This window comes from Oreochromis niloticus, linkage group LG3, assembly GCF_001858045.2.
Source record: "Oreochromis niloticus isolate F11D_XX linkage group LG3, O_niloticus_UMD_NMBU, whole genome shotgun sequence".
NCBI classification, from domain to species: Eukaryota; Metazoa; Chordata; class Actinopteri; order Cichliformes; family Cichlidae; genus Oreochromis; species Oreochromis niloticus.
Genome location: NC_031967.2, coordinates 48,154,912 through 48,215,859, shown reverse-complemented (window position 1 = coordinate 48,215,859; position 60,948 = coordinate 48,154,912). Strand labels below are relative to the sequence as shown.

At 39.4% G+C, this 60,948-nt stretch overlaps 1 protein-coding gene and 1 long non-coding RNA gene across 2 annotated transcripts; both read left to right on the top strand.

Moving 5' to 3' along the window:
* Positions 1-1,743: 1,743 nt before the first annotated feature.
* Positions 1,744-28,193, top strand: LOC102078193 (butyrophilin subfamily 3 member A2-like; the record flags this gene model as incomplete). Its single annotated transcript, XM_019353839.2, has 6 exons — positions 1,744-1,862; positions 24,870-24,960; positions 25,157-25,498; positions 26,271-26,549; positions 26,635-26,754; positions 27,946-28,193. Coding segments are annotated over exons 1-6 (1,095 nt in total), but the record flags the coding sequence as incomplete, so codon positions are not given.
* A 20,987-nt stretch (positions 28,194-49,180) lies between these two features.
* Positions 49,181-51,083, top strand: LOC109198434 (uncharacterized). The gene is made up of 3 exons (XR_002059231.2): positions 49,181-49,202; positions 49,946-50,103; positions 50,693-51,083. It is a non-coding gene; the product is annotated as an uncharacterized LOC109198434 (long non-coding RNA).
* Positions 51,084-60,948: the final 9,865 nt, after the last annotated feature.

Below are 60,948 nucleotides of genomic sequence, written 5' to 3'. Positions count from 1 at the left end.
GCGCTGACGTCTATGCCAACGTAGGAAGTGTTATGAACAGCTGATCAGATCGGCAAAGTGTGTTTCTGGAATATTATGTTTTTGTTGCTGCAAGCACTTTTTATGCAATTTTTGCAAAGCTATATGTGGAAGGAAACCGTGACCTACAACAAGCTGATGGCATAAGATGTAAGTACAACTCCTCCAGTTTCATATGCAAAAAAAAATATTGCACTACCTTACGTGGTTGCAGTTCTACAGGGATTTAAAAATAGTTACGCAAAACGGAACATGCCCACTCCGACCGGTTTTAAAGGGTTAACTTGTGTTCTTAAGAATTATCTTCTTGATAACACACATCGATACTTTGTAAGTTATCCCATTTCTTTTTGGCCTGCAAGGGGGTGACTTTCCCCTGTAGGCCCATCTTCTCCAGAATTGTTCTGATCACACACATTAAATAAGAGAAGAGAGGAAAACATTGCAACTATGTTAATCCCTAAATCCACAAGTTTTCACAGCAGAACACCAGAGGAATACCACCTGGACATCACAGGTTCTGTACAGCATGAGGGTTAATAAAACCGTACTCATGTTAATATGATGTGTAAATTGATTTATTCTTGTACCTCCATGCCAGAGTGGCCAAATTCTTCACCCCAGGGAAGAGGTGATCATTATCTCCTCATTTTAATAAATTGAGCCGTTTTTTGTTCTCCACAACAATATCACAAAAAGGTTAATTCGCAAAAATCAAAATTGGCTGTATGTAACCAGCAATACATCAAAGTTTGGTGCAAGGGGCACCAAAGAAACTTTTTGCAAAAGATGTATACAAGGAATATTAAAATGTTTAAAAACTAATTTGATATACGTGACATAATTTTCGAGTATAATTAGTACTATATCCACATAAATAGAAACATGTGTAGCATTCATTTGATTTTGACTCAAATACATTTTTAATGATAAATACCAAAAAGGTTTTTATAAGAAACAGTTTATTTAAAAACATTCAGGAACATTGTACATGTACTGTTTTGTATTTAAGTGGTTGCAACCTGTTACTGTAGTGCACAAAATAAAGTCATGAAAAATGTCACCAATATAAAGGCAGTAGAATTTGAATTATAGATAAAATACATTTTATGAAAGTTTGACCATATTTGACCCTAAAGAAAAGGTCAGACTAAAGTAACCTGATATTTACAATCCCCATGTATCATTCCCTACATGCTGTCAGTACCAACAGGGACATAGTTTTAAATAAACAGCTCTATATAGCATTATCATTACTTTGACTTTCAGGTTGATCTGTTGAACTCAGGGAGAGGTCAGAGGTCAAACGTGACATGATATTTTAAATCTTTATACTTTATAAATGTTGTTACACAGTGCACTTATAAAGGTGTACACATTTTAAGACTTTTTGTCAATGTTCCACCAACAAGTCATAAAGTTGACCTTGAAGACCTTGGTGGATGCAAACCAGATTTTAATGGATTGTTATAACATCATCCTGCTCTACACCCTATAGAGTTTTTAGAGCTGTTGTGTTTACAGACAGAACGTAATGCAAACACTACCAAAAACATGAGCTCCTTGTTGAAGGTAATAAGAAACTGCTGAGCTATCTACACATGATCTGTACTGATCTGATGCAATATGCAATCAAGGTCAACCGTCCCTGTGTTCGTCATGCTCAGTGTTTATCTGATAAACACAAAGGAATGTGCAGCAATGAACGTTAGAAACTGATCAGACTCGAGTGTCTGCTTTGCAGTGACTCGTTAATACTTGTCTCAGTTCCTGTTTCCTGCTCAGCTCCAACGATTCATTTCACTTTAACAGCGACAGTTTGGATCACTATGTCTTTATCCGTGGTAAGTCTTTTTTATTTATTTGTTTGGTTCTTTGTTGTTTTGTTTGTTGTTTTGTTTTTGATTCAGAGAACAAACAAACAAGAACCTTATAAAAAACACTGAAATATGTGGTAAAAAAAAGAAAAAAAAACTAAGTGATTTTTTTCTACATGTCACTGAATAAACTTTGGATAAAGTCAGACTGTTGTTTCTCTGTCAAACTGTGAGCACATACAAGATGACAAATGTATCTGTCAGTTGTTAAAAGCTTCCACAAAGCTCCAAATGTAGCAGCAAAGTGTGAGAAAAGCTGTATTTATGTTTATAAAGAACTGTTCTTGGAGTCGTGCAGAGACCTGCACTTAAAGCAGGACTTTGTCTCATCGAGGTGACTTAAAAGAAACTCTGAGCTTTCAGTTTTAGTTATGTACCTAAGTTACACTGCTATGGAGCAGGTTAAATTCAAAATAAAAGGTCATAGTCTAAGTTTAGTGAGTGTTTGATGGGTCATCTCTAACCTTGGCTGAGCCTTTGTGCTTTTCTTTAATGTATCTAGCAAACAGAGATAAAACACAGAGCTGACTGCAGCAGCAGGTTTCTCAGATTTTCTTTCTGTCAATGCCACAGGCTGGTGCTGATTGGTCTGCTGTGTACAGAGTGGGTGGAGTCAACTCACATGAATTGTTTCGGTTTCTCCTCTGAAAATGACTGCTTGATACAAACTCTTGAGAACAAGAGTCAGTTTAGTCATCAGAAAAAATCCTGAAAGTTTGGAGGTGTTTTGTTGATTTTAAGCTTTAGACTCATCAGGTTTGTTCTGCACTCTGTCAATCATAGCTAGAGACCTCACTTTTCTACTTTCAAAGGAAAATATTGTATTGGCTCGATGGGTGAGAGCACTAGCCCAAAGACTCACAGTTCATGCTGAAAAAAACAAACAAAAAAACCCCAAAACCGGTTACCCTGATGATGACATATCATCCGCAGTCAGTTGTGGGAGTGTGACAGTCAGGCATTAGTACAATGTCAGCAGTGTTAATCTAGTCAGTGAAACAAAGGAATGTGACTACATTTTAGCTGCGTTATAGCTTGCACCATGGATTTTTGCGCGACATCTTCTTTAAAAATCTAGAGTGTCTTACGGTGCGCACACACCGAACGCGAAAGAGGCGGCCAGAGCGTCAGGTTCACATGTAAAGTCAATGGAAAGAGCACGATGACACGCGATTGCGCGTCCGGCGAAAATGCGGAGGCAGATTTGCGTCGGGAAAACGCCAAAACCCGTGAAACGCACGTCAGTGTACCGCGTGGGGCGCGTGTGACTCGCGAAAGAAAACCACGCGCATCAGGTCGTGTGTTGCATTTTGTGCACACGCTGAGTTGGAAAATATGAACTCCGGTGTCAAATCACGCCCCGACAACCAATCAGGAGGCCGATGACGTGGCTGTAACTAGGTCAAAGGGGCAGATCCAGTCACTCCGTATGGAGGAAAAGCTCATCTGTGCCGTGGCTAATCATCCAGAGCTAAATGATGCAAGTTGCTACTTCTACCGAGACAGGAATAAAATGGACCTAGCTTGGAGGCACATTAGTCAGGAGATTGGGCAACCTGGTAAGTTCATTCATTCTGCTTTTTAATTTCCAGACTGACCCGATGAAACCGTGCAAAAGCTAGCAAGCCCGCCTACTGTCCCAATATTTTCCCACTGATGTACAAATACCTTTCCGCTAACAAGATAATGTGTTTATTCAGAGGACATCTGCAGCACAACACATCTGGCACAACTTCCTCCCACATTTCCGGTTCACGCGCGTGGAAAGATGCAATTTTGAGGCGCGGTGGATTTTCCCTGGACACGCTTGAGGTGCAAATGTGCACGCGTGACATTAGGGGCGTTTGGGCGTTTTCGCTCGCCTCTTTCGCGTCCGGTGTGAACGCACCGTTAGTCTTTTAGTCATCCATACTCTGCTTATGCATTTTGCACCATTTCAATATCTTTGTGTACAAAAATCTACACGCTCAAAATCTGCCAGAAAAACCTTAACCAACAATATTTCTTCTGCTTGTTTTCATATATCACTTGTATTAAAGTATTCACAAGTATTCAATTCAATTAAATTTATTTATTTAAATTTTATCTATATAGCGCCAAATCACAACAAAAGTCGCCTGAAGGTGCTTTATATTGTACAGTAGATCGCACAATAAAAAAACCCAACAATCATATGACCCCCTATGAGCAAGCACTTCGGCGACAGTGGGAAGGAAAAACTCCCTTTTAACAGGAAGAAACCTCCGGCAGAACCAGGCTCAGGGAGGGGCGGCCATCTGCTGAGACCGGTTGGGGTGAGAGAAGGAAAACAGGATAAAGACATGCTGTGGAAGAGAGACAGAGATTAATAACAGATATGATTCGATGCAGAGAGGTCTATTAACACATAGTGAGTGAGAAAGGTCACTGGAAAGAAAAAACTCAATGCATCATGGGAATCCCCGGCAGCCTACGTCTATTGCAGCATAACTAAGGGAGGATTCAAGGTCACCTGGCCCAGCCCTAACTATATGCTTTAGCAAAAAGGAAAGTTTTAAGCCTAATCTTGAAAGTAGAGATAGTGTCTGTCTCCTGAATCCAAACTGGAAGCTGGTTCCACAGAAGAGGGGCCTGAAAACTCAAGGCTCTCCCTCCCATTCTACTTTTAAATACTCTAGGAACAACAAGTAGGCCTGCAGAGCAAGAGTGAAGTGCTCTAATAGGGTGATATGGTACTACAAGGTCATTAAGATAAGACGGGGCCTTATTATTTAAGACCTTGTATGTGAGGAGCAGGATTTTGAATTCAATTCTGGATTTAACAGGAAGCCAATGAAGGGAAGCCAAAACAGGAGAAATATGCTCTCTCTTTCTAGTCCCTGTCAGTACTCTTGCTGCAGCATTTTGGATTAGCTGAAGACTTTTCAGCGAGTTTTTAGGACATCCTGATAATAGTGAATTACAGTAGTCCAGCCTGGAAGTAATGAATGCATGAACTAGTTTTTCAGCATCACTCTGAGACAGGATATTTCTAATTTTAGAGATGTTGCACAAATGGAAGAAAGCAGTCTTACATATTTGTTTAATATGTGCGTTGAAGGACATATCGTGGTCCAAAATGACTACAAGGTTCCTCACAGCATTAATGGAGGCCAAGGTAATGCCATCCAGAGTAAGAATCTGGTTAGATACCATATTTCTAAGATTTTCAGGGCCGAGTACAATAACCTCAGTTTTATCTGAATTAAGAAGCAGAAAGTTAGCGGCCATCCAGGTCTTTATGTCTTTAAGACATTTCTGCAGTTTAACTAATTGGTGTGTGTTATCTGGCTTCATGGATAGATAGAGCTGGGTGTCATCTGCATAGCAGTGAAAATGTATGCTATGTCTTCAAATGATACTGCCTAAGGGAAGCATGTATAATGTAAATTGAATTGGTCCTAGCACTGAACCCTGTGGAACTCCATAATTGACCTCAGTGTGTGAAGAGGACTCTCCATTTACATGTACAAATTGGAGTCTATTAGGTAGATATGATACAAACCACTGCAGTGCCTTTAATACCTACAACGTGCTCTAATCGCTCTAATAGGATATATTGGTCAACAGTATCGAACGCAGCACTAAGGTCTAGCAAGACAAGCACAGAGATGAGTCCACTGTCAGAGGCCATAAGAAGATCATTTGTAACCTTCACTAAAGCTGTTTCTGTGCTGTGATGAGCTCTGAAACCTGACTGAAACTCTTCAAATAAGCCATTCCTCTGCAGATGATGTTAGCTGTTTGACAACTACTCTTTCAAGGATTTTTGATATGAAAGGAAGGTTGGCCTATAACTAGTGTTACGGGTCCGAAATTGAGGACGAGAGTAAAACAATGATGGTCCAGAAGAGGTCAATCAAACAATTGATTTTAATGAATACACGCAGCGTGGAGAGGTGTAAACTGCAAAACAGTTGTACATCTCTACCCAAAATACACTCTAGATTGCTTTTATAACATCAGGGTATTGTAACGCCCCTTCTTGCGTTTACAAGCACATAATTTGCATGTACAGAACATTCATGTATTTTAAGAATTAACTGCAACATAGAGGTTCCTCCTTGTGGCATACTCTTCCGAATATGATGATGACCTAAGGCCTTTGAGGTCACCATGGACTGGACATCCTTACGTCACCTGTAACTAAGCAAACTCAAATACCACAAGAAGCTGAATACATTCAGGCCTTTGCTCAGCTACTATTTTACTGTAACCATGTACTCAGCCTATGAGTTATGATACGTATATATTTAACTCAATCATTTTAAAGTAGTTATAACTGCACCTGTAATAAACATGTTAATATTTGATTATGATAACCCCTATAATATAAATTATAACATAATGCCAGCAACTTCAATAAACACTTTGATGAAATGATAATTAATGCAATGACAAAGATGATGGTTATATAAAATAATCCCTGTAATTCCACAATTCCCCCTTTTGACGTCTCTTCCAGAGACGTCACTACACTATTCCCAGGTCCACTACCTTCGCTCTGACCCTCTCTAGCCGCCCCCTGACTCAGCAAATCCGACAACAACCTCATGTCCTCTCGGTGGTCCAGTAATAAAACGCCAGCTCCCACTTGAAAACACTTCATGCTTAAGTGGTCTCTGCTCCTTTCCTGGGTCCCTCTCTAGTGGAAATCTTCTCCTGTAAGGGATAGAAAACAAACAACCTTTCTCTGCTATACCTTACTAACTTACTGTGTTCATCTCAGGTTCCTGTCATTATTCAAAATTGGTTCCCAATATCATATCAGGCAAAATGATAAACCCTACTTCCACGTCTGCTTTGTTAAGCTCCTCAGCTAGACTCTGTACCGGTTTGCCAATCTGTGTGTACATGCCTCTACACTTTTAATGTCTAAATGCACATCTGGATGTATGTGCACTTGTATGTCTATCTGCATCTATGAGTCAATGATTTGTCAGATATAAGGTGTTAATGTGAGAAATGTTTCCTGACTATTAACTCCTGATACTCAAGGAACTTTCCGGGTTGCCCAGCCTCCTAGGTTTGGCCTTTTACACTTTTACTAAAGAAATTTTAACAGAGCCCAAAGAGATTTTTATTTTACTCCTGTGCTTGACAGGTTAAGCGAAGTTGTTTTTTGTTTTGTTTTGAAATTTTTCCCTTCTGTGTGTGTGTGTGTACATAAGTAAGAATATAATAATCAACCTAAGATCCCTGGTTTGCAAATGATTTTCTGCCCCCGCTGCAGGGCAACATCATGTGGTGGTGAGTCTATGTTGGCTAGTTTAATGCAAATATGTAACAGTTGCTTCATTACATTGCCCACTCAGAGTTGCGCAGTTTCAAAGTATGTGGAGAGTTCAATACACATTTCTTGGCTAATTATTTTCCCAATAAAAGTGAAATCACACATTGCATTTGATTTCACTTATATATTATCATGTTCTGGGCTCCATCCATTATATTAACTTTATTCAATCTCAATACTCTTTATGTGTGTGAGCAACGCTTTTAGTCTTATTAAACACAACCCAAGTAAAATGCACACCATCCCCATGTCAGCCTAAATCTCCGCTAAAAAGCACACTTCAAAATTTTCTATCTGGATTTACGCCTCTTTTGGCCTCAAGCATATACATAACATGCAAGGGTTACTGTTAATGCCCGTTAGACAAGTTTCCATTATCTACAACATTTTGTTTCACCCGGCTCACCCTTACACATTTCCTGTTCACTTATTGCATATTTATCTTTAACACCTTTTACCTCAGTAGTTGCTAAGCAGAAACAAAGCAACCTGTGGTCCACCTTTACCCTGTAAAATAAACTCATATCATGTTTGTGTCCGTAAGCATGTTTTGCATTCATTCATTACACTCCACGCCATTCCTACAAGTTAGGAGCTGTAAAGTTGAAAGCTACATCAAGTCCAGGCCTTTGGCCTGGCCTATATATAAATCATGTGTGTTTGTAAGCGTGCGTGCAATTCACCTGCTATGTTCTCATCATCCTTCAACATGTATCACCTGGACACTCTCACCAGTGAAGCTTAAAACCCTCTTGGATAGAACATCAACTCTAAACAAGCACAGTTATGCATTGTGTATAAAATTAACTCAACCTCATGCTAACCTACATAAGTACCTGTCTTAAGGGAGACCTCTGCACAGCTCAGACGCCAGTTGCAAGAGCTCTTTAACATTAGAATCATCAACTGTGACTTATATAGTGTTATTTCGGTACTTTATACTTCACACATTTTTGAACGTTGTTTATATGGGGAGTTCCTCTTTTTGTGTCTATATTTATTAATATGCCTTGTGCACTAAAGCTTCCTGTTTTTCAGTCTGGCTGAGCACTTGTTTGTGAGTATAAACTGGCCTCTACAAGCCTTCATTAGCAGATACACATTACAAATACTTCATATATACAGAGAAAAACCCAATAATCCACATTTCACTATTTTGTTCTTTGGTTCAGATTTGGATTCTGTATTGTTCTTCATTTGTTATTATTTTGTCATAAAATAAATCAACCAAATAACTTAAGCTGTGTGACAGCACCTTGCGTTTACGCCAGGCTGTGAGCTGCCCTAAATCTACTTGCTACACCCCCTTTTCACCTAGTTTAATTTTTTTCAATCCTAATTTAAACTATTCCTGACTTCCCTCAATGCACACTGTAAAGTGTAAAAGATACAGTTAGCTTTCTCCTGGTAAAAGGTCCTACATTATTTTCTCTACCTTTGGAAACATCCTCTATCGAGTTAACCCATTTCATTTTTCAAACTTAGGCCTGATTTCTTCGCCCCCTTTAACGGGTAGCGCATATCCGGTCTGAACACTGTGTTTGGGCAATTTACGAATTGTTGCAGGATTTCTATGTTATGTAAAGTTCCTCTCATCCCTTTTATGCTTCCATTATAACCTGTGTCTAACAAGCTTTTGATCTTCTTTGTAATATAAACAACTCGGTGTATTTGTGCTCTGTTCTTCTCCTTTCTCTCGTCTGATCATCTCAAGTACGTCCTGTACCAAATTTGCTTCCTCTTTTCAAGCCCCACATTTAATTACAAGCTCAAACATATTTGCCCTATATTGCTGTCTCGACGTGTTTCCTGTCAACTTAACAGAGTTATTCTCAGAACTCAGAAAGGTCACGTAGACATTTGCTTAGTAACCCTAAAAGAGCACATTTCATGTAGCTAATCGCATATATTAACACCCCCCTTTTTGTGACACATCTCATGTGTTACAAACTCAAAATCCTTCACTCAACCTTAGGAAATTAAAAGAAAAAAGTTAGTCCTATCATATTAGGCATACATGCTCCGGCCCTTCAAACCTGTATTTAAGGAATGAAATCAAATTAATCATCATGTCAAATCCTTTCTTGGCTCCATCCACAGCCTACATCCTTGACCTGGAAACAAAACCTGTGTGTTAACCAGAACGTCACCTTTTATACTCAGTTTTCCACTTATGATCCAACCTGTGTTATAACAGAAAAGTTAAAACAGAACAATTATCAGTCATGTGTCCAACCTTAGTCCAGTCTTTTGTCAGTGTCCAGTCGGTCCACCCTATGGTCTGCCTCGTCCGTCCAGTCACCATCCATTTACACACATTCACTCACATGCATTAACATCAGGTCTTGCTGACAGTGGAGACTATCTCGCAAATATTCAGTCTTCACTCTCAGCAACATCAACTCATTTATTTGTTTTACTTTGTTTTTAAGAAAATAGTTCTTTCTGCTTTTAGACTGGATTGGCTCGCGGCAATCCTTTTACTTTGTCAGCGCTGTTATCCACTCTTTTGCAGGCCTGCTTACAACAAAAATGAGAAAAAAGAGAGCTGAGTATTAGCTCATCAAAGTACAAAACAAAATCACCTGACAGGTTTTTCTTTATAAGTGCACTGTTACAAAACCCCTTAAACATGTCCATGTTTATTAACACTCCCTCTTTAAAAATAAAACAACAACCTCAAAAATCTTCAACAATCTTGAATTTCACCCGTTCGACACACTGAAAACCTCGCCAAAAGCTGCACCGTTTCGTACACAACAATAACCCCGGTTAGGCACTTTACCATACTCAGATTCAGCCTAAGATCTTACAACAATGTGTCAACACTAATTTATAAACCTCCTAATCAAATTTGCACCTCTGAACAATCTACCCCTCCTTTAAGGCCTGAATCACACACACACAGCAAGCTCCTCTGTCCACATTCACACAAGCTCTCAAACTTTTTCCATACTCAGCCATATCTCAACAATTTAACTTGGCAAAAGAAATACATGTTTAAACTTTATCACATTATTGAATTATTTTCATTTTCTTTCTATACTAATCACTTGTTCTGATCACTCAGTGCAAGAGCACTCCTGAGTCACTCTTATAGACACTTTTCTTTTGTTTTTCCATCTATTTTATGAACCATTCACACCATTCTCTCACTCATACAAGCAGCAAGCAGATCTTCATTGCATATGCTTATGTTCTTAGCCAGGTTTTTAATCAATATCTGTTCATTAAGCTCCAGGAGCTTGTCTTTATAAGGTTAATGCATTTTCTGTTTGTGTGTGTATGGGTATATGTTATTTTGCATCTATGACTTCACAGTCTCCCAGACTTCTTCCCAACTCTCCAGTTAAGCAGTCAGTTTTCTTTTTCCCCGAGTTACTAACCCACATTTTGATTTCCCACCTTAAATTACCGCCCTCCTGGTCTTCAGCCAGGAGCTGGGGCTTGCTTTTCAGGTTCCTGGACACATCATGCTGTGAACAATTCAACCAGAAACTTGCCTTAACTTATCCATAGATGTTAACCTCTAACTTTCTTCCGACTGCTGCTGTGGAGAGCCGGTCCAAGTCTGCTTTACTCCTGAAAATAACAAAACTAAGACATTTTCATTATTCCCCAGTGGTTAAATAACCCATTTCTCTGTCTCTGGTCAGAAACACCAATTATGCCAGGCATGTAAGCGTGTTCTTCCCTGCATTTTATGTTAATTGGGTGTAAACTGCTTCTTCATTAAATTAATTCATTGAGTTTCTCATTGCATTTCTATGTATTCATGTTAATGTACACTACGTGTAAGCTGTTTCTTCATTGCATCCTATATATTCATATTTAATTTATGCATTTCACCACTGAGCTTTAGATTCAAACTATCTCACTTCTGATTCATTTCAAAAATAATCTCACATGTAACAATTTGTATGTGTGTTTTCTATTCATTAAGGTAATAACAATTATTTCTTTCATTATTCTTACCTTTTCTAATGTTTACCTCTTTGTTATGCTATGGTGGACATCCCTAAACAATTCATGAGTTCAGGTTTCAATTTTCAATCCAATTATATCCTATATTCTCGCAGTCAAACTCGTCCAGCTTCATCTCTCACTGGTCCTCTCTGCACAATGTCCTGTTCGGGCTTCAAAGCTCCCGCAAACACAGTCTCAACTCAGCTGCTGTCTTCTTCTCTGTTTCTTTACAGTCTTTCTTTCAGATTAAGTCCCAGCATGGCAAAATATCACTCAATGTGTAGTGCTCTTCCACAATTCTTTATCCCACTGTTCAACTGCCCAGCCTGTATTTTCACAGTACATGTTACAGTACACTTACATGCTGCTGCTGGTCGTCAGTCATCATCAGTGTTACTGGATCAGTGGCACTGCCGTTTGCCTGCTGTATTCAAGTCCACGATGTTCTATCGGTCTTCATCAGGCGATTAACTGTCCTTTGAACTTCTTCTCCGCTTCAGGGACAAAGTGAGAGATCCAGCCGCACAATTTCGAGCCAAAAACTGGCTTATTCTCCCAATTCTTTTAATCTACTTTTCTGCTGCTGAACTCAAGGTTGCAAAGTTGAAAGACGCCCACCTGTATTGACACACTAAACCATATAATTAGTATTATATTCATTTTTTCTTAAAGGCTTCATTTGCTTCATGTGCCTAGAGTTAAATCTCTCTCTCTGTGTTCTTTCTGTACACACTCAGTTCCCATATATGGGCATGCACAGTTCCTGTTCACTATTTCCTGTCGCTGCAGCCCCGGTACATAGAGCAATAGTTCCTGTTCCTCAAACTAATCTAACTCCTTTGTTTTTTTTTTTGTTTTCTTGAATTAAAAACACTTTCAAACTTTAGCACATCCTACTTTTCATCACACAAGAAATATATTTCACACTCCTTTATTCCATACACACCTTTTAAATGCTCTAACCTCTTTCAGACGCCATAAATCGTCTCACACGCACTGCCTTTCTCTCTCTCAGACTTCCCCTTTTCACTTACTTAGACAAATCACCCAGTCACTCAAATCAAATACTGACAGCATTCACACAGTTAAAATCACACAAAATACGCTTTCATACGAGTATTTTGGACATGCCTTCCATAATCAGAAAGAGCAAGTCAAAAGAAAAAAGAAAAAGAAAACTGAAACCTCTCATCGTCTCACACCCCGCTTCTCCACACACATCACCATTCTTTAGGTCAGTTTTGTAGCATCAGTCACACAATCATTACACAATACCCTGAATCCAACATGTGTATTTACACAAACTGTTATAAAATGTTGGTCAAAAAACACGGTGTGATTACAAAGAGTCAATAAAACATGAGTCCTATTACTCTCAACAAGTATTACGTCGTTCAAGGACGTGTAAAGCAAAACCCATACTCCAATTCTACATGTATCATAAAGTAGTCATCATAATTAACAACCGTAATACCAACAAAGTAGAAATAAAAACAATTCTTCCCTTAAAACACCAATATAAGTCGTCCTTAACCCAGGCTCTGCAGTCAGTCATTAGCCACTCATTAGTAAACAGGAAATGTCACTCTAAATAAGTCACAGGCATCTCATTTACATAGACACAGACACACTCTCAAAATAAACAGCCTGCTGCAGTGCCCGTGGCAGACAGAGCCTATATACAAACATAGAAATTATAACACAGAGACGTCTGATAAATTAAATAATATTTACAAGGCCTTAAATTGCACAACCTACATAATTTAGACAAAATTTGAATTAACCCTCCAAGGGACAAACTCCAAGTTTTTGATAATCAATGACAGTCTCAGTTCCAAACTGTATCTGCTCTAATCCCTAAATATCCTAAGTAAATTTAAAAGCGTCCAACGCCCAAGGTCCAACCTTTATTACCCAAACAAAGTGCAAACACCGTTCCAAACGGTCAACTGATCCAATCAGTAGCTATTTTGGACCGTCCTCAGTTGTCCACGATTGCCAATCGGACTATCCCGTCCAACGGAAAATCCTGAGCGTCCCCAGGAAATTGGGAGCGTCACCTCCGAACAATGCACTTTCTTAGAACTTCCCACAGTTCCGTTCTACAGAAATTTACTTGTATTTTAAAGACATCCTATGAAACCACAAAACCGACTGTATTGATGTCCAAGCCCAGCTTTATATTCAATTATGACTGTATTACCATATACAGATTTCAAATGACCTATATCCTAAATTCAGTAGTCCAACTACTTTAAATTCTCTTTCCTTAGCAGTCCAACTGCATTTCCTTTAATCAGTACTGTCACTTAACCTTACATTATCATTACTTCAACTTCAATTCTCATGAGATTTTCACCAAAATCAAAACAGACTTTCACCAGTAATTTTCAGTGAGTAGACTTTCAATTTTGTCAGAACCAATTCAGCACTGTTTGGAAATAATTCAACAGGTAGTGCCTTACCTTTGAATAAGCCGGCTTATGTCCACTCACTTCGACCACTGACTCGTGTCTGCCTGTTTGAGCACCTTGGACCCTCTCAGTCTCAACCTCCAACTTTTCTCCCTCAACCGGCCAATGCACCAAATGTTACGGGTCCGAAATTGAGGACGAGAGTAAAACAATGATGGTCCAGAAGAGGTCAATCAAACAATTGATTTTAATGAATACACGCAGCGTGGAGAGGTGTAAACTGCAAAACAGTTGTACATCTCTACCCAAAATACACTCTAGATTGCTTTTATAACATCAGGGTATTGTAACGCCCCTTCTTGCGTTTACAAGCACATAATTTGCATGTACAGAACATTCATGTATTTTAAGAATTAACTGCAACATAGAGGTTCCTCCTTGTGGCATACTCTTCCGAATATGATGATGACCTAAGGCCTTTGAGGTCACCATGGACTGGACATCCTTACGTCACCTGTAACTAAGCAAACTCAAATACCACAAGAAGCTGAATACATTCAGGCCTTTGCTCAGCTACTATTTTACTGTAACCATGTACTCAGCCTATGAGTTATGATACGTATATATTTAACTCAATCATTTTAAAGTAGTTATAACTGCACCTGTAATAAACATGTTAATATTTGATTATGATAACCCCTATAATATAAATTATAACATAATGCCAGCAACTTCAATAAACACTTTGATGAAATGATAATTAATGCAATGACAAAGATGATGGTTATATAAAATAATCCCTGTAATTCCACACTAGCTAAGACTGCAGGGTCTAGAGATGGCTTTTTGAGTAAGGGTTTAACTACAGCCAGCTTGAAGGCCTGTGGTACATAGCCGATTATTTGAGATAGGTTGATCATATTTAAGATTGAAGAATTAATTAATGGCAGGACTTCTTTGAGCAGTTTTGTAGGAATGGGGTCTAAAAGACACGTTGAAGTTAACTCAGAAAGATCAATTGGAGAAAAAGAGTCTAAAATAACATCAATGGTACTAAAAGTAGCTGTAGATAATATTACATCTGTGAGATGATTATTGGTAGTTTTTTCTCTAATAAAAATTTTATTTGTGAAGAAGTTCATGAAGTCATTACTAGTTAATGTTAAAGGGATAGTTGGCTCAGTAGAGCTCTGACTTTTTGTCAGCCTGGCTACAGTGCTGAAGAGAAACCTGGGGTTGTTCTTATTTTCTTCAATCAGTGACGAATAGTAAGATGTTCTGGCTTTGCGGAGGGCTTTCTTATAAAGCAGCAAACTATTTCTCCAGGCTAAATGATGATCCTCTAAATTTGTGACACGCCATTTCCTCTCCAGCTTACGAGTTATCTGCTTTAGGCTACGTGTTTGAGAATTATACCACAGAGTCAGGTACCTCGGATTTGAGGCCTTAGTTTTCACAGGAGCTACAGTATCCAGAGTCGTACGTAGTGAGGAGGTAAAATTATTAACAAGATAATCGACCTCTGTTGGCGTAGCATTCAGATAGCTGCTCTGCTCTGTGTTGGTACAGGGCATTGAAGATGATAACAGTGGGTGGATTATATTCTTAAACTTACTTACAGCGCTTTCAGAAAGACATCTACTTTGATAAAGTCCACTCTCCACTGCTGTGTAATCAATTATTGTAAATGTAAATGTTATCAGGAAATGATCAGACAGGAGAGGGTTTTCAGGAAACACTGTTCAATGTTCAGTTTCTATGCCATATGTTAAAACAAGATCTAGAGTGTGATTAAAGTGGTGGGTGGGTTCTTTTACATTTTGAGAGAAGCCAATTGAGTCTAATAACAGATTAAATGCAATGTTGAGGCTGTCATTCTTAGCATCTACATGGATGTTAAAATCACCCACAATAATTATTTTATCTGAGCTGAGCACTAAATCAGATAAAAAGTCTGAGAAATCAGAGAGAAACTCTGAGTAAGGCCCAGGTGGACGATAGATGATAACAAGTAAGACTGGTTTCTGAGTTTTACAGCTGGGGTGGACAAGGCTAAGCATCAAGCTTTCAAATGAATTAAAAGTCTGTCTTGGTCTTTCGTTAATTAATAGGCTGGTGTGAAAAATTGCTGCCACACCGCCCCCTCGGCCTGTGCTTCGAGGTTTCTGGTAGTTAGAATGACTCGGGGGTGTTGATTCATTTAAACTAACATAATCATCCTGCTGCAACCGGGTTTCTGTAAGGCAGAGTAAATCGATTTGTTGATCAATTATTAAGTCATGTACTAACAGAGACTTGGAGGAGAGAGACCTAATATTTAATAATCCACATTTCACTGTTTTACTCTTTGGTTCAGATGTGGATACTGTATTGTTCTTTCTTTTTGATTTTTTTATGTTTAAAATGTTTATTGCTGGTTTTTAGTTTGTTTTTTGTCTGTTTGGGAACTGACACAGTCTCAATGGAGATGGGTTTTTTTGGGGGGGGGTAGCAGGAGGAGAGAAGCTACAGAGAGGCGTGTAAGACTGCAACTCTGCTTCCTGGTCCCAACTCTGGACAGTCATATTTTGGGTGGTTTAATAAATTTGTCCATATTTCTAGAAATGAGAGCTGCTCCATCCAAAGTGGGATGGATGCCGTCTCTCCTAACAAGACCAGGTTTCCTCCAGAAGGTTTGCCAATTATCTATGAAGCCCACATCGTTTCTGGGACACCACTGAGATAGCCAGCAATTTAAGGAGAACATGCGGCTAAACATGTCACTCCTGGTCTGATTGGGGAGGGGACCAGAGAAAACTACAGAGTCCGAAATTGTTTTGGCAAAGTTACACACCGATTCAATATTGATTTTAGTGACCTCCAATTGGCGTAACCGGGTGTCATTACTGCCGACGTGAATTATTATTTTACTGTATTTACGTTTACCCTTAGCCAGCAGTTTTAAATTTCCTTCAATGTCGCCTGCTCTGGCCCCTGGAAGACAATTGACTATGGTTGCCAGTGTCTCTAGCTTCACGTGTCTGAGAACAGAATCACCAATTACCAGAGTTTGACCCCGGCGGGTGTGTCGCCGAGTGGGGAAAAATGGTTAGACACATGAACAGGGTGGTGGTGTACCTGGGGCTTCTGTTTAAGACTATGTTTCCTCCTCACCGTCACCCAGCCGCCCTCTTTCCCCAGCTGCTTGGGGTCTGCCGGGAAACAGCTAGCGGGGCCTACGCTATCTTCGGCTGCACCAGCTACAGGGGCCTGGCAAGCTACGGGAGAATGAAGGGTGCGAAGCCGAGTCTCCAATTCAGTAATCCTGGCCTCCAGAGCTGCAAATAAGCTACATTTCTTACAAGTATCATTACTGCTAAAGGAGGCCGAGGGGTAACTAAACATCTGACACAATGGTCGTGTCCAAATTCATGGGCTGCATCCTCCTGAGGACCCGGCCTTTGCGGTCTACGTGGGCTGGTTCCTCAGAAGGTCAGGTAGGCCAGAAGTAAACGGCTGGGGAAATTGGATGGTCTAGCCTTCTGATTAGCGTCACCGCTGTCTCGGTGGAGTTTAATAAACTCGGCTGTCTGCTCCTTGCTATGTAAAATATAACAGGACACTGGCGTAAATTGTTGACAGTCTCACACTTCTGTTTAATCAGTTTTCTGTTTGACGTTTAGTCAGCTCTGTAAAAACCAAGGAGGAACCCACCTGAAGGATTAATAAAGTTTTATTTTATCTAATCTAATCTAATAACTTTAATCTCAGTCAAACTGATTTACTCACGAACAAACAAAACACTGAAAAAAAGTCCAACAATAACATTTTTAGGTTGTCTAAGTGACTTATATATTACGTTTAACGTGAGTAGCGAAAGTCCGCGGTGATCTGATGAAATGATGTGCCGGGAGTTGTGCTGTTGTCGGCGGCTTCAGTGACCCTCGAGCTCCCGGCTACCTATCGAGCTGGTGGGTAGCAGACGTCTCCGAAAACGTCGAAGCACTTTTGCAAATATGCGATATCTTGATAAACCGAGCAGATATTTGAATTCTGGGATATGGTAGGCCACGAAGGACACACCTGACCCATCCTTCAAATTCGGGGAAAAAAGAGGACGCATTTGTCGGCTGCATTCGGAGGAGTCTACGAATTTGGACAGCCTTCGGCGCATCGCTATGAGGTAATCGGTCTACAAATGCGGCCTCAGGAGGATGCAGCCCATGACTTTGGACACGACCAATGAGCAAGAGTGAGTTTTACCAGCAGCAGCAGACCAGAATCCTGAGACGTGACTATGGCGAGAGTTGGAAAATATATCCAGGTGCCGACTAGCGAGCAGAAAAAAAAAGGGTTAAGTGAAACACGCTGAGGAACTCAAGACAAAATGTGAGGCAGAGAACTGACTATAGCAAGCAGACAATCTGGCGAAGGTTCATTGTGAGCACTGGTCATAAATACTGCTGGAGTAATTACTAGTGGTGGGCGGATCGATCCAAATATCGATAGTATCGATCCCAAGTCGGGATCGGTATCGGATCGATACTAGCCTGGTTAGATCGATTCTTTATTTTGAGTTCTGCTTGTTTGATACGCTGTGCTTTCGGCAAAAACGAAACAGCCAGGTCGCTGGACTCGCCGCTCCTGTGACAGCGGAGAGGAGGCACACTTTGCTCCCCCCCCCCCTCTTATGTTTTGGTGTTGCGCTGACACGTCACGTGACTTAGACACTTTGGGGGTTGTTAAGTTGTTTACATATTAATAATATATATTGTTTTTGTTGTTGAGAATTTTAATTGTCATTTTTGTATTACAGTTTATCAACAGTATTTGTTTTAATTTGTTTACTGGTTTGCCTGCACTTAAGATTTAAAAAAAAAAAAAAAAAAAAAAAAAAGATCGCCACCACCGCAGACCCGATGGCATTTTCATGCTTCACATCATTTATTCTTACAATAATCCCACGGTTGCTGTAATAGTACATTCAACGGCTGCAGCTCTACCGCTGGCAGCCGTACACATCACCACCACCAAACCTGCAGCGGCATCGCAGAACACGCCCTGCCACATACCCCCACCCGCGAGCAGGTGAGGGAATCGGCCCGGACCGTCGGCGCCCCATGCCCCGGCCCAGCGACGGGGAAGTGTCCACTCTGGCGGTCGCCCGCGCCTCCAGTGGGAGCCCGGGAGCTGGCCTGATGGCCACCCATATGGCAAACAGAGGCAGGAGTGAAAGTGAGCCGGGGCTCAGAGGCAGCTGGGCAGACGGCAGAAGTGGACAGCATGCCGCCCTCAGGCAGGACCCCCGCGCACCTCGACCTCCATCTCCAGCTTGGCAGGTCCACTGGCGCGCCAGCCTCCGGCTCACCCCGAGCCGTGCGCTGTCCACCCTTACAGTGATCACACGGTTGCTGTAACAGTAGCCTACATTAAACGGCTGCAGCCCTCCTGCTGCCAGCTGTACACATCAACACCAAAAACAACAACAGCACAAGCAGCGCACAGGTTTTAAGTCGGTGAGGCATGATTGTAGATGCAATGAAGGTGAGTCCATCTCACCTGCAGCAGCATCGCAGACCACGGCCGCCACAATAATAAAGTATTTTTTATTTAATTATAAATTAATTATTTCTCCTAATTATGTCCCGGATTTTAAGTAATTAATAATACAAAAGGAAAAATCACAAAAAACACTTAAGGTCATGAAAATTAATTGCGATTTAGCAATTCAATGAGGCACCTTATTTATTGAAAAGTATCGGTATCGGTATTGGTATCGGCGATACTGGCCCGTATTTACTTGGTATCAGATCGATACCAAAATATGCAGTATCTCACACCACTAGTAATTACCAACAGGTGAGGAGCAGGGAGGAGCGAGGAGAGCTCCACCCAGGGTAGGAGAGCCGATGCTATGGAAAATTACTCAGACTCACCCAAAACATGACAAGAAGTTTATTTTGTGACTTTTTAGTCTTTTTAGCCACATTCCTCCGCCATTGCCTCGTTTTAGTTTTGGACAAAATGCATTCTGGGATATTTGCCTGGGTTTTGCTACAGTAGCTAGCGAGCTGATTGGAGACCAAAACAGCCATTCAGAAATTTTTTGTCCTAGTGTTTCTCTTTAAGAAAACACTTATTTTTAAAATTGCCAGCTGTGCCGTGAGTGAGCTGAAGCTTTTTCTCTCAGATGAGGAATGGCCATGGTGTTGAATAATTTTAAAGTCCCAATGCAAATATAGCTAAGAACATCTTTTTTGACACCCTTAACAATTAATTGTATTTGATGGAATGGCTCATGCAATTACTGAAGTGCTGCTCTTGCATACATACACCAAGAAAACTGTATGCATTATATCTACACTTTACATAAAGACATCTAAACATAAAATGTGTTTCAGTTTCTTTTCTGTCTTTCTCTCTCTGTTTTCACCTAACACTCTACTAACTAACTGATAAAACTACACCTTGAGTTTCATATCACTCCTTGTACACAGTTAGTTATATATGACACCTTTCACAAACATAATGTCCTTGTTTATTCCTAAACTCCTCAACACGGAATTCACAGCATGTACGATGTTGAAACATATTCAACTGTTAAAACATAGCTCTGACTTAAACTTTCAATTTGATTCATTTGTTCATTTAAACAAAGTTCAACTTATTTTATGAAAAGAACTGACCTTTGATATCAGGAACTATAAAGTCAACACACGTTATTAACAGAGGGTTGGGCTGAGAGTGCAGATTGTTTTATTACAACCTACTTTCTTTGAGCAGTGGTGATGGTTTGAAGCAGGTCAACGGGTATGTAGATTTTTACCATATAAGCTACACTGTAATCATTTCCTTCTTTATTTATTTTGATTATTTACTTACTTTACTTACTAAATTATCTAGCAGGCGTTTATAATACATAAAATCTGATTAATCACATAAGCATTTAGTCTGTGAAGGTTCTCAGTCATCCAGGTCATGGTAGACTAAGGAGCTTAGAAAGAAAAGCGTCTGGACTTCTTGAGTTGCTTGAAGACGTTTCACGTCAGTTCTAAGGGTCAATGGTGGAGAGTCCCAGATTTAAACCTAGTGGGAGTTTCCCCCCCAAAGGGGGACAAAGGACCCCCTGATGATCCTCTACCTAATCACATGAGCCAAGGTGTGAAAGCGGGTGTGGGTCCTAATCAGCCAGAGTTTCGGGTGAGCTCGTTGTGAAACCTGGCCCCACCCTATCATGTGATTTCCTGAGGTCAGATGGCCCATGGCATTTATAAAGTCAGCAAAGATGCACAGAAAAGAAGATCAGACACCAGCTATGGAGCATAAGAAAGACAGACGCGACAACATCGTCATCCCCTATGTAGCCGGTGTATCAGAGAAACTCAGGAGAGTTTTCTCCAAGCACGACATCCCAGTGTACTTCAGACCCAGCAACACACTCAGACAGAAACTGGTTCACCCGAAAGACAAAACTCCTAAACACAAACTTAACAACGTGGTGTATGCGGTACAGTGCAGCGAGGAATTCCCAGACCTCTACATCGGAGAAACCAAACAGCCACTTCACAAGCGCATGGCACAACATAGAAGAGCCACCTCCACAGGACAAGACTCAGCAGTTCATCTGCATCTAAAGGATAAAGGTCACTCTTTCGAGGATGCCAACATTCACATTTTGGACAGAGAGGACAGATGGTTTGAAAGAGGAGTGAAAGAAGCCATTTACGTCCACTGTGAGCGACCATCTTTGAACAGAGGCGGTGGTTTACGACACCAACTGTCTGCCATTTATAATTCAGTTTTGAGATCCCTTCCCAGATGCCTTAATGCCCACTCACATCCTGGGCCATCTGACCTCAGGAAATCACATGATAGGGTGGGGCCAGGTTTCACAACGAGCTCACCCGAAACTCTGGCTGATTAGGACCCACACCTGCTTTCACACCTTGGCTCATGTGATTAGGTAGAGGATCATCAGGGGGTCCTTTGTCCCCCTTTGGCGGGGAAACTCCCACTGGGTTTAAATCTGGGACTCTCCACCATTGACCCTTAGAACTGAAGAAGCTTCTCGGATGAGAGGTGAAACGTCTTCAAGCAACTTAAAGAAGTCCAGACGCTTTTCTTTCTAAGCTCCTTAGTCCACATAAGCATTTACAGTTACCAGAGGCAAAAAGAGTGTGTACGCGGAAAAATTTTTTGTAGTTAAGGAGTGAAAGTAAGATATTTATTATTTCTGGATACTTGTGCATTCATAAATATTTAAAATGTGAACTTTTAATTACATGCTGTTATTGGTAGCTACTTGGAGAGTTTGCAATTTGAAACAAAATCCATATCTTCTATCAGCATTAAATAGAGTAAGTATTAATTGCAAACAGGACAATAGAAACCATGACCTATGCACAGACACAGCTTATTGGAGGAGGACCTCATGGATATACTGAACTCAATATTACATATGTCTCTTGTCTCTCTACTTTCATCGCTCTATTAATTCGATCTCTTTAGCGGTTACTGGTAATAGTAGATGTGGCAACCAGAAAATGTGAAAAAGGCGCAGTAAAACAGCCAATGTTTTATTAACAAAAACATATTTTTTGTGCAAATTTTTACAGACCTTTGATTTTGTAAAAAGGGCTTTTGTTATTTTGCTTGTAGTTTAATGACTTCTTAAAGATGAGTAACTGGCCTGTGTCCAGATGACATGGTAACTCTCATCAAGAGCTAAGAAAAAAAGTCAACAATTCCCAGTTTGTGTCACAATGGCCACGGGCCGATAGCTAAATTGGACTCGATTGTAGATAACTACAAACAGAGACGGCTCAAACGTTCTTGCAGTGTTTATTATTTAGTCAACAAGTGAATTTGTGGCAAGGTTTTGCTAACGATGTAGCCGTGGGCCAGTGGAGGTGAACAGGGATTTAGCAGGTTGTGACGGGAACGGAGCGGTTGTGTCTGGGAAGAAAAGAGAACAGGGCTAAGAAGGCGGCAGGTGCAGAGTATCCTAGCAGAGGTGGAACTGACTTATAATGCTTACTGGTGACCGGCGTGAACCTCGCTTTGAGGGACAGGTGGTGATAATCCAGGGGAGTAGTGGAAAGGCTGGCAGACCTGAGTTCCGCTGTGTCTAAGGTGGTGAGTGAGGCTGGAGGGCAGGCAGGTGAGGGTCCTTGTATTCTTCCTGTATATGAAGATAATCCAAGGACAGCTGGGTTTGAGGGTGATGACAATGAAGGTCCCGGAAATCTAAAGCACATGAAACCAAGGTTAACAATGAAAAAGTGACAAGAGCGTAAAAAGCCGTAGAGTCAATACCAACGTGAGGTCGTTGACAAACTGGCGGTGAAGGAGAGTCTGAGGGGGCCTTAAATCCTCAACCTGATTGCCCCGAATCAGTTTCAGGTGTGCAGGACTGCAGCATGGATGATGGCTGTTAGGTTTTTGTATTGTGATTGTCATTTATGCTTAGAAATATTTAACCATATATGCTTAGAGGTGTATAATCAGTGTTGGGGAGTAACGGAATACATGTACCGCCGTTACGTATTTAGAATACAAAATATGAGTAACTGTATTCCGTTACAGTTACCGTTTAAAAAGGTGGTATTCAGAATACAGTTACTTTATTGAAATAAATGGATTACACGTCGGTACTTTCCTGTTTCATATTGTCGTGGGTCAGGACTGTTTGGGTTTGTTTGACAGCTATGTTCTGTTGTTCCAGGCGGCAGCGTTACGGTTGCCATGGTTACAGGGTGACGCGCTCTCTCTCTGCGTGTTTCCTGGGTGAGAGAGCGCTTTTTTGTTGTTGTTGTTGTTGTGCTAAGCTAAAAGGCAGAATGCTACAGGCATGGCCCTAAAGAATGTAGCCTCATGGGCAGTGTAGTCCGTGCTGCAGGGAGAATGGACTGCCATACACGTTATGTGTCTGTGAGCGAGGGAGGGAGAGAAAGGAAAAGTCCGAGCTGTCACGGAGCAAAAACGGGAGCTGGAAGCATGTAAATATAATAATAACCACTGCAGCCAAGAAGAGTGCCTGACGTGCCCATTTGTAAGTAAGCTATTAAGACTCAACTGTACACTGTGTTTGTGTTTTCCTCCGGAAAAAATAAGTTCCGTTGGAGCAGCCTTTCAACGCCTCTCTCTGTCTCTGGCAAGCAAAGTTGACCCACACAACAAAGTAAAGATATTTTTCGGCTACCAGCCCGACACGGAACCCACCGTATTAGCCAGAGGTCCCTTTACTACGGTTCGGAGCCGCGGACCTTCAGTAACAGTAATAAATCACAGCAATAGTACATTCACGTAGTTGTAAACAGCATGATAATATATTAAGTAATCCAAAGTATTCAGAATACGTTACTCTCACTGAGTAACGTAACGGAATACGTTACAGAATACATTTTGGGGCATGTATTCAGTATTCTGTAGTGGAATACATTTTAAAAGTAACCTTCCCAACACTGTGTATAATCGATTGTGTAATGATAGGATGTGTGATCTTCAGTAGGCTGTAAAAGGCTTTGTGTGCATTCCAGAGCATTCTGGTATTCACCCCCCACATTTATGGAGCATGGGAGAGGTCGTACCTTGTCTTATTGTTTTATGGTAGGATAAACGTGTTTTAGTCTAAGTGCATTTTGTTTAGATGGATGGCTTTGGGGAGTCACACACACACACACACACACACACACACACACACACACACACGGTATTCTTTGTTCACATGCATACCTATGTAAGATGTCATATGTTAATGAACCTATGCATATTCATGTAACCACAATAAAAGAGCAGTGTTACGGGAGAGCGGACGAGAGCAACTGGGGTCAAGCGAAGGAACGGCGTTTGTCCGGTTCTCTCCTGTGCACGTGAAACATAAAGAACTTTGCCTACTTCGTGTCTTGCTTGCTGTGTAATTAAATTGTCTTCAACGTTCCAGCGAATAGGTTCAAGCTACAAACCTCTCAATGGCTCTGCCCAGGGGTGGAGACCAAGGAACTCAGGTGCCTGATAGAAATTTCTAGTCATGTCTCCAGATCCTGACAGTTTGTCTTTCAATTGAATGTCCAGATTTCCTACAATGTCCTTGATCTCTCTTGTTACTCTTACTCCTGGAAAGGAGCACATTTCTAAATGATTACAAATAAATTTAACATAATTAAATACTTTTTTCAAATGTGATATTACCGTGACAGTCTACAAATCAGTCTTTCACTGTTTCATTTTTTTCTATCAGAGAATGGCTTATTATAAAAACGGGTGTGTTGCTATGCCACCCCCCCCCCCTTTTTTTTTTGGCAGACATCTAGAATGAGTCCTATAAAGAATAAACATCTCTTGGTTTTGCATCATGTTGTTGTCGTCCTCCTTTTTCTAACACAATCTTGTGGTGGTAAGTTGTACACAAACATTTATAAAATCCACAATTTAAAGTGCTTACCTGTAGTCTTACACAGATGATGAAAACAAACATTGTAACAGCAACAGTTTATGTTGATGTAGTTAAATAAATCAGTTACATATCTTGCTCAGCCTGATCTTCACAATTACAAAACTGCTGAACTGTATGTGTCCCTAAATTTGTTTAGGTCAGCATCAGATGATTGGTCCAACTAAGCCAGTAGTGGCCATGATTGGTGATGACATCATTTTGCCATGCCACCTGGAACCTGCTGTGGATGTTGTTGACCTGACTGTGGATTGGTCCAGAAATGACCTCAAACCTAGATCTGTCTATGTGAGGCGAGAGGGTGTGGAGCTTCTGACTGAGCAGAATCCTTTGTACACAGGAAGAACATCACTCTCTGTCAACAAACTGCAGTGTGGAGACGTTTCATTGAAACTCTCCACCGTGCAACTCTCTGATGCAGGAACATACAAATGCCTTGTACCTAAATTTAATGCAGAAACTGTGGTGACGCTTGCTGTAGGTAAGTTTAATTTAATTTAGATTAATTTCTTCACTTTGCAATTTAGATGTAAAGAAAGAAATTAAGTAACATAGATATTAAGGGTCAAAGGGCACAGAATGACAAGAGGGATAAAGGAACACTTGGGTCAGCTACAATAGAAGTGGATCATTCACAGAGACATATGAGTTGAGAATAGAAGTGCATTTATTCTGGATAACCAAAATAGCTCTTACTTGGGCTAGAAAATACTTCCTGGACAGATATTTGGACTGAGCATATTGACATAACATGACAAGGGAATGACTAGAGAATCATTGGCATTCTGGTTTTCTGGCCATTAGGGCACACAACATGACCAGTGTAGCACATGGAGCAGCTAAGTTATCAAGCAGTGCAACTGGACAAATAAGAGAGATATATAACAAAAAACAAAAGTACTTAGAATCACAGGGGATTTTTGCACCCACTAAATGGGGGTTTTGCCAACTGAGGGGTATCTGGCCCTATGAGAAAACAATTCAGCCAAGGAGGCCCTTTTACCAAGATGAACCAGAGGAAAGCTGATTTGACAGAGAACTACTTGGATAGGAACTGAAAAGAAAAAATGGAATAAATAAGTACTATTATTAGAATCAGTTAGATTGAACAAATGATTTCACATAGCATTGTGTCTCTCTATAAGCTTAAAAGGACAATTCATACATATATATATATATATATATATATATATATATATATATATATAGACAACTACATTTCAATATTTTGTCTTTCATTCTTTTCTTTGCAGGTTCAGTTTCCTCACCAGTCATAGAACTCACCAATGTCAAAAATGAAATGGTGTTAGAGTGTAAATCTAATGGCTGGTATCCAGAGCCTCAGATGTTGTGGGTGTACAGTGAGGAAAAACTCATTTCTGTTGATCCTACAAAGAATGTCAGAGGTTCTGATGGGCTCTATTCTGTCAGCACTAAAGTGACTGTGGAGAAAGGACAGAGCTACAGCTTAACCTGCAAGGTTCAACAGAAGAATATCAGTCAAATCAAAGAGGCACACATCCATGTTTCAGGTAGAAACACTTTTTTTTATCACTCACATAAATTTTCAGTTACAGAAAGTAGAATCTAGCACATTTTGTCTCTTTACATTTACAGGTGATCTCTTTATGGTCCAGTCTAATACTGCTGTTCACATTACCGTCAACTTGGCTGTCTGTTTAATAACCGTCGGGACAGCAGTAATCCTAATATGGAAATGTGGACAAAAGAAAACCAGTAAGTTCGAACTTCATAGCACTTTTTCCCCAACCTTAAATCATCATCCAAACTTTTTAATGTCTTGTTTTAGTGTAACTGCCTTTAAAATTAAGGGTTAAGTAAAACAAACATGATTTAAATAAAAATGACACAAACACATAAACAGTTATGTTAAAGGGACCCTAGGGAAAACAGTGGATGGAGACTGCAGAAATTACAGCGATTTATTTGCAAAATTGGAGGCTCTCAGCAACTTTACTTTTGTAAAGGAATATAACCCTGTGTCCTGTGTTGTAAAGAGATGTGTTAAGACATGAAAAGTTGGTTTCATCAGTGCAGATTGACTGGGATTGATTGAAATATCTTGACTCTCTGTCTGCATTTATAAACTAAGTGTTAATTATTGGCAAGTGGTTGCCCGTCTGTAGGAGAGTAACTAGACTTAGCTCAAGTCACGCTGTGATTATTTGTTGGCAGTTTGCATCCCATTAGCAACCTGTGCAATTGCCTTGTGATCAAAAGTGGAGCATAGAGCACCCTCAACCTCTAGAAGACCAAGGTGGTTGCCACAACCACCTGCTGAATGTGTAGAAATTCCACATAAGGAAGTTGCCTTCCTATTGTTTTCCTCTAGTGTGACTGAGACATTTTGGGGGCAAAGGTAAAAATATTTGAGGAAATCACCCAATGTAGAATTATAGTTATAGCAACAATATAAATTAAAACTTTTTGTGCTTTATCCTTGTTATAGGAATTGTGACCAAAATGTCATGTTCTCACTCATTTACTCATATAAACAAAGCAGTGAAAGAAAATTAAATGTGAAAATTAGATATGCATGAACAGATAGATGTGATTTTGAATAAAATTTACCAAACCTCTCTGATTTGCACATAGCAGTTTAAGTACATCTAATGTTAATTTAAATATCCTTCATTAGTGATTTCTGAACATATATTTTCACTGAATTTTGAAATACATTGAAAGTCAGTCCTTCTCAAAAGAAGACTTTTTTTCTATACTCTACATTGTTGTAGGGTGGTAACCATAGTGTCTGTCTCTATAGTAAGGCTTCAGACTGTTTATTTCCATTTATATTTGATTACTGGTATAGTAAATTAATACTGTCAACACATGTAAACACATAAAAATGACTCATATTTTGTCCCTATTTTCCAAATATTTTTTTCCTGCAATTTGATCACACAGAAATCAGTATACATGATGAGGATGAAAATGAACTACATCAAACAGAGATGGAGGAAAAATTACAGAGAGAAAGTGAGGAAAAGAAAAGACTTGAAGATGAGTTGCAGAACAAGGACGAAGACTTAAAACACGTCAGACAAACCATTGAAAAACTGATGGAGCAGAAGACATTTCTGAAGAACCAGAGAGAAAAACTCATCACACTACTGCAGGAGGACAAGACAGAGATGAAAGAGGCCGTGAAAAAGAAAGAACCAAAAACTGAGAGAGAGAAAAAAATGCAGAAGCGTGAAGATAAAAAAGTTAACCTAGAAAAGAGAACAGAAGTACATGAAGAACTGTTAAAGATGACAGAAAAGCTAATGGAGGAAACGGAGAACATTATTATCCAAATGACAGAAAAAAAGGGAAAAATAGAAAAAGACAAGGAACAAATTATTAAACACTTGAGAGAGAAAGAGAAAGAAATAGGAGAGATTAAGAAGAAACTGTCAGAGAAACAAGTGAGAAACACTGAGCAGGTGTGTACGTTTTTCTTTAATATATTTCTTGCTAAAATCACATGGACAAACTGTCGTGTTGTGTTCAGTTTACATTCCCAGTGTATTCAGTTATGAACCTAACCCGTTTTTTTGCTTTTCTTCCTCAGCAAAGGACAGAGTAACACAACAAACAAAACATGGATTTTGCTGGGGGGTTTTTTTCCTCTTGCTGTCATTTTGCAATGTGATGCCTAATGTTTCTTTATTTGTTTGCTTTAAATTTATACTATATACATTTAAACAATCAATCAATCAATCACACGTGACAAGCCACAGGGTTGGGTAGGGGGCGAGGAGTAGTCTTTAGCAAACACAGCAGCCATCCCGCCCAGCGCTACCATTCCAGTGCGGGCTCAGACCCGCCATGTTCCCTAGGAGGGAACAAGCATCGAAGGCGTTTGGAAAGGGAGGGGGGATGAGTGTGTGCATATCAGTGAATGTGTATGTATGTGTGTGTGTGTCCATAGTTCAGCTGAGACAGTGTCCTTCGCCCTGCCAGGCTAAGTAAACAGTCTTCCAGCCAACCCAGGTGGCCTTGAGTGGGAAGGAACAGTCTAAACACAGTCGTTATCAGGGAGTTTTTGTTCGGCTCCAGCCTTGAGCCCACAGCTGGCACCGAAGGGATAGCTGCAATAAATGGTGATCTTTCTTTTATGCGAGCAACTCATGAGAATTTCAAAGCTGCTCTTTAACACGCCGACACTGACACTGGTTTCTCAATCTCCCGTTGGAGAGCCGCGAGCTTCTCCATGATGTTATCAAACTTGCGCTCTGTGGTCTCGTCATTCTTGTGCTCAGAGAGCCGATTCTGAGAACTCACGACTGCAGTGAGCTGCTCCACGAGGTAATCCAACTTTCCCTCAGATGTTATTCTGAAATGCAGTTTGACTGTATTTTATCATAAGAGATAAACATTTTTGTGATTCTTTAAATCTTTTGTCTGTGTGAAAGTAAGAATTACACTGTGAGAGGAAGAAGAAAATATACTGTCTGTATTGTCATGAGACCTGGGGTAGAAAAAGAATACCCCCCCCCCCCCCCCCCCCCCCCCGGCTGTCTCCGCATCACAGCTAAGAGATGTTAAAAGTTCTTAATAATCAGACTCATGTGAGTAAAAGTGATCAAAGTTCTAAAACAGAGCTTTCATCTATTTCCTAATAATTAAGCATTTTATTCTTAATCAAGATAAATAAAATACAAATGTAATAAATATATTAATGACAAACATAGTTTGAGTAATAAAAATAACTGTTTTAATGTCTGAGTTTTATGGTGAAATGTGTGAGTGCTCATGAGCAGCTTCATCCGTGGCAGTTTTGTGTTTCTAATAACAGGCCTCACCAAGAGTCTGACCTTGGTGTGTGTGTGTGTGTGTGTGTGTGTGTGTGGTGCAGGATGGGGGTGAAAGAGACACACTGGAACCACTAATCTCAGAAAGTGTCTGAAAAGAGATTATGTTACAATGAATCTCCATGTAAAAATGTGCTGAAGACAAATTCTGCACGTTAAGAATAACAAAGAAAATGTAATAAATTGAATTTAAGGTTTAAAAGTACAAACTTTGTGTTAAATCATGTAGGTCAAACATACAGACAGACAGAGAGACAGATAAGGTGTGGGTGGACATCGGATGATTAAATGTCAACAATTTGACTGGATGTCCAAAATGTGAAGATGTGATGCCCAGTAGGATAGGATGGACAGAGGGTGAGCGTTATAAGTATGGGGTGTAAAAGAGATTCTGGATTCTTCCCTTCTGTCTAATTTGAGATCAGTTCAGAAGATTGGATCTAAGAGTTGAAAATTCCAGCAGGGAAGCTGACACGGGTAATGGAAATCCAAACAGTGAATTTATATCTGCTAAATATCTGCTCAGGTTTGCTTGTTAGATTGTTAATTCAGAAGGATTTTTATTTACATCATACTTTCACTCAATGCCAAGCTGCTTTCCTGTTACTATTATTATCAGTGCATCTTCAGATCTCATTGTGTTTATTCTGAACAAACTCAGCATTAGCTCAGAATAGGTTAGTTAGATAAGTATAGTTTAAATGATTTGATTGTTTTGTGACTTATTATTTGATTTTTCTTTTGCTTTGCTCTTGCTAAATTTCTGTAATAAAATATTCTGTAAATAAAGTCTAAATTGTAGACATTCACTTTTTAACCTTTTATAAAATAGCAAAGGTATTATGAGTATTATTCTTTATTAGTGCAAATAGCTCTTACCGGTTACCCTGCCAATCAAAGCAGTAGTTGGTGATGACATACCATTTTTTCTTTCCATCAGTGATGTTTCTCATGCTGGGGAGTGGACCAGATTTAACTTGCAACACGAATTGGTCTAAGTGTAATGTTCTGATGACTTCTAGTTGATTATAATCTGTTTAATAAAGAAAGAAAGTTACTGTCCATCAACAATCAAAGTGGTTTACTTTTTGCTCACATCTTGATGGATGCTCAATCATCCAGGTAAGTAAATCTCCAAAAGTTGAATCTGTTCATCTGGACATAGCGTTTTGTGGGAGAAACGTTTCGTCACTCATCCAAGTAACTTCTTCAGTCTCAGCTGACTGCAGGTTTCCCCAATCTTATAAACAGTACATTTGCATAATGACTGAAACCAGCCCACTGAAGGAACAATGGGCTGTGAGGTCAATTCCTTAATCTTAATTATGCAAATTCTCATGACCACTGTGGCCATGAGTACCATTCACAGAGAGTTGTAAGATGGCGAAAAGATGTACCCTTAGGCCCCCTCCTCGATTCAGAGATGGTCTTTCCCTCTTCACATAAAAGGCCTCCTTGACTCCGCGCTCAAACCAGCGTTCCTCCCTGTCCAGGATGTGTACATCCTCATCGTTGAAAGAGTGTCCACTGGCCTGTAGGTGTAAATAAACTGCAGAGTCCTGGCCTGATGAGGTAGCTCTTCTGTGTTGTGCCATCCGCTTCGCTAGAGGTTGTTTGGTTTCCCCGATGTATAAATCCTGGCAATCCTCCTGGCACTTAACAGCGTACACTGTTACTCTGTTTGTGTCGGGGGACCCGATCCTTGGGGTGGACCAGTTTTTGGCGCAGCGTATTTTGGGGTTTAAAAGCCACAGAGACCCGGTGTTTAGAAAAAATGCATCTCAGCTGCTCCGATACTCCTGACACACATGGGATCACTACAGGTTTTTGCTTGGGCAGCGGTTGTCCTTCTCTCCTGGATCGGCTGGAGCTTTCTTTAGGTGCCGTCCCAGCTTTGACAAAAGTCCAGCTGGGATAACCACATTTACTCAGGGCCTTCTTGATGTGCTGTTCTTCTGCCTCCCTGGCCGCTGTGTCAGTGGGGATGGTGCTCACTCTATGTAGTGTCCTGATGACACCCAGTTTGTGCTCCAGTGGATGATAAGAGTCAAACCTTAAATACTGATCTGTATGCTTTGATTTACGGTAAACATCAACTTTTAAATGTCCCCCATTACTGATGGAAATCTCACAGTCTAAGAAGGCTAATCTACCACTTTTCATATCCTCCCTGGTGAACTTGATGTGTTGGTCCACCGAGTTAATGTGATCCGTGAATTGTGGTACATTCTGAGATTTTGTCACTCATCCAAAAAGTCACTTGGATGAGTGACGAAACATTTCTCCCACTGAAAACGCTATGTCCAGATGAACAGACTCAACTTTCGGAGTTTTGCTCACATCATGTTTTTTCTCCACACTTACTGTGTCCTTATTTATTTTACACTCAAGTATACATTACTAATAATACAAGCACATCATATAATTACATCAGCAGTTTCTTCCAAACATTACTGGAATATTAAAGATTGTGGTAATACTCTGAAGGAATTGCAGTTGCTCTAATATCGTATATTTGCCTGTTTTTTTTTTAATAATTTGAAAAAAAATGTTTTATGTTCCCAAGTGCATCAATATCTGAAGTTTTATGGAGATGAATTGATGTGATTATTTTGCAGCATGTAATTAAAGATCATTTTCACTTTTGAAATCCAAAGTAAAAATAATATTTTCACAGAAGAACTCTTAACTGCAGTGATAAATAAATGAATAAATAAAGAAAGAAAGAAATGCTAGAACTGATTTATGGTGTAATATGTCCAGTGACATCTTTATTGTCTGAGAAAAGCAATTAATTTTAGGAACACAGTAAACAAAATAAACAAACAAACAAAAACTAAAGCACATTCATTTACATTGGAGAGACCAAACAGCCACTTCATAAAACGCATTGCACAACATAGAAGAGCCACCTTCAAGGGACAAGAATCGGCGGTCCATCTGCATCTAAAGGACAAAGGTCACTCTTTCGAGGATGCCAATGTTCACATTTTGGACCGAGAGGACAGATGGTTTGAAAGAGGAGTGAAAGAAGCCGACAGTTTACGACACCATCTGTCTGCCATCTATAATCCAGTTTTGAGATCCCTTCCCAGATGCCTTAACACCCACTCACATCCTGGGCCATTTGACCTCTGGAAATCACATGATAGGGTGGGGTTAGTTTTCACAATGAGCTCACCCAAAACCTTGGCTGATTGTGACCTACACAAATTTTCACATTTTGGCTTGTGTGATTAGGTAGAGGATCATTAGGGGGGGCTTAAATCTGGGACTCTCCACCATTTGACCCTAGAACTGAAGAAGCTTCCTGGATGAGAGGTGAAACGTCTTCAAACAACTTAAAGAAGTCCAGAAACTTTTCTTTCCAAGCTCCTTAGACTAAGATGTTCTAGATTTTTGGAGGGCTTTCTTATAAAGCAACAAACTATTTCTCCAGGCTAAATGATGATCTTCTAAATTTATGACACACTATTTCCTCTCCATCTTACAAGTTATCCGCTTTAGGCTACGTGTTTGAGAATTATACCACAGAGTCAAGTACTTCTGATTTGAGGCTCTATTTTTCACAGGAGCTACAGTATCCAGAGTCGTACGTAGTGAGGAGGCAAAATTATTAACAAAATAATCAACCTTTGTTAGAGTAGGTTTCAGGTAGCTCCTTTTCTCTGCGTTGGTACAGGGCATTGAAGATGATAACAGTGGGTGGATTATATTCTTAAACTTACTTACAGCGCTTTCAGAAAGACATCTACTGTGATAAAGTCTACTCTCCACTGCTGTGTAATCAATTATTTTAAATGTAAATGTTATGTGGAAATGATCAGACTTGAGAGGGTTTTCGGGAAACACTGTTAAATGTTAAATGTTCAGTTTCTATGCCATATGTTAAAACAAGATCTAGAGTGTGATTGAAGTGGTGGGTGGTTCTTTGACATTTTGATGAACAAACAACCTTTTTTTGTCACATACACAATTATTCAGAGCACAACATGTACTGAAATGCTTGTGTCCGAGCTGCGGAAAGCTGCAGACATAGCCGCGCCATTCCAGTGCTTGGATTTTAGCATGGGGTCTAGCCAGGACCCTTATTGGATACCTGGTGGGAAATGAACTTGCGACCACTGCTCCAAAGTTGTGTAGTCTTACCAGTACACTATCCAGCTGCCAATTGAGAAGCCAATTAAGTCTAATAACAGATTAAATGCCATGTTGAGGCTGTCATTTTTAGCATCTACATGGATGTTAAAATCACCCACAATAATTATTTTATCTGAGCTGAGCACTAAATCAGATAAAAAGTCTGAGAAATTGTTACGGGTCCGAAATTGAGGATGAGAGTAAAACAATGATAGTCCAGAAAAGGCCGTTCAAACAATTGATTTTAATGAATGCACGCAGCGTGGAGAGGTGCAAACTGCAAAGCAGTTGTACATCTCTACCCAAAATACACTCTAGATTGCTTTTATAACATCAGGGTATTGTAACGCCCCTTCTTGCGTTTACAAGCACATAATTTGCATGTACAGAACATTCATGTATTTTAAGAATTAACTGCAACATAGAGGTTCCTCCTTGTGGCATACTCTTAAGAATATGGTGATGATCTAAGGCCTTTGAGGTCACCATGGGCTGGACATCCTTCCGTCACCTGTAACTAGGCAAACTCAAATGCAACAAGAAGCTGAATACATTCAGGCCTTTGCTCAGGTACTATTTTACTGTACCAATATACTCAGCATATGAGTTATGATATATATATATTTAACTCAATCATTTTAAAGTAGTTATAACTGCACCTGTAATAAACATGTTAATATTTGATTATGATAACCCCTATAATATAAATTATACCATAATGCCAGCAACTTCAATAAACACTTTGATGAAATGATAATTAATGCAATGATAAGATGATGGTTATATAAAATAATCCCTGTAATTCCACAATTCCCCCTTTTGACGTCTTCCAAAGACGTCACTACACCATTCCCAGGTCCACTACCTTCGCTCTGACCCTCTCTAGCCGCCCCCTGTCAGCCTAAATCTCCGCTAAAAAGCACACTTCAAAATTTTCTATCTGGATTTACGCCTCTTTTGGCCTCAAGCATATACATAACATGCCAAGGTTACTGTTAATGCCCGTTAGACAAGTTTCCATTATCTACAACATCTTGTTTCACCCGGCTCACCTTCACACATTTCCTGTTCGCTTATTGCATATTTATCTTTAACACCATTTACCTCAGTAGTTGTTAAGCAGAAACAAAGCAACCTGTGGTCCACCTTTACCCTGTAAAATAAACCCCTGTCATGATTGTGTCTGTAAGCATGTTTTGCATTCATTCATTACACTCCCCGCCATTCCTGCAAGTTAGGAGCTGTAAAGTTGAAAGCTGCATCAAGTCCAGGCCTTTGGCCTGGCCTATATTTAAATCATGTGTGTTTGTAAGCGTGCATGCAATTCACCTGCTATGTTCTCATCTTCCCTCAACATGTATCACCTGGACACTCTCACCAGTGAAGCTTAAAACCCTCTTGGATAGAACATCAACTCTAAACAAGCACAGTTATGCATTGCGTATAAAATTAACTCAACCTCATGCTAACCTACATAAGTACCTGTCTTAAGAGAGACCTCTGCACAGCTCAGACGCCAGTTGCAAGAGCTCTCTAACATTAGAATCATCAGCTGTGACTTATATAGTGTTATTTCGGTACTTTATACTTCACACATTTTTGAACGTTGTTTATATGGGGAGTTCCTCTTTTTGTGTCTATATTTATTAATATGCCTTGTGCACTAAAGCTTCCTGTTTTTCAGTCTGGCTGAGCACTCGTTTGTGAGTATAAACTGGCCTCTACAAGCCTTCATTAGCAGATACACATTACAAATACTTCATATATACAGAAAAAAACCCAATAATCCACATTTCACTATTTTATTCTTTGGTTCAGATTTGGATTCTGTATTGTTCTTCATTTGTTATTATTTATGTTTAGATTGTTTATTGCTAATCTTGGTTTGTTGTTGTCTGTTTGGGAGCTGACATAGTCTCTATAAATAAACTTCTTTTGGTGGAGTAGCATCAGGAGAGAAGCTCCAGAGAGGCATCTTCCATGTTAAACACTAAAATATAACAAAAGAGATCTCCTCAACGTGTTGTATATTTTTAATATTTCCTTATTATTTTGTCATAAAATAAATCAACCAAATAACTTAAGCTGTGTGACAGCACCTTGCGTTTACGCCAGGCTGTGAACTGCCCTGAAGCTACACCCCCTTTCACCCCATTTACTTTCTCAATCTTAGTTTAAACTATTCCTGACCTTCTCCTTCTCTCGTCTGATCGTCTCAAGCACGTCCTGTACCAAATTTACTTCCTCTTTTCAAGTCCCACATTTAATTACAAGCTCTAATACATTTGCCCTATATTGCTGTCTCGACGTGTTTCCTGTCAACTTAACAGAGTTATTCTCAAACTCAGAGCTGAGGTTCCCCTTTTCTAAGTCTGTCTGTTCTACAAGAGAGCAAGTCGGTAAACAAGTTTATCATCACAAAGGTTATTAGGCAAAGGTCACGTAAACATTTGCCTAGTAACCCTAAAAGAACACATTTCATGTAGCTAATCGCATATATTAACACCCCCCTTTTTGTGACACATCTCATGTGTTACAAACTCAAAATCCTTCACTCAAGCTTAGGAAATTAAAAGAAAAAGGTTAGTCCTATCATATTAGGCATACATGCTCCGGCCCTTCAAACCTGTATTTAAGGAATGAAATCAAATTAATCATCATGTCAAATCCTTTCTTGGCTCCATCCACAGCCTGCATCCTTGAAACGTCCTAGAAACAAAAACCTGTGTGTTAACCAGAACATCACCTTTTATACTCAGTTTATCCACTTATGATCCAACCTGTGTTATAACAGAAAAGTTAAAACAGAACAATTATCAGTCATGTGTCCAACCTTAGTCCAGTCTTTTGTCAGTGTCCAGTCGGTCCAACCTATGGTCTGCCTCGTCCGTCCAGTCACCATCCATTTACACACATTCACTCACACGCATTACCATCAGGTATTGCTGACAGTGGAGACTATCTCGCAAATATTCAGTCTTCACTCTCAGCAACATCAACTCATTTATTTGTTTTACTTTGTTTTTAAGAAAATAGTTCTTTCTGCTTTTAGACTGGATTGGCTCGCGGCAATCCTTTTACTTTGTCAGCGCTGTTATCCACTCTTTTGCAGGCCTGCTTACAACAAAAATGAGAAAAAAGAGAGCTGAGTATTAGCTCATCAAAGTACAAAACAAAATCACCTGACAGGTTTTTCTTTATAAGTGCACTGTTACAAAACCCCTTAAACATGTCCATGTTTATTAACACTCCCTCTTTAAAAATAAAACAACAACCTCAAAAATCTTCAACAATCTTAAATTTCACCCATAGACCACACCCAAAACGTAAAAAAGCTACACCGTTTTGTACACGAGATCCCCCTTTAAGCACTTTACCAAACTCACATTCAACCTTAACATATAAGCACGTTCTCACAATATGTCAACACTAATTTATAAACCTCTTAATCAAATTTGCACCTCTGAACAATCTACCCCTCCTTTAAGGCCTCAATCACACACACACAGCAACCTCCTCTGTCCACATTCACACGAGCTCTCAAACTTTTTCCATACTCAGCCATATCTCAACAATTTAACTTGGCAAAATAAATACATGTTTAAACTTTATCACATTATTCGATTATTTTCATTTTCTTTCTATACTAATCACTTACTTTGATCAATCAGTGCAAGAGCACTCCTGAGTCACTCTTATAGACACTTTTCTTTTGTTTTTCCATCTATTTTATGAACCATTCACACCATTCTCTCACTCATACAAGCAGCAAGCAGATCTTCATTGCATATGCTTATGTTCTTAGCCAGGTTTTTAATCAATATCTGTTCATTAAGCTTCAGGAGCTTGTCTTTATAAGGTTAATGCATTTTCTGTTTGTGTGTGTATGGGTATATGTTATTTTGCATCTATGACTTCACAGTCTCCCAGACTTCTTCCCAACTCTCCAGTTAAGCAGTCAGTTTTCTTTTTCCCCGAGTTACTAACCCACATTTTGATTTCCCACCTTAAATTACCGCCCTCCTGGTCTTCAGCCAGGAGCTGGGGCTTGCTTTTCAGGTTCCTGGACACATCATGCTGTGAACAATTCAACCAGAAACTTGCCTTAACTTATCCATAGATGTTAACCTCTAACTTTCTTCCAACTGCTGCTGTGGAGAGCCGGTCCAAGTCTGCTTTACTCCTGAAAATAACAAAACTAAGACATTTTCATTATTATCACCAGTGGTTAAATAACCCATTTCTCTGTCTCTGGTCAGAAACACCAATTATGCCAGGCATGTAAGCGTGTTCTTCCTTGCGTTTTATGTTAATTGGGTGTAAACTGCTTCTTCATTAAATTAATTCATTGAGTTTCTCATTGCATTTCTATGTATTCATGTTAATGTACACTACGTGTAAGCTGTTTCTTCATTGCATCCTATATATTCATATTTAATTTATGCATTTCACCACTGAGCTTTAGATTCAAACTATCTCACTTGTGGTTCATTTCAAAAATAATCTCACATGTAACAATTTGTATGTGTGTTTTCTATTCATTAAGGTAATGACAATTATTTCTTTCATTATTCTTACCTTTTCTAATGTTTACCTCTTTGTTATGCTATGGTGGACATCCCTAAACAATTCATGAGTTCAGATTTCAATTTTCAATCCAATTATATCCTATATTCTCGCAGTCAAACTCGTCCAGCTTCATCTCTCACTGGTCCTCTCTGCACAATGTCCTATTCGGGCTTCAAAGCTCCAGCAAACACAGTCTCAACTCAGCTGTTGTCTTCTTCTCTGTTTCTTTACAGTCTTTCTTTCAGATTAAGTCCCAGCATGGCAAAATATCACTCAATGTGTAGTGCTCTTCCACAATTCCTTATCCCACTGTTCAACTGCCCAGCCTGTATTTTCACAGTACATGTTACATTACACTTACATGCTGCTGCTGGTCGTCAGTCGTCATCAGTGTTACTGGATCAGTGGCACTGTCGTTTGCCTGCTGTATTCAAGTCCACGATGTTCTATCGGTCTTCATCAGGCGATTAACTGTCCTTTGAACTTCTTCTCCGCTTCAGGGACAAAGTGAGAGATCCAGCCGCACAATTTCGAGCCAAAAACTGGCTTATTCTCCCAATTCTTTTAATCTACTTTTCTGCTGCTGAACTCAAGGTTGCAAAGTTGAAAGACGCCCACCTGTATTGACACACTAAACCATATAATTAGTATTATATTCATTTTTTCTTAAAGGCTTCATTTGCTTCATGTGCCTAGAGTTAAATCTCTCTCTCTGTGTTCTTTCTGTACACACTCAGTTCCCATATATGGGCATGCACAGTTCCTGTTCCTCAAACTAATCTAACTCCTTTGTTTTTTTTTGTTTTCTTGAATTAAAAACACTTTCAAACTTTAGCACATCCTACTTTTCATCACACAAGAAATATATTTCACACTCCTTTATTCCATACACACCTTTTAAATGCTCTAACCTCTTTCAGACGCCATAAATCGTCTCACACGCACTGCCTTTCTCTCTCTCAGACTTCCCCTTTTCACTTACTCAGACAAATCACCCAGTCACTCAAATCAAATACTGACAGCATTCACACAGTTAAAATCACACAAAATACGCTTTCATACGAGTATTTTGGACATGCCTTCCATGATCAGAAAGAGCAAGTCAAAAGAAAAAAGAAAAAGAAAACTGAAACCTCTCATAACATCACTGAAGGTCAAATATCTTCATAGACCCAAAAGTAAGCATATTATTTCCCTAGTCAAAAGTCAAACCGTTACTCACAGTAATTTTAATCTCACAGCCTTTGTGTTTTGAAACTAAAAAGAGGAAGGGACAGCGCCCAATTTAAAGTGCGCATGTTGTCACTCAACAACACACACACAGAAAATGTAACTGTATATATTATCTCAAACTGAAACAAAACCCATCTAAAAATCCTAAAACATCTTACTTCGACACCCCAAAACACACATCGCTTACAGACATCTTTATTAATTAAATTATCTCAAATTCAATTTCAGTTCTCAGAACCCAGGTAACGGTCTTAAGTATCAACAGTTTATGTATCCTATCTCAAAACCCCGCAAAAAGTCATACAGTCATGGCAAGAAATAAAACTTTACTTACATATTGTAATAAACAAAACCAGCATCTTAAGTACATGCACCAGCAATGTCTAGCAGTCCCTATTAACTTCCTCATACTCTATTGACCTCTCAGCTGCCTTATTTGCATTCTCACACACACACACACAGTCTAAAAATAATACCAGCCTGACTCACAGACTCAGACAAGTCTCTTAATATATTTACACAGACGTCCTATGATTACAACTGCCCAGATTTTAGGCTTCTCATTCCAAAACCTACACAATTTAGACAATTTTTAAATTAACCCTCCAAGGGACAAACTCCCTGAGTTTTTTGTGATCAATTTAACCAGTCTCGGCCCCGGACCGTGGTCAAATATCTAAAACCCTACACAATTTAAAAGCGTCAACCAACTCAACCCCTGCCGAAAAGCTCTGTTTTGGGGACATTTCACATCCCAGGCTTCCCCGAAGTTTTAAGTTAAAAGTTACACGCCCGAAACCCGGTTTCTACTGACCAAAAAAGTGCAAACCACCGCCCCGGACGGCAAACTGACCCAGTCAGTGGCTATTTTGGAGTGTCGTAGTTCTCCACACTTGCCAAGTGAACTATCCCTCCCCGAGGAAGATGTCGATCGTCACCGACAAATTGGAAGCGTCACCTTCCGACAAATGCACTTGTTAGACTCCCAGAGTCCCGTTCTATACAATTTAATTATTTTGAAGACACCCCGAAAATCACAAACCCACCATATCGGTGTCCAAGCCCGGCTTTATATTCAATTGAGACTTTAATGTCACAAACTTCACCAATTACCTATTATTCTAAATTCTCTTTATCCTAAATCCTCTTTATTCTTATTCCTTTGGGACTTTAACCCGGTACCTTTAGTGAGACTCTAACTCACTTTTACTCTTTTTCTTATCATTACTTCAACTTCAACTTCTCATGAGATTTTCACCAAAACCAAAACAGACCTTTACCAGTAATTTTCAGTGAGTAGACTTTCAATTTTGTCAGAACCAATTCAGCACTGTTTGGAAATAATTCAACAGGTAGTGCCTTACCTTTGAATAAGCCGGCTTATGTCCACTCACTTCGACCACTGACTCGTGTCTGCCTGTTTGAGCACCTTGGACCCTCTCAGTCTCAAGCTCCAACTTTTCTCCCTCAACCCTCGGCCAATGCACCAAATGTTACGGGTCCGAAATTGAGGATGAGAGTAAAACAATGATAGTCCAGAAAAGGCCGTTCAAACAATTGATTTTAATGAATGCACGCAGCGTGGAGAGGTGCAAACTGCAAAGCAGTTGTACATCTCTACCCAAAATACACTCTAGATTGCTTTTATAACATCAGGGTATTGTAACGCCCCTTCTTGCGTTTACAAGCACATAATTTGCATGTACAGAACATTCATGTATTTTAAGAATTAACTGCAACATAGAGGTTCCTCCTTGTGGCATACTCTTAAGAATATGGTGATGATCTAAGGCCTTTGAGGTCACCATGGGCTGGACATCCTTCCGTCACCTGTAACTAGGCAAACTCAAATGCAACAAGAAGCTGAATACATTCAGGCCTTTGCTCAGGTACTATTTTACTGTACCAATATACTCAGCATATGAGTTATGATATATATATATTTAACTCAATCATTTTAAAGTAGTTATAACTGCACCTGTAATAAACATGTTAATATTTGATTATGATAACCCCTATAATATAAATTATACCATAATGCCAGCAACTTCAATAAACACTTTGATGAAATGATAATTAATGCAATGATAAGATGATGGTTATATAAAATAATCCCTGTAATTCCACAAAATATAGAGGAATTTATTTTATTTATTTATTATTCACATTACTTTATTTTGTAATGCCTTGGTGCCAATGGGTTTTAGCATGTCTCAATGCCTCCCACATTCATGCCATTGAACAGCCGGGTGATTGTATTTCAGGAAGATGTGGGGGAAGCAGACAACTCCACAGGAAAAGTCTTTTGTCTCTTCAACGACTGTAAGTAGCAAGGGAGTATGGACCGTTTTCGGGGGGAAAGACCAAAGGTGTGAAACAGCAATGTGCTGCCTTATGTTTCTGTAGGAAGTATTTAAACCCAGGGCATGCTGGGCTCAGGTAGAGACTCTGCAGACCATCTACACCAGCGAGGGCTTCCCAGTATATTTTTTTAATTTCACCCATCATATCCCCTGATGTAAAATGTTCTGTTTTTATTTTAACAGCTGACTCTGAATTAAATCTATAATACATGGAGATCCTGAAGGCAGCTCCAAAAGTGATCAGATTATATGTTAAATATTATAAATATTAAATGTTATATTATAAATATCAGAATTTTGGCATCCAAGTCTGTGATTGGTTGGTTTTGAGGCACAAATATAACAGTGTACAGAAAGAGTTGAACGCGAAGGGGCAGAGATGTTGAGTGCGCAAACAACACAGTGCGAGCAGGTCCACAGAGATCTGACCAAGAGCAAATGCAAAAACTGAGCGAGAGGGGCTGTTATTGTGTGTGTATATGGATAAAAGCAAACACTGAAATACATTTTTCACATGCAGCAATGAATTTGTTTGCTCAAATTTAGCTTTTCTTTGCTCAAAATAAAACTTCAAAATGCAACACTTGTACTTGCAATTTATTTTTACGTGCGCTCAAAACTTTTTCCTATGTGTGCTCAGAATAGTGGCACAAAAATAATGCCATAGTTTACGCCTTGTATTTATTGTCTGTGTTTTCCTCCATTCAGTGTCGCGTTGTACCCTTGTACTGGCCTTTGTGGTCTGTTTTCTAATTTGCTTTTGTTTTGACTCGTGCCATCAATAAAGCTGGAGTTTTTGAATTTAAGTTTCACATCATAGAATCTGCTTTTGGTTCCTCCTGAGAAGAGATATTTTACTGTTATTTTATCATTGCATCAGAATCATATAATAAGCATTGCATTAAAGCATTTATTGAAGCTATTGACATTACATTAACGTTTGTATTACAGTGATTGTTATAACCTCATGTTAATCTTCTATTTACAGGTGTTAGTATAATCATATAATCTTTCATTGCAGGTGTAACCATGATCATCTTTATACATATTGCCGTTTGGTGCTTATTATGGAGTTGTGCTCACGTCAGTAAGGGTTCAAAGCTACAGTCAGCGGGATGTCTGACTGATCTATTGAGGGAAGTGACGTAGAGCATAGAAGGCCGCACATGCTTACAAAACACATATATCATGTTATTCATCATGATCCTTTATTCATTTATACTCTTTGTATTAAGCTTTGAGTAGTGGCATTTGATTAGAACATTTATTACATGTATGGTTTCAGTTAGGTTATTGCACACATGCAGAGTTGGCCTCTGTCCTTATAGACAGAGTGAATGCTGAGGTCGAGGCACACACGCACCCACACAAGCAGTAGTTAAACTCATGTAGAGGGGAGAGTTCAAACATTTAAATAATAGTTTGCAAGGCCTTGTAGCTGTTTGATTATGCTTGCAGGAGAGACTGTTTGTTCCAGGGGATAAGCAGAGTTAGAAGATTACTGGGAAGGATCTGGCCTCGGGAAGAAGAAGATGTTCTTTTAATGTGTTAAAAGTTGTCAACATTGATTGTATTGTACCTACTTTATGCATGAGGGGGCGTTCCAATACCCTGATTTTCATAAAAACTATTGTTGTGTGGTTTTCGGTGAGAGATCTGGTGCTGTCTGCGTGCAGTGTCCCATCTCCCACACGTGTGCATTAAAATCATCGTTTGACTTGACCCGGCCGGACCAGTGTTGTTATTTTGGTTGTCCTCCTGTATCCATCCCCAATATTTTTAACTCGTGACACTCCCTTCCTGTCTGCTGCACACAGACCTTGACAGGAAGATACAAAACGGCAAAAGAGTGCTTGAAATCATGTGTCATATGATCATGTGACTGGAGAGCTAGGGAAAAGTAGACCACAAAAAAAGTTGATATAAATGTGTATAAAAGATATATATGAGTATCAACATATTTTATATATTTTCTAATTGGTACATCTGATATGTGATGTGATATTTTACAAATGAAGTATCAATGTTATATAAATATGGCACAGGCACTCCCATTCTGAGAGTGAATTTCTGTATCAACAGTATATCAAGCTGACTGTGTGAACCATGTAGGCTGGAACAACACTAAAAGTGAATAATTGGAAAATGATGAGTAGGACTTAACTCTTCAGCCTTTGTACTCTTTTGAGTTGTTATACCCCTGAACAATACATGTATGGAAAATTATAATTGAGAACACATTCTACAACTTTAGCATCTGTGTCGTGTGATCATCTGATTAAAGCAGGTGTTTCAAACTTGCGACCTGGGGGCCTCTTGTGGCCCACGTCACTCCTACTTGTGGCCTGTATATTGATGTGAAGAAATGTAATGCAATTTGGCCCTTGAAGTTACTTTTTTTGTAAGGGAGAATTTGTTTGGTTTTGAGTACAATGTCCAAATGCATTCTTTAAAAAGCAATAAATTATTTAACATGAAGGCAGTATTAGCAGAGAGTACAAACATGTTGAGGGATTGGCTGTGTTGGTTCAATGAGAGTTATTTGGAAAGAAAACAATTTTCACTAACAGTCAAAAACTAATGTGTACACTTATGTCTGCATTTGTATTTTGTTAAATAGGAACAAAATTATAGCAGAAGTGCTGCCACGCATCTGGCCAGAAAGAGAGTACCAATGTGTTTATTTGGTAGTTCAATGAAAGGCTTCAGTTAGTTAAGAGTGTGAAAAATTTTGCGTCCACGTTTGCAGTTTTGTCTTGTAATTCAATATTTGAATTCTTTTTTAAAAACAAAAACACATGATTTTCGGAAATATTTGTGGGTGTTTTCTAGTTTGTTTTTTGGTACTACTTGAACACTAAAGCGGCCCTCACATCAGATGACAGTGTCAGCAGTGCCCACAGCTCTTTTAAGTTTGAAAAAGAGTAAAGAGCAAGGAAAAGTGGACAATAAAAAAATAAGTTATGTTCCTGAAAGCCACTTTTCTTCCTTCAAGAGTATAGTGTAAAGAAGAAATCTCATCCTGTTTTTTTTAATTAGTTAATTAAATATACATTTAATACATTAATTAAATGTATTCAATTTTCTAAAATGGATCAACAGCTGTGTATTAATATGATAATATGTGATAATCACTGAAAAAAAGAAAATTCCTCTGTAATTTATTTATTTATTTATTTACTCTTTTGTACATTTATGTTTAGAGACACATTCACTTGTATTCAGTTCAATTGAGTAGCACCAAATCATAATGACAGTTGCCTCAATATGTTTTATATGTCTACAATTGTGATGTGAAAAGCCAAATCATAATTGTTTATAGTGATTATTTGTATGAATAATGTCCAATTTTTATGTGCATATTTTCCCATATTTTTCATTTTAGTCTTCAAACTTCTACAATGTTTCCCCTGAAGGATGGACGATGCTGTAAAATGCGACTTGGGGCCATCTGTGTCTTGTTTTTTCATCAGTCTGTGTTTTTTCTTTCACTTAGCACAGTTTTGTGGAGGTAAATAAGTCTTATGTTTATGAAGTTACACAAATTATACAAAACATCTAAGTCTATTAATTACACAGATATTTATGTTATTGATTAAATATCAGCCATTTAATCTATGTCATTGACTAAAACAGCAAATTTAAAAGAGTTACATCACCTGGGCTTCTGAACCTTATTTTTTAACATGTTTAACACGTATTTTATAATTTTCCTTTAGGTGTGTCTCAGGTGGTTGGTCCATCTGACCCAGTTGTGGCAATAGTTGGTGATGACACTTTGTTACCATGTCATCTGGATCCTGCTGTGAATGCTGCTGATATGACAGTAGAGTGGACACGATCTGACCTCACACCCAGATTTGTGCATGTTTGGCGTGACGGTGTGGAGCTTGTGAATAAAAATAAATAAATATGGAAAGAACATCACTACCTATTAACAACCTGAAGCTTGGAGGCATTTCACTAAAACTCTCCAAAGTGAAACTGTCAGATAGGGGATCATACAAATGCTTCATTCCTGCCCTTAGTGGACAAGCCAGTGTTGAGCTCTGATTCAATGGTGTATGGTGGTGCAACGTAAAATAAAGCACCTGGAGCTTGGATGCTGTATCATGACTCCCGTATTCTTTTGAATGGAGTTTGGCTGGCTGCTGAATTCTGTACCTAAGCACACATGCACACACACAAGGAGAGCAGTACAGTGCTGCTTGCCTGGCCAGAACAGATTGATCTATTGTTAGGATTGTCCTTTTACGCCTGAGACAGGGATATATTGGCAGGAAATCATTTGGCTTCTGATGGTTGTGGTATGGCCCTTTGAGGACAGGGCCTTTTGTATCCAATGAATACTCTATCATATAATTATTTGGGGACTTTGGAGGATGGGTTGACAACAAAGTCATTCCTGTTCATTGAGCAGTTTTTGTGGTGTGGAAAAGCATATTGTGAATTTGAAAAAAATTATAACCTGTCTTTTGTCCTGTCTTCTTCCCCTCATCCTTGACCAGTTTTGACAGTTGACACGCCTCTCCTTGAACCTGCTTTTGCTGGAGGTTTCCTACTGTTTAAAGGAAAATTTTCCTTCCCACTGTTGCCAAGTGCTTGATCATAGGGAGTCATCTGATTGTTGGGTTTTCTCTTTATTATTGAAAGGTCTCTACCTTGCAATATAAAGCACAATGATTTGACTTGTTGTGATTTGGTGCAATATAAGTAAAGCTGAATTGAACTGAACTAAAAATACAGCAATTAGGGAGTGCCATTACAACTGCTCGATTGTTTATAAATTAAAAAAGCACCACATGAAAGTCAGCACCTTACGTATTTACAGCAGGGCATTATAGAAGTTAGGTTGTCTAAAATTGCTGCAGGCTACTTGTTGATTTATTTAATCCATCATGTAGTTCTGCTGGTCACATCATCATAAGTGTAGTTGTGACAGTCCTGCTTATTCTTGCAGTTGTCTCTGTTGTCTGGAAACAGTGGCGGTCCTAGCATGTTTGGCGCCCCGGGCGAACACTCCCTCTGGCGTGACCTACAAATGAACCCCCTGCCTGTATGTGAGTGTGTGTGCTAACCTAATAGGGTGCTAACCACATTGCACCCTATTTCACCTCTTCGCTTATGCAACCAGTGTGTAATAATCTTGACTTATATGTAAAATGTATTAAACAACTGTTTCAATCAAGAACCAGTTGTAAAAGCGTAATCAAAAGATACAGATGCATAAAAGATAATATAAAATAAACTAGTGAGAGTCTCCTGAGACTCTGCTTTCGGTTTCACTTCCTGCAAAAGCACACTGTGCAAACCTGCAGTTTCCTGTCAAGACTTTTAGGCCCAGATTATATTCAAAGGTGAGCCTTTCAAATAATGCAATGTAATCTGCCTATAAACATTTAAGATTATAAATTCAACTCAACAGTTTAAAGTGGTTCTTACTGGACCTGTAATAAAGGCTAATATGATACCAACATGTTTGAACATCTGAATGCAATATCAATACTGTTATTAATGAAATGGTAATGATGATTATAAAAATAGCAGCAAAATATTTCTCTCATCTCTACACTAATTAATATTAAAATTGGTAACATAATGTATTGTTTGGAGTTTAGTCTGTTACTGTTACTGTTTTTACCATTTTGTTCTTGGACCAACTGTAACCCACATTATTTCCTTAGGGATTAATAAAGTATTCTGATTCTGATTGTTTCAGGATGACCTGCCATTATCCAATGACATATCTGCTTACCTGCATCTTTTGCTCGTTTCTCCTCCTCTTATTTTCTCTTTTTTCTAAACTGAGGACCTGATGGCTTTCAACTTTTCTTTTCCATCTTCCATTGGTTTTAATTTTCCACTCCAGTATGAACACAATTCCCCCAACTCGAGGATCACCACAACTTAACCTAACAGACCTACACCTTAGTTCACAGATTCACTTTGTCTAAGGTGTATTTCTGGGATTTCGCACCACCCAGTATTCAAATCATGACAACATAATGGGCTTATCGAAGAATTAAGGAAGCGGAACTGGCTGTTCAAACCCCCACAAGGCTGCCCGCTGGGATTGAAACGATGGGACGAGGCGTGAGTTTCTCGAAACGGGTCATTGAGTGCAGCACGGATAAGATCTTGGAGAACCACACGGCTGCAGTGAATACTCAGAACAAGACCTCTGCAACACGTTCTCACTCCCAACTCGTCAAATGTGTGATGCATGGTCAGGCTCCCTCTGCTTCACTTATCGACGCGCAGGGTACCCCCCTCGCGTCGAGAACTGACGTGCAGGGTCCTCTCATTGAATACTATAGAGCTCCCTAAACGTTGTTTATTGACGACAAGAGATTGCCGCGGAAGAGCCTGTTGTCCGTATATTTATATATTTCCGAAATCACATTGTAGTGACGTGTACTGAACACAATATACTATATAATGTAAGCAACTACCTGAGAAACAGCAGATAAAGTAATTATAGGCTATTACTTTTGTATCGTTTATTGCATTTATGGAGGCAGTGGTGTATGCTGGGTAATGGCACAGCTAGCGACTGGGTGACTTTATTCACCCGCTTCGGCTGTTATCAGTCCATACAATGGGCGTTATTAGCAGAAATCAGTCCCATAGATAGACTTTTACCTTTTCTTGTCCATGTTGTTCTTAATTTTGCACTCCAGTATGAACACAAATCCCCCAACTCGAGGATCACCACAACATAACCTAACAGACCTACACCTTAGTTCACAGATTCACTTTGTCTAAGGCGTATTTCTGGGATTTCGCACAACCCAGGATTCAAATCATGAATACATAATGGGCTTGGATTTACAACATTATGAATGAAATGTGCTCTATTTGGAAGCAGCCGGCCCCCCTCCCCTTTCCACGAGTTGTGTGTGAGACTTTAAATCGTCAAACTGTAAAATATAAATTTTAAATTGTTATTGATCCCTTTACCCCTAGTCCTAAAGGTGTATATTTAGTTTCTTACTCTTCTTATATTTATTGTTTGTTTACTTGCACTGCTGTAACTGGAGCCTGGTCACTGAGGTCAGAGGTCAGAAACAGCTCAGGTTTATATTCTAGGGGTTATAAAAAAAAATCGAAATGTATTTATAAATAAACCTTTAAATAATATTTCAAATAATAGTCATAATTATGATTATTATTAGAAATATCAAACATTTAAGTGGATTTTCTGTTACACGTATTGTCTTAGCCCTGCGATAACTGGCAGCCTGTCTTTGTCCTGTATCAGCTGGGATAGGCTTCATCCTCCCGCGACCTTGAATTGGATACATGAATTGTATTGAATTGTATCCCAATTATGTAATCTGATCATTTACAAACTCAAGGTATCCAATCAAAATGTAAGCATTAATGGTAAAAATGGGAAAGCAGAAATAAGTGTGACATGAATGTAAATGTGTGAGCTGACATAGAGGACAGCTACATGTAGTCTGAAAACCTTTGTTGTCAAGTTTGCAGGTCTATCACGAGACATTCTTACATAGAAGAGACTGTTAAAGTCTCTAACTCAGTGAAGCATTATTGGTCCAGTCTGTTTGGATAAATATAGTAAGCTGATGTTTGTCCATTTATTGACATATTTTCTTAAGTGCTTATCCAGTTCAGGATCACAGTGGAGCTGCAGCTGAATGTGTTCAGTAAAGAAACCTTACAAAAGTTAACAATAAACCTGCATCTCTGTATGTTGTTGTCCACAGGATGAGAAAATCAAACTGGAAGACTGTGGAACATGTTAATAAATGTTTGTGTTTATGCCTGTGTCTTTCACAGGAGGCGCTGAAAGGTTTCCCTAATAGTTCCTGGTGAATCAAAGCAGAACCATAAAGGTTGCTGGACTGCATGATGGCCTTACCCCTGAGCAGTCATCCTGTTAAAGGACCAACCAGTTAGAAGCTGTTTTCAAAGTAGCTGAGCAGATTTCATCTCAAGTAAGCGATTAACTGTTTGTTTGTTTGTTCTGCCACTTAAAGAGCATTTAAGGACGTCTTTTGAGTGTCCAGTTGAATTAATTCTACTGGCTCTCATGGTCATTTGTGATTATGGACATACTTTTCATGTACATCAACCATTTAGTAAATTCTATCTATTTAGTAATATCTGTCAGCTATAAAATGTAATATAAATATAAAAATATCTAAATGGTAAATGGCCTGTATTTATATAGCGCCTTTCTGGTCCCTAAGGACCCCAAAGCGCTTTACATATCCAGTCATTCACCCATTCACACACACATTCACACACTGGTGATGGCAAGCTAGTAGCCACAGCCACCCTGGGGCGCACTGACAGAGGCGATATCTCCTGCCCTTTATATTTTAATGATGTAAGACCAGACGTCTGTTATCGTGTTACATTAGCATTCCTCACATATGAATGAGATGCTGTACAGTACAATCCTGCTGACACAGCAGAGGGATAACGACGGCTATTCAACATCGTTGCACGACACATTCGAGCTGCATGATGCAGACAAAGTGACTAAATCATCTTTTTTGTGGTTTATTGTCTTCAAACCAGCAGACAAAGCCGATGGCAGAAGATGTTTGGAGAAGAACTTCAGGCCGTGGACTGACAAGGTATTTTTTTCTTGTTATCAAAAGACATTTGGAGTGACGGCTTCTACAACTGTGCTGAAGTAAAGCTTACAGTCTAAGAAGTCACAGTGTTGATATTCAGCACAAAGAGAAAAGCTCACTTGTTTGAATTTATTTACAATCATAGTTTTTATAAATTCTGACTGTAAAGAGATTTTACAGCTTTGATATTGTTTGACACTCGATATCAGGTGATGGGATTTAATTTAAAGGTTTCTGTGTCCCAATGAGCCATTTACACTGACCAGTGTTTCACTTTAACTGTAACACATTCATTATTTAGATCCAACATTTCTAAGAGAAATAACTGAATGTAAAAAAAAAAATGGCAGCCCTCAGGTCAGGTTTAATTAATAGAGATATCTGCATGCATTATGAAATTTATGTATCCCAGATAATTGTTGTTCATCTAGTCCTGGCAGACCCACCCCTTCCTCCCAAGTTAACTGCAACCCAAAAGAACTAGTGGGGCTATTTACACACTCACAACCAGTGTGGGGTAAAAAGAGCCACCAAAAACCTGTCAGCCTGCACAGCTACAGATGTGCTAAAAGCTATAAGAGTTAGAAGCTCTGCTTATGGAGAAACTTTCTAAGCCTAACAGGGGACAGGTACTCCTGCCCAAATAACATGATATAACCCCACATACAGCCCAGCCATAAAGTGAACCAAGTCATTTAGTTAAAGACAGCATGGGACCAAATGCGTGTAACCAGCCTGCACCAACCTGACATTTCTTCCTCCTGAATTAAATGAATGAATGGATGAAAGTTAAATGACTACAAACCTAAAGCCACTAGTTCCCACACTGGAGTTCCCTGACACTGTGTTAACTGTACTGAGCTTGTATCAACAGTTGCAGCAGGCTAAGCTACCTGAGAGACTGCATTGAACGATTGTTTCTATCTTAATGGTTTCAGCTCAGATGTTCTGCTTTTTCCTTTCAGTAGGTCAAAGCAGCTCGTGCTCTGTCTGCTTCCATTCTGATGGCAAGAAGAAGAAGAAGAAGACTTCAGCGAAGTGGCGTTCATGGTCTCAGTGGACAGTCATGGTCACACACTGCATGTGGTTTTAAAAGCAACATTGTTCACCACAACAATGGAGATGTGTAATATCAGTGCAGCTACGGTTTGTTCTTGAACATCAGTTCTGTTTTCTACTTTGACCACAAAAGTGTTGTTTTCAGATTCTTTCTTTTAAATCTATGAAGCACCTGCTCATTTTTATTACAATTAGTTTCACATAAATGTTAGTGTTTCCTTTATGATCTTTTAATGCTTACACTACACTGTACACGTCTACATTAGAGACATTTCTGTTACCTATGTATGAGACTGGGCTGCTTGACTACGATTTGGAAATGGATGCAAAATCACATGGATCGTGCTATTGTTTGTTTTTTAATATGATGGACTGAACACAGGAGGTATCTGACTAAGCAAAGATTAATCTGAGCCCATTTCTACCTGTCTCTACTGTTTCAACTGTAACTGTCAGGATATATATTTATTCCAGCTCTCATAGGGCAAAGGAATGACTCAGACTTGTCAAATGTTCTTTGATTTGATACACAATATGAAGTTCACAATTTTCTTACTAATAAAACTATAATGACAAACATGAACAGCTGTGCTTATTTCTGAGACATGAGTTTTTTGAATGTGTTCATATTTAACAGTGTACATTTGTATGCTGAAACTGTAATGGTGAACCTGAGGTGATGGTCAGCAGAAGGCAAATATATATAAATATAAAACAATATTGAAGGAATGTCTTTACCCTGTGCAGCGTGTGGATGTAGAGAGTTGAAAATAGCTTTCTAGTAAAATCTGGTATCAGAAATAAACTGGGGAAAACAGCCCCCCCCTAAAGGTTTTTGTTATGATTGTATTTGTGTACCTGTCAGTTTACAATGCAATTCTGCATCCAGCCGCTAGAGGGCGCATTACGCGCAGTGGTATCGAGTAGCGTTTTGGGGCACAGAGGAAGAATAAACCTTCCTGTTGTGAAACTGACACCAGCTCAACGTGTGTCCCGTTTTCTATTCTTTATCACAGGTTAGTAAATGCATTTAAATGAATGTATACTGCAGACCTTACAAACAGAGGATGTTGTTTATGTGGGTAATGAGCGCAACTCGCTAAAGAAATGGATTCGTTCTGAGTTGTGTCCGAATTGTGGGTTAAGGCTGCAGGCTAAATGATGCTAATGCTAGCGGACTGGGCTAATGTGGGATACTGAGTGTGTGTGGGGAAGCTAATCTGACCTGTGAGAGACTTCTGGACTGTGAACTCTTAATGTATTATGTACTCTGATAAATTGATTTGATACTATGTTTTATTCTTCTGGTTGATGTTGTGGTTACAAGAACAAGTTTGTGGTTTAATATGAAGACATTTATAGAATGTTATAAGGAAACGGTTTAATCAATGCTGACTGCACAGTAGTAGTGAACGCTGTTAAAGGAGCATTGCACTTTATATAGTTGTAGGTGGTATAAGAACAGTGAATATGTTTGTCTTATGTCAAAGACATTATTTTCTTGTAAAGAGTAAAATAGCTATATTAGAAAAACAGAAGTTTCATTGTCAGTACAGTGGAAATACATTTCACATAAATAAGTTAGTGCTGAACAAGAATTAAAATGTTTAAAAATGAGTTAATTTTATGATGTTTGTAAAGGTAGTTAAAAATGGAGTACAGAGTACACTATTGTGTTTTGTTTATCTTTGTAAAACAAGTGTGTTTATTGTGATACATTGTGAATCTGATATTGTCAATGGATTTAAGCAACATTTTGTTTATGTTTTGTCAAAGTTGTATTGAGAGATTTATACAGTCTCTAGCTCAGGGAACTGTGGCCATGTATGGTAAACTGGACTGAAGCATAAGGCCATTGCTTTGCAGTTAGTGTGGTGATACCTGAAGCTGTTCTAAAGAATAAACCTTCCTGTTGTGAAACTGACACCAGCTCAACGTGTGTCCCGTTTTCTATTCTTTATCACAGCACCACACGTTGTTGAACAGGAAACCAGTTGCCCCTCTGGTCATCATCTTAGGGAGGCAACATGGACGCTGTGCACACAATCACCTTATTCACTGTAGTAAACATGCACCGCTAGCTCACGTGACTGTCTCCATGGTTACATTGTATATTATTAGCTATGTAAACAGCTTCCAAAGATACTGCCATAGCTCTCTGCAGCTGTAACACTTTCACGCTTTACAAATCATTTCACGTTTTTGATAGTTATGAAGACAGAATATGTTTTTAAAGTCATGCTAGGCTGTTGCTATGGTGGTTGCTGTGGACTAGGGTGGACCGCGTGTCCGATCTAGTGGCTACACAAGCCAGCAAGTACCAACGACTGGATTTGGTGTGTGGCAATAACAGGTAAATCAACTTTTTTTCTTTTTAATTATTTGAATATATATGAGTGCTTGTGTATAAATACACAAACAATACACATATGATTTCAATTGTGTCATTTAAGTGATCTAGGTAGCAGGGGCGGATCTAGAGAAAAATTTTTGGGGTGGCATGAGGGTGGCATGGAGATCAGATAGGGTGGCAAAGTCGAAGCCATTTCTTTACACATTTGCAGGTGCTACATTTTCTAATACATGCCATATATAGTGTCAAAATACATCAATTTTTGTTTAAAATAACGTAGTCTAACATTCTTTTTGGCATTAGCCAAAACAACTAAATATTTCAGTAAATTAAAAAATATTTTGGATTTTATGTACTGTATAGCCTATACAACAAATAAGCACATATCCCAATAAGTACAAAATCCAGAAACCTACACAATACAAGATGGATTAAGTTGGACTTGTATTTTTAATTAAGTTTCACACTCTTTTTATGTTGGAAATACATTCATAAGTGTATTACATCCTTACATTTACAGCAAAAGGTCAGAAATCTGCACTTTACAAAAAACACTGAACAAAATAATATGAAAAAAACATTTTTCACCATCAGGATTCACTAGTCAAGTACTTAAAGTTTATTTTTCATTACATTAGGCCACGTTGAAGAATATTGTGTCTACAACAGCTGAATGCGGCGATTTCCATGTTGATGAGCAAACCGTCTGACAAACTCATCCAAATCCAATGCTTTTGTGCGTTTGGACTCAATACTGAGTATAGACAGATTGGACAGTCTTTCCTCTGTCATAGTTGATCGTAAATAGTTTTTAATCATCCTCAAAGCAGAAAAGGTCCTTTCACAAGATGGACTGCTGACAGGCAACACTACAGCTATTTTGCACAGCCGGAACAGTTCAAAAAACACATCATTATATGACTCCAAGAAACTCACAAATTGTAGGAGAGTGGTAGGAACTGTTTCATCACTCTTTGCAAGACTCGCCTAATCTGAGGTACTTCATGCTTCAGATCATCAGTATTGGAGTCATAAGCACGGGCAAGAAGTAGTACATCCTCCTCTCTCAAAAATGTGCCACTTGATGGATTTAATGCCTGAACACCTTTCATAATATTACAGTTCAGCCTAGAAAAGCGTCTTTCCATTTCTCCCATCATACAATCTATAACTGGATAGAATACTTGGATTCTGAACATTTGTTTGCTGTCTGGGTCTGCATGCTGTCCAAGGGTAGAAGTAACAAGAGAATCATGAAGTTTTCTTGCTTTCTGTATTGATCGTTTAGGGATGTGTTGGGTTGAAATGCCACTTTTTTCACGTTTCTACAATATCAGTCCACAGGTCATCAAAGAAGGATTCAGTTCGGTAATAAACCATTGTCTCCTTAAGCGATTCAACTAGGTTTATAGCCTTAGACAGGTCAACAGTTTTGGACTGAAGCATTTCTGATAACATATTAGAATCACTCAATACTTTTCTGAAGAGTGCAAGACATCCAACAAAATTCAGATCCATTTGAACCAGAATGCCCTTTGCTTCTACAGCTCTTTGTGCATTGTTCTCTGATGAGATCTCTTCTAGTACACGCAAAATTGCAGGCAACCTGTCCATGATATTGCGACATGCTATATGTCTAGAAGACCAACGTGTATCACTAAGGCGCTGCAGTTCTCTTGGTACCCCATGAAACATTTCCTGCTGCACTGTCAGCCATTTCTGATGGACGTAAGATCCAGATATGAATGTGTATAATCGTTCTAGCAAAGAAAAGAAATTTCCTGCATCAGGCACACTTTGGACTGCATCTACTATGACAAGGTTTAAGCAGTGGGCACTACAGTGAATGTAGAAAGCATACTTTGCCACCTCCTTTATCCTAGCTTGTACACCAGAATGCGACCCACTCATCACAGATGCTCCATCATACCCTTGGCCAACAAGGTTCTGTCTGTAGTCCAGCCCATGTTTTTCTAAACAGCCAATAATCTTGCTGGTCAGCCCAGCAGCATCCAGTCTGTCTGCCTCTTGAAACCCTAAGAAACTCTTGTGTATTGCACCATTATAGTAGTATCTAACTATAAAAGAAATTTGCTCTGATTTACTGACATCTTTAGTCTCATCTACAATGACTGAAAATTGTGCACTGTCTTTAACTTCTCGCATGATCTCCTCAGCAACCATTGCAGCCAAACATGAAACAATTTCATTCTGGATGGTTTTACTGGTGTACAAAGCATTTTTGGCTTGTTGTTCCAGTCTCCTTTTTACCACAGGATCATGATTGCCTACCATGTTCAACATTTCTAGGAAAATGCCCCTTTTATTTGAGTCAGCAGACTCCCTGTGTCCACGTTGAGCTATATTTTCTGTAGCAGTCAAGATTAGAATTTCTGCTATAGTCTTAATGTAAGTCTGGTTTTCAAGCACTTGTTTCTGGCGATGGTCATCCATTGCAGTCATCAGAGTTTCATTTTTTTCACTCATTTTTTTATTCTCTGCCCAAGCAATCATTGCTGTTTTATGACTCTGAGACTTTGCATGACAACAGAACCCACTGTCTTTAAACATTGCTTTCTTCCAATTACGATATCCAACACCTGAAGTAAACACACTTTTGGGAGCATCAGGAAGAGAGGCCTTGGCTGCATTTACCTAAAAATGCAGCCAAGGCCTCAGGCGTTTTTCATGTAACCATTTAAAACTATTTACAGAACAATCAGGTGTGCTGCATCAAATAAGAAGGCCCACAAATTATTTGTGCCAGTCCAAAAAATGTAGTTTGTGTTCAGTATAAGACAGAGGAGAACACCACAGGCCTAAACCCTGCAGGTCTGACTGCAGGAGGTGCATCAGTCAAGTTTTCCATGTGGGAACAGTGTTTACACTGGAATCTGCCTTTGACGGCTTTTTTTGGAGAAAACATGAAATTCAGCAGTTTAACTGACACACAATACAAAACAATAACTACACAAACATCACTAACTACAGCCTCCAAACACGCTAAACATCACTAATGTCTCACATGTGAAAACTCGCTCTCTCTCTTTCTTTTGCTCGCCCGCTTTCCGTCGCGGGTGTCACTCCTAAAAACTTCCCCTTCTCCCTAAACAACCAAATGTCACATGTTGCCATATCATTTTTTTGATTGGCTGACATGGTAAACTCTAACACCAATAGGGAAGGGGTGTTTTTTCTTTTTCTTTTTTCACTCGCAAGCGGAGAGTGTTTGCTAGCGCTGTAGAAAACGTCGTTTTTACCGTTCTTCCCGCTGTAAACACCACTGTTTTGTTCAGAAAAAAACATTAGTCGTGTCCAAATTCATGGGCTGCATCCTCCTGAGGACCGGGCCTTCGCAATCTAAGTGGGCCGGGTCCTCAGACGGTCAGGTAGGCCGGAAGTAAACGGCAGTGAAATTGGACGGTCTAGCCTTCTGATTAACGTCACCGCTGTCTCGGTGGAGTTTAATAAACTCGGCCGTCTGCTCCTTGCTATGTAAAATATAACAGGACACTGGCGTAAATTCTCGACCGTCTCACACTTCTGTTTAATCAGTTTTCTGTTTGACGTTTAGTCAGCTGTATAAAAACCTAGGAGGAACCCACCCGGGGGATTAATAAAGTCTTATTTTATCTAATCTAATCTAATAACTTTAATCTCAGCCAAACCGATTTACTCACGAACAAACAAAACACTGAAAAAGCCAAACAATAACATTTTTAGGTTGTCTCAGGTACTTATATACTACGTTTAACCCGAGTAGCGAAAGTCCGCGGTAATCTGAAAATGATGTGCCGGGAGTTGTGCCGTTCTCAGCGGCTTCAGTGACCGTCGAGCTCCCGGCTCGCTATCGAGCTGGTGGGTAGCAGGCGTCTCCGAAAACGTCGAAGCAGTTTTGCAAATATGCGATATCTTGATAAACCGAGCAGATATTTGAAGTTTACACACCCATATTCTCGCCTGAAAATATGTTAAAAGTTTATTTTGTGACCCAGAAAAATGAATAAGAGTAATTTTAAAACGTAGTACCGGCCGCCATTACCGGAAACTAGAGTTTGGCTGGGCCGCGCTATGAATTCTGGGATATGGTGGGCAAAGAAGGATACATCAGACCCATCCTCAAATTCGGAGAAAATGAGGACCCATTTGTCGGCTGCATTCGGAGCAGCCTATGAATTTGGACAGCCTTTGGCGCATCGCTGTGACGTAATCGGTCTACAAATGCGGCCTCAGGAGGATGCAGCCCATGAATTTGGACACGACCATTGCGTGTATTTTCTATCATAACTCTGGTTTTACGTGGCCTATTGACACAATTCAAAAACTGGTATATAGTTTGAAGTCCGCACTTTCGAGACAAGTTGAAATGGAGACTCTGAGTTGTTTCATCTTGTAGCTGTGTCGTCTTAAATTGGTCATGCGACCCCAGAGGGTTAACTCTGCAAGAACTGCAGGACGCATTGTCAAGTATGGAAAATGGTAAAGCTCCAGGAATGTATGGCTTGCCTGTGGAATTTTATAAATCATACTGGTCTGTGTTGGCTGGCGATTTGTTGGAGGTTCTTAATGACAGTGTGGCTAGGGGAAAGCTCCCTCTAAGCTGTCGCAGAGCTGTGCTCACTCTTCTTCCCAAGAAGGGGGATCTTTATGAAATAAAGAATTGGAGACCAGTCAGCCTCTTGTGTGCCGACTATAAGATCTTCTCAAAAGTATTGGCATGCAGGTTACGGAAAGTGATTGATCAAGTTGTGCATGCAGATCAATAAGAAACAATGTAACACTAATTCAGGATTTTTTGGATGTCTCTGATTTATTGGGCTTAAACTTTGGTCTGATTTCCCTCGACCAAGAAAAGGCTTTTGATCGGGTGGAGCACCAATATCTTTGGAATGTTTTGAAGGCTTTTGGTTTCTCCTCTGGTTTCATTGCCATGATTAAGACCCTCTATTGTGACATTGAAAGTGTTTTGACGGTCAATGGTGGTTTAAGTGATCCCTTTAATGTAAAGAGAGGTGTTTGACAAGGTTGTGCAATGTCAGGTTTAAGTATTGAACCTTTATTACATCAAATTAGGAAGAAACTGCATAGGATAAAACTGAATGGCATTTCTTTACCTTTTTTCTTTAAAATATTTCGGTGTTTATTTAGGGGATAACATGGAGGTCATGAAAATTTGGGAAGGGTTTGTTGAACTGGTAGAGGGTAGGTTACAGAAATGGCATTGGCTTTTACCAAGAATGTCTTTTAAAAATCAAAAATCAATCTTTCTGTCTTTCTTTCTTTCTTTCTTTCTTCCTTTTCTTATAATTGTCTGTCCAATTTGTAATAGCTTAAAATGAAAAAAAAAAAAAATTACACAATGATAATATAGATAAATCAAGTGGAACAATATGGCATTGGCATCCGTTGGGCATCTTTCCTGGCCTTTAGACAACAGTTTTGATTGCTAAAGTACCAAACAGGACAGGCAAAGAAAAAAAAAAGGATTTTAAGCCTTTAAATGCTACTTTAAATGTTTGAATTATTAACTATTTATTGAAAAAACTCACAAAAAATAATTTTCCACGTAATAAATAGGATGAGGATGGGACATTGGGGGTGATTAGATTATTGGACATGTGAAGAACAGCAGCAGCTGCTGAATGCTGGCATTGCTTCCTCTGCAAGATCTCTAAGGACACCATGGATTTCCCCAGCACCTGTATGAATAATCTCTGTCTGTATGTTCTTTGATGATTCCAAGAAGGATCCACAACAGTGAACAGTACTAAATTTTTGAAGGTGGACTCATCAATGCAATTGAAGAAGAGGACAAGGAAAAAAACCAAGAAAAACATAGAAGTCCTTCCTCACCACTCACAATATTCAATATAATTCATTTTTTAAACAAATGCATGATTATTTGTGGTTTCTACTTATCATCCTGATGTACAGTCAAGTCCTGGTTTTTGGTGCTCAGAAGGAGGACATGTAGCTCACTGCCATGGTGGTGGCTGTGAATGCAAACAGAGATGAGTAGACAGCTCTCCCCTTTGTCAGCTTCAGTGTTGGAGGGAAGCTTGCCTTGATATTCCCTACCAGTATCATCCATACTCTGCTGATCCAGAGTATGGATGATACTGGGCAAGGGAGTAAGTTATGAAAAAATTATAACAAGTACGTTTGACACCCTGGAGCCTCCTTGTGTTGACAGGACAGGTGAGTCAGTCATCAAATTGGAGGCTGGTGCTTACTATCTGAAATTGTTTGTGAGATGTGGTGGCCCTGAAGATTGGTTACCCATTATGCTCATCCCACATGATGGGATGAGGGGAGATTCCCCTTTGGACTGATGCACATCTGCTAGGATGAGACATCCTGTGTATGCTCGAATCTCTTCACATAACCCAATCCTGACATCGAATGCCTAACTTGAGGTTTGTCATTTACAAAATCAACAGCATCATGTCAGGAGTGAAGAAAAGGTCAAAAGAAGGGGCCACATGATGGAATCTTAATTCTTAAGCCATCATAATTCGTCATACAATGAGAACAGGACAAATCAACAATTGACACTGACTAATTAATATTAAAATCTGTAACATAATTGTATTGTGTGAATTCACAGATTCACTTTGTATAGGGTTTTTTTCTGGGATTTCACACAACCCAGGATTCAAATCATGAATACATAATGGGCTTGGATTTACAACATTATGAATGAAATGTGCTCTATTTGGAAGCAGCTGGCCCCCCTTCCCTTTTGACAGGTTGTGTGTGAGACTTTAAATCATCAAACTGTAAAT